The sequence below is a fragment of the Leucopleurus acutus genome (assembly GCF_964270905.1).
Source record: "Leucopleurus acutus genome assembly, chromosome: 14".
In the NCBI taxonomy this organism is placed as follows: Eukaryota; Metazoa; Chordata; class Mammalia; order Artiodactyla; family Delphinidae; genus Leucopleurus; species Leucopleurus acutus.
The window spans coordinates 12,612,840-12,684,928 of record NC_139156.1 but is presented as its reverse complement, the minus strand read 5'-3'; the positions used below and the strand labels follow the sequence as shown (position 1 = coordinate 12,684,928).

Sequence of the window (72,089 nt, the reverse complement as noted above, 5' to 3'; positions counted from 1 at the left end):
CACAGCCCCAGCCCTGGTAACACTTGATCTTTTTTACTGTCTCCAAAGTCTGGCCTTTTCCAGAAGGTCATAAGGTTGGAATTATATGGTGTATATACTCTTCTAGTCCAGATGGAGTTGCATTTAGAACACTAAAGGCAGCCGGGAGGAATAACAGACATCTGACAGGGGCAGCGTGAAGCCATGTTTCTCTGCTGTAGAGGAACAGTGTTGGTCGTGAGGTGGTGTTAGTAGCAACAATAAAGTCATAATAATAATAATGGTGGCTGCCATTTACCATCCAGTATGTTGTTTAATTCTCATAACAGCCCTGACGAAGTAGATATTATTACCCTCACTTACAAAGAACACAGGAAAGTTGCCCGAGGTCACACAACTTGTGAGCAAGAGAGCCAGTCTTGGAACCTAGTTATTTGCATATTTGACTCTCCCAGGCCCTACACCCATTCTCATCTCCTTATCTTGGGTGTGTATGGAAGTGAGAAAACTAACTTTATATGTGCGGCTTTAAGTGTTTGAGCCCCAGTCCATGGAATCAGCCCATCTTCTTTCCCTGAATCCCTTCCCAGACAGGTCCCCTGAGCTAGACAGTGAACCCACTGGAATTTATAAAGAAGACCCTATGTGAATAGTGCATGGCAGGCTACCAGTAACTCTGCTAATCCTGACTTTACACCCTTTTGCTGGGTACCACCTCATCCTCTTGTAAAAGTCACAAATGTATCTCTAAAACTTGAAGGCACGTGGGTTTCTGAACAAAGACTCATACTGTCTCCTTTCAGGTACTTTTCATTTTTGTGTTCCAGAAATTGTTCCTTACATAAACAGGAGGTATTTCCCTGTCTCTGCTCAGACACTGTGAGTAATATGCTTTCAGCTGTCTGCAAAGCTGATCAGAGCCAGAACTCCATTTCACCACCTCTAACAACCATTCTTTTCCGGTAGAGAAACTTGCCATAGGACAAGCTCTAGCTTGAGGTAGGTCATAGCAGAGCACTGAGAGGATTATTCAAACTGGATCAATGTAAAAATGTCTGACCTTAAGCTTTACAACGTTCAGAGATTATTGTTATGTCTCCAGTTATTTTTGGCATCGGGAAACATGAGGTCAAGTGACGAAATATTTGGGGGAAGAGGTTTCAGTCAACGGTCACTATTTTTAACATCCCACCCAAGAGTGATCTAACCTTTGCAAAAACCTTTACCTCAAATGCATTTTTATTGTTAGGTCACACTGATAATTCTCTGTTGCATTACTCTTCCTGTTTAAAAAAATAAATTAAAACAATCTAAGAAGGGAGATAATGTTTAATGGAAAAGGGCAGCGATGAGCTAATGGTTGCCTAGCAACTACTAGACATTGTTTTGCTGCTTCACTCTAGAGAAGCCAAAATAGCGGCTATAATCCTTCTCTAGCCCCCTGGACAGTGTAGGTATGAGTGACAGTTCCCTCTGGGCCCAAATCATTTTCTTCTTTGTCTTGGGCAGCAGATCATTCTTTTTTTTAGCTTCCAAAAGGAGAAAACTCGTTGTCTAATTCTTGAGTACGCTAAAGCCTATACTTTCATCTTTGCAGAAAATCTATGCCTGAACTTCTCAGGTTCTTCCTCTGGGCAGTTTTACTTAAGTATTTTCATCCATTCCCCATTTCTCCCTTTGAGTTTCCCTGTCAATCAATTACCAACCCTGGTGAAGTATTTTTTGAGGTCAAACAAGGCACTTGACATGATTTAGTTTTAGAAAGTCTTCTCCTGTCCAGTCCTCCTTTCTGCTTCCAGGAGGGTGCTGACTGCCCAGTTTTCTAGGGCCCAGAGAAGGCTGGTAAATCTCTGACCATTGGGTATTCTCACAACTAGAGAATGGAGGGAGAGCAGAAACATAGTTATAGAAAGTATGTTAAGACTTTTCAGGATGATAAGCATGATCAGTAAGACTGAATGAACCTATTTTTACAATAACATTTCCCTGAGCTTATTCAGAAACCACAAATCTATTTTAAGGAACCCAAAATATCTGAAGTGCTTTAAGGTTTGCTCTTCTAAAACACAAGTAATTGGAAGTAGGTCTTATGTGGCCTTGACTAAAGAGGTGAAATAGCCGCTGTGTTATAGGTTGTCCATACTAGCTTGCTGATTTGGGACAGATAGAGGGGACGGGATTTCTTGGCCTTCTTATCTTAGTGGGCTGGGTACTCTAGAACAGGAGTTTTAAGTAGGGTCCTCTAGATAGGAAGTGTTTAGGAGATCCAAGAACCACTGGAATCATATCAGAATACAGTGTATATGTTCACATGTGTCTTTTCAGAGAGAGGGTCTGTCTGTGGCCTCCAGAAGTTTAAAAGCCAGTGGCAGAGAGGAAGCTGAGGACCTTTGTCAAGAATCTTTTGGTTTCAGAAAAATATACTGAGGACATTTTAAAGCACAAATGTCTCCAAAGGAAGGGAAAATAAGTATTAATTAGCAGGTACTTCAGTTCATTCAGTCAGTCAAAATTTTTTATTGAACACCTACTATGTGCTAGTCATTGTGAAAAGTCCTAGGGATGCAGCCATGAAAAAGGAATGGTCCATTAAACCATGCTGTTGCAGCCAAGGGGACTGAATAACATTGGTTGGATATATATTATGTGCTGGAGTTTTATGTACAGTAATAAAATCTTTACAAACAACCATATAAACTTCAAATTATTATCATATTATATATGAACTCAAATTATATATGAACTGAGAGCTTTCTGACTAAAGTCAGTCCTTTATCCACCCCACCTACAGGAGCTTAATTTGGAGAATTTTTTGGGCAGAATCCAAGAATACACTGAGTTGGGGTTTGGGTAGTTGAAAAGCAGCTTCTGCCTGGAAAACGGTACGGTATTGGGTCTGACTTCCCTAAAGATCCAGGGAGAGGATAGAAAATGCTCTGACCATATTTTACACGCAAAATTAATACAGTAATATGAGCCAATGGTAACTGAGTGCTTACTGAATGCCAGGTCTCGGGTTAAACTTTCTACGTGCATTATCTTAATGTCCACAACAAGTTCACAAGGTAAGCATCATTACTAATGCCACCTGACAAATAAGATATTGAGGCTTAGAGAGTTCCCATAGAGAGTGAGAGTCCAGAGCCTAGACTCAAACCCATTTTACTGTCTTTCTTGTCATCTTTATACAGATATTTAACCTCTTTGGGTCATTAGGAAGCTCTTTGAAGGCTGGAGTCACCAGTTATATTTTTGTTTCTTCCAGAAATTTGGCACATGTGGGGAGTAATAACAGTAATACTAACACACACCCAAACATTCATGCAAGTATCATCAAGAACTATGAAGGGGCTGAGATTTCGCCCTACTTAAAGTCAGCAAGTCAGCCTGCCACTGTTTCATGGATGCTGGTAGAGGATACTAGACTCCTGGATCAGAGACAAAGGACAATTTATTACTCACAAGCAGTAGCCATTGTCTGAGCACTTTTTGCACTGATTCCAATAGTGCGATACTAAGAGGGCCAGATGACACCTGCTCCAGATCTTTATAATGGGAACAGGCATGGCTGCCTTAGCTCCAAAGGAAGACGTTCTTTATCATACTGGACAGTAAGCATGGCCACTCTTTGATCCAGAGGGAGACACTATCTCAATCTTCCAAGGCTGTTTATACACAAACATCCTTGCAAAGATAGCCTGCAACAAAAGGGTAGCTCCACCTTGCTTGCAAGATGTGGGTAATGCAAGAAACCCCAGAGAACTGTCTCCCCATGAGGTTATTACTTGCTATGTATCCGGATCTGAGCACTTTCATATTCGTCAATTCCTTTCATCCTCACAGGTCTGTCACATAGGTACTATTAGTAGCTCCATTGTCCAGTAGGAGAACCAAGATACAGAGAGGTTGAGTGACCTGCTTGAAGGTGACACAGTTCATAGTGGTAGTGCTGGCATTTGAATCTGGGCTGCTCCAGAGTCCAGGGTGTAACTGCTTCACCGTTTTAACGTTTGCTGGTATCAGCAACACCTGCTCTGGACACTGTCTTTTTCTCCATAGCTTCTCACCACACGAGAGCACAGTGGTTCTCAAACTGAGTGTACGTGAGAGTCACCTGCAGGGTTTGTTATACCAATTTCTGATTCGGGTCTGGCCTGGAACTTGAAAGCATGCATTTCTCCATCTCCCAGGTGCTGCTGGTCCAGGATCTCACCTTGGGAACCACTGTGATGTTGTCTAGTGTGTTTATGATCTGTCTTTCCCACTAAAATATGGGCTCCATGAAGCTCAGGATTTCTCTGCTTTGCTCACTGCCGTATCCTCAGTGCTTACAATTGTACCTGGAGCATAACAAGCCCTCAACACATATTTATTGAAAGACTCAGGAAAGCAAATGCAGGGAAGTCCATTTCTTCCGGATTCTGTCATTTGACCGTAACTGTGGAAAACACTCTACTGCCATCCAGGAGCAGTCAGTGTTTCCCACCACGAGACTCGAGGGAAAGGAGCCAGGACAGGACCTGAAGCGGGCGGCATGCTCCTGATGCAGCGAGGCCATTAACAGGCTTTTGACCTCGAGAATTGTTGGAGCCACTTCTAGTAATATGTGAATTTCATAAAAATGTCTTCCAAGCTGCAGAGAAACATCTGAGAACTTTAATTAAGCCTTCCGCCATGGGGAATGAAACTTTTATGCACACAGACTTTAGATTTTCTCCTTTTCTTTTCTTTTTGAGTACTGCTGGTAAGGAAGCGAGTCCCAAGTGAGGATTCCAATTGAGTTCTTTGACACGGAACTTTTCTTTTTCTGTTCCTTTTTTTTTGTTAATGAATATGGTTTATGAGTAGAGCCAGGCTTTTGGGGAATATGAGCATTTATATTAATGGAATTAGACTCGGTAATTTTTTTTTTTTTTTTTTTTGCGGTATGCGGGCCTCTCACTGTTGTGGCCTCTCCTGTTGCGGAGCTGCTCTCCTGCTGCTCCGCGGCACGTGGGATCTTCCCAGACGGGGGCACGAACCCGTGTCCCCCGCATTGGCAGGCGGACTCTCAACCACTGCGCCACCAGGGAAGCCCAGACTCAGTATTTATACTGAGGTATCCCTCCCTCCCTATGGTTTATGATAAGACGTGCAAGTTTCACTGGCTTGTTTTTGTCTTTCCCATCCCAGCTTACCTGTGTAGAAAGGAGGTGCTACTCCAAGACGACAATCCTTCAGAATTAATGTGCATTAATCACAGAGGAGCTTATTAAAATGCAGAATCCCAGGCCCCACCCCCAGAGAGGGACCCTGGAGTTCACATTTTTAACAAGTGATTCTTCTCCTTGCTGGTAGTGCATAGATCACACTTTAAGAATCACTGGGGCTTCCCTGGTGGCGCAGTGGTTGAGAGTCCGCCTGCCGATGCAGGGGACGCGGGTTCGTGCCCCAGTCCGGGAAGATCCCACATGCCGCGGAGCAGCTGGGCCCGTGAGCCATGGCCGCTGGGCCTGCGCATCCGGAGCCTGTGCTCCGCAACAGGAGAGGCCACAGCAGTGAGAGGCCCACGTAGCACAAAAAAAAAAGAAGAATCACTGGAAGAGGGATAAAGAGCAAAGGCCTGGCCTAAGCCCTAATCCCAGCTCTTGTATGCTAGAGAGAGGCACAGACTTAGAGTTCTCTCTTAGCCTCCCGGCATCTCAGTTTCCTCATCTATAAAAAAGTATAATATGTATTGACTTCCTTAGAGGGATGCTCCCAAGAGTATGGAACGTGCAATGAAAACATTTTAGCTTTTCAACCGGCAAGACTTTTATATGATGTATGTAGAATTAAGGTGTTTCTTTGAGGCAGGAGCATATACAATACTGATTCTCAGCATGTTTAAAAGTTTTTTTCAGTAGAACAATACCATAGTTCCAAGGCTTATATTCTCAATGAGTCATGAATATTTAATACGGACATCAAGACAAGACTTCAAATGGTTCAACTGGAAGGACCAGGTATGTATATATTCACCCATCCACCCATCCATCCATCCACCATCTTTCCATTCACATAAAATGTTGGCCTGTAATCCTGCGCCAGTCTAGCTGCATTAGAATCACTGGAGACCTTGAAAATCAAACAAAACAGTTCCAAACCACATGCTCAGAGATCCAGTAGGTCTGGGTTGAACTCAGAAATCTATATAATATAAGCGTTCAGAGAATGTGATTTCCACACCCTGGGGGGAGATACCAAGGAAAACTTGAGAGAATGAGGATATAAGATGAGCCTCAAATAAAGGATGGATTTGGCTAGACAGGGGGAGGGGAGGGGCTCAGCACAAACACAGAGGGGGAAAGCACAGAGGCTCTTCCCAGACAGGGTTCCCGGAAGCAAAAGCAGTGTTAGATAGTCTAAAATGTTACCATTCTAGATGTTGTACAGTTAGGTTTGTGTTTCCCAGAGCATTAAATACACGGATTCATTCACGTGGACTGTTAATAAGTGGTAGGTGGAAAAGAAGAAAGATCACATTGTTAAACAAATCTGAGAAGCTTGTGATGAACAGCAGCGGGAGGTTACTGACTTCTCAGAGGCCCTGATGTGCTGATGATGTGCACCGTCAAGGTCACAGTGGTGCTAACATGCAGTGTTTCCCAAATGTATTTAACCACAGAAACCTGTTCTTAATGGGCCAAGATTCCACGGAACTTACTATGGGAGCTCCTCCTCTCTATATCTATATGTATCAATATATGTACATACATTTATCTATATATTGGTATTTAAGCACATCTTTTTTTTTTTTGCGGTACGCGGGCCTCTCACTGTTGTGTCCTCTCCCGCTGCGGAGCACAGGCTCTGGACGCACAGGCTCGGCGGCCGTGGCTCACGGGCCCAGCCGCTCTGCGGCATGTGGGATCTTCCCGGACTGGGGCACGAACCCGTGTCCCCTGCATCGGCAGGCGGACTCTCAACCACTGCGCCACCAGGGAAGCCCTAAGCACATATCTTATAGTAGTAGATGGTTTCAATTTCTACCGTGTACTCACGGTTGCAGGCGCTCACGAGTTTTTTAAATCTTTAAGCAGCTCAGTTTTCATACTCTCTCAGGGAGGGTTATTAAGGGGTTTCACTTATTATTGGAATCAATAATCACAACACCTATGTTTTTAAATCCAGCAGGCTTCTACCCAGCACTATCAGGCATCTCTATTTCTCATGTAATCAAGACACCAGGCAAGGTGGGGATTACTTAAACCCTTCTGACCTCAAGTTTACCACCCCACACTGTTTGTCCAAATAATGTCCCCCGGATAGAGCTGGGCCCAACTGCCATGATGACGACTGTCTGTCCTGTCCCGCACACGCATCCACACTCCCCGCATCTCCCTTTACTGGGTGGGCCTATCCATCCTCCAGCTGCTGCTTCAGCTGCTCCCAGTGCCCGGCTGTCCCTCTTTGAGAGAACTGCCCTCCACTGAGGGAGGCCGCTTTGCCCAGGGAAGTGACGCCCCAGGGAAGGCCCACAGCCATTGGCCGACTGGGATAAGGGCAGGAGAGGCTGTCTCCTTTGCCATAAGGGGCCAAGGCTTAACCAGCTCTTTCCCTTCCTCATTGGGTTCACTCTCTCCCTTACAGGTTTTTCCAGACATGCACACCTTTATACATCACTTTCAGAAGACATCTGAGACGTTGCTTCTCAGAAACCTGAGCTGAGGTGCCAATCATTGTGATCCAGACTTAAATCTCTGATTTGGTCAAGATGACCAGGGCCTTCTGAAGCCGCTGTCATCTTACTCGACGGCTCAGCAGTGTTTGTTGCTGTTGACACTCCACCTTTCAAATAAGCCTCTTTCCTGTCTTCTGCAACAACCTTCTCTTCTGACCTTCCGGAAGGAAGTTCCACATGAAACTTGCCACAGTGAGTCTAAGTATCACCAGCATTGCTAAAAATGACCTATTACTAAATGTCTGATTTCACACGACAAAATACGACTAAATTACTAAATACGACCTACATTTCCTGCTCTCTGCTACCTGCCTCACTCATCCCACATCACCGTCCATAGGCACCCAACCCTCCCGCACCCCTGTGCAAAGAGTCAGCAAGTCTCGTCAAGTCTCCCCGTGAACACGCCCGACATTCATGCTCTCCCCTCAATTCCCACAGCCTTGGTTTAGGTTCTCATCAGTTCTTCCCTGGGCTATTGAAATACCCTAACTGACCTATCTTCAGGTTTGCCTCCCAACCCATTTCTCATCATGCAAACATGCATTTCTTGCTTGCTTAATATGAGTTGATGTGTCCTCATTCCCTAGAGACACAAGTCCAAACTCCCCCACGCGTCTCGCTGTCTGTGTGCAGGGGGGGCTCCAGCCACCCTCTCCAGCACCATGGTTCTCCGGCTCGGCCTCCAAACTCCCACGCTACCCCACTGCTAAACTCCTCGCTGCGCCTCCAACGTGCCATGCTGCTCCTCCTGCCTGGGATGATCTTGCTTCAACTGGTCTCCTGTATGAAGTCCCAGTTTTACCCTTTTCGACCTAAACTAAGCATCGCCTCTGCCGTGACCTCGACTGACTTTCCACGGGTGGCAACTACATTCTCATTTGAGTCTCGTTGAAATGTGATTCCACTTCAGCACTTACCATACATTGTGGGAGATGCTCGGGACCTCTACCATGCGCATTACCTGGCAATCTGAGCAGCTATTTTGATCAGCTCTGTGAACACATCCAAGTAAAATGCTTACATCAAACCACAAATAGCAGTTTGTGGTATTCAACATCATGCCTCAGTAACACCTGGCTACTACAAGTCAAGGTCACATGCAGTGGTCACACGTGGCAGACACTGCTAGCTCTTTACTAAATGTATTTCCTCCCCTTCCTGGGAAACAGTCTACATTTCCCAGCCTCCCTCGCAGTTAGGTGAAGTAATGAGGTTCTAGCTGGTACAAAGTGAGCACAAGTAATGTATTCCCCTTCCAGGCCAGGCCCATCACCTCCCCTGAGTGCTATTCTATGGTTACTTCCCCTCCAGTTGACTGGGATGGTGACCCCCCCCCAGGGTTGCTAGGAAGAGAAAGTCAGAGAGCTGCTGTCAGCCTGGATCTCTGAGTGAGTGCATGGAGCAGAGCCCCCCGGTGACAGGAACATCCTCCTTTGTCCCATGAGCAGGAAATAAAGTGCTATTGTGTTTGAGTCATTGTAGTTTGGGGACATATTTCTTGTAGTAGTTAACATTTCCCTAACATGGGCAGGCACTGTGACACAGCCATTGTAGTATAAAGGACGTGTTGGTACAGCCTAAGAAAAACTTTAAGCTTAAAATTAGGGAGTATTGTGCAAAACAGTTGCATTCACCCCCTAGTCTCACCCCATCGGTGACCCTCACCTCTGCATGAATCTAAGAAATAAGGTGAAAGTCAGGGTGTCAATCCCACTCACTGTGAGGCGAGTGCTAAGCTAGTGAGTGACCGTAAGCAGCTGCTCAGCGAGACTTCACACCCTGGAGAGAACGTATACCCACAGAACTAAAAATTTTACGTCTAAGTTATTTAATTTATTACATGTAGATTATTCCTTTGTGTTAACAGCCTACCTAAAAATCAAGTTGTCCAAAACACGCTTTATATATGTTTCCCAATCACACTGTGCTTATTCATTTTTGCATCAGCACGAGTTAGTGTCTAACATTCAGTGAATGTCTCTCAGATATCAAGTAGGGAGGAATTCAAAGAAACGCAAGGCTTCATTGTTTCACTACTCCTTGTGACATTCATAATTACTTCTAGTATCACTCACAAATGAAAACACTTTTTATTCTGGGCAGTCATAATTAGATACTATCCATCAAAAAATAAAACGTTTATAGCTGAGGCATATGCAGCCTGAAGATGAAGTGATATATTAACTTCTTGATCAAATGTCAGAACTTACAGATGAATATGAAACAGACATCAATAATTACAGCTTGTACCGCAGATGTTGGTTTCTAAACCTTTCAGTTCAATGAACAAGTAATAACTGGACAGACACACCTTTCAGATATTAGAAGTGGGAAAAGATTACCTCATTCCATACCCGTCACATAGCTGGCCCCCTGCAGCAATTCAGCAAGAGGCAGCCCATGAGCCCTGGAGGAGATGTGGGCTGGGCCTTCTAGAATGACACCGGTAAGGACACAGGAGGAACCCCAGGCAGGAGCACACAGAAGCCAAGGCTTCCCTTGGACACTACCCTCCGTTCCCATCTCAGTCCCTTTTATTCTGTGTTTCCTTAAGAAACCTGGTCTGGATATAAAAGGCATGTACCAAAATTCAATTTTTTTCTAAATTTCCTCCTACTTGGAAAATTCTTATGTTTTACTTGAATCTACAAAGGGAGTTACTAATATTAATAAAAAGATGATTATCCCTCAGCTAATTCTTGATTTTACAAGCATATCTAAAAACCCAGCGTATCACATGGCACTTAATAGATAGTCCCACCAAAGGCCTGTAGTTGTGTTCCAGGGATCATGGTCACAAGAGCTAGCGTGGCACCACTGCCATATCTGAAGAAATTTTAGCAAAATGAACACATATCTCCAGAATACTCACAGGAGAGTAGGAGGAGATGCTGTCGAAGAAACTGCACACTTCATTTTAACACGAGAGCACAACAGTTTGACTCCTTCCTAAGTTTCTTCATGGCATCTAGATCTTTTACATGCTGCCATGTTCTCGACTGGAGCTGAGAATCCCTTTCCCAGTATGTCTTCGTGCTGATTACAGCTACAACACTGAATGTGTGTGCGCGCGTGTGTCGTGTGTCTTTTAAGGTGAGTAAAGTGGAGGGAGGATAAGATAATAAAAACTAAAGAATGCAGCTCTACTCATTTTAACAAAATCTACAGAGCACCCCAACCTCAAAAATGGAAAAATGGATCTCATTGTCTCAGTATGCTACTAAGGTCAAGAATAAATAAATTGATAAAAGAATCTTTTGATAGTTCATTGAAATTTACTCCATATAGATTCTACTTTCTAGCAGAAAGTCTCTCACTAATTTAAATCTGAAAACCTAGAAAGATGCTCTGATTATTTCATAATAAAAATTAATTCCTTGGAATGCACGCCCTGGGTTTATAACGACTTAGACTTTTCAAAGCATTTTCAGATCCATTACCATGTTAGAAAGCACTGATACCACAAACACCAATCTACATTTGGTCTTGGAAAAAGATTTTCGTGTACATATTTTGTCCAAATATTACTATTTGTTTCATGAAAGTCAAGGCTAAGACTTTACTAGAGTGTAAATTTTAAGCCAATGAATAAACAGTTGGCTTCAAAAAACATTAAACTGACATGCAAAGCATTTGTTGCTCTGCCAGATTCTAAAAATAAAAGCAGCTTCTGCCAACGTGGAAGAACTTGAGTATTTTGGTTGGTTCTGAATTTGACTACCGGGTTTCACTAAGTTCATTTTCCAAAATGGGGCCTGACGTTAATGTTATACTCTTGTTTCCTCACACATTACCTCTTAAAACAAACTACTCACAATTGGCATCTTATTTAAATATTAACCTCATATATTTTTTATAGTTTAGCAGGACATACCTTTCTAAAAATGTGATATCTTTACCTGACAAATGAAAATCTGAACATTTGAAAATCAACCTTCATATTTAAAAAATTAAGTTCAAACTTGTCTTACGAAGAATAAGCTAAGTTATTAGAATATTTAGATAACATTTTAGACAACAGGTATCAGGGAAATCAGTAGATTTTAAAGGTGCGGTTTTAAGCTGTTAGTCAAGTTCAGGTAACATTTTATTCCTGTCCTTGGCCTGCTCCTCCCTCAGCTGTCTCTCTAAAAAACAATAAGCACGTTTAAAATATGGAGTTTTGAGATTTATGATCAGTTGCAAAAACCTGCTTAACTACTGATTTGCAGTTTTGGCCAAGGTTTTTAAATCTGTCATCAGAACTAATTACAGCAAACCTGAGATTATATATTCAAACTCTTCTTTTGGTGAAAGAATAGAATGTTCTGCTGAAAATCAGAAACACCCTGAGGGCTCCCAAAGAAGAATGCACTATCAATTTTAATTCTCAGAACCAGTGCTGCAAAGCTCAAAATTACTGTTCTTTAGTAAGGTGTTTTAGCCTGAAGTACTCAAACAGTAAACTGTAGTTACATTAATGCCATTACCCATGGCCTGAAACATATTAATCTCAGTTAACAATACCTGACATTTACATTACTAATCTAATTCAGTCATTCTGGTGGTAGTAAATGTACATGTTAAAGCTTTGGGAACTGAAGTTATTACTGATCCAAAAAGAATCTTTATTTCACTGTGACCAGACGGAAAGGACAAATGACTACACTTTGGGGGCAACCTGGGTTTTCTAAGAATAATGTCCCCATTTTAATGCTTTAATGAGTAAAATGTCTAATTCAAATTAAAACATATTAAAAGTAAAGTGTTCCCAAATGACATGCCAGCAGGGTTAACCCAAGAAAACCAGTCCCTTCCTCTCCCTCAAACCCTCTTCCCATCCCACCCCCTCCTCGGCTGCGCTGTTTTAGAGCCTTTCAAAACCCAGGCCCCGAAGAGTGGGGCCTTAGGCGTCATGGCTCCTCTTATCAAATGAATCCCCTGCTACCTGATTCCACCATAATGCCATCTACTCAGGGAAAAAGCTCCCATCCACGTGGGACCTCTGAGTGCGGGAAGTGGGCAACCTCTGGCCCCGGAGCAGGTGGAAGAAGAAGGGTCAGGGGAACTCTGGGTTCAGGGGCTCCCAAATCAGACCCTAAGGGAGGCCACTCCGGCAAGGCCTCAGCACAAGCAGAGTGGGGATGTGCCTGCAGGGGTCACTCACTGCTCTAAGGAAGTGGATCCAGGGGGAAAGGGGGGCAGAGACTGCAGGGAGATGCCTGTGCTGGGGCCCTATGCATGAGAATACTCATACTACCTGCCTGCTCAAAGCAAACATTTTTCATGTTTCAGACAAAACCACTGGATTGTGTAGCGGGTATTTCCCCCATGAAGGATTTTTTCAGAGGAAAATTTCCTATACTCTAAGTCTGTATTCACCTATAAGGAGTTTGAAATAAGATGCTGTAGCTAAGCAGGGTATGATCCACATATCCACAGAACCCAACAGGGAATATTAAATCATAAAATGGTAGATTTTCCAATATTTAGTCTATCTCTCATTATGAATTCGATAAGAGGGCACACAATCTCTTAAAATCTTGCTTGCTCTATTATACTGGCTTTTGTCACCTAAGTGGAAGCAAGATACTATTTTTGTTCTCGTAAATAGCAATTAGTTGCTCACTTATTCCAGAACACACACAAAAAAAATATGCCACCCCAAATAAGTAAAATTTGATTACTGTTTGTAAGTAAATAAAATAATATGCCACCACAAATAAGTAAAATTTGATTACTGTTTGCCGATGCAGGGGACGCAGGTTCGTGCCCCGGTCCGGGAAGATCCCACATGCCACAGAGCGGCTGGGCGCGTGAGCCATGGCCGCTGAGCCTGCGCGTCCGGAGCCTGCGCTCCGCAACGGGAGAGGCCACAGCACTGAGAGGCCCGCGTACCACAAAGAAAAATAAAATAAAATAAAACAAAAATAACAAAATACTACTACTACTAATATCATCATGACTCATTTTCTATGTTCCTGAATTTATATTATCAACCTAGAGAAAGTTTGTGTCGGACAGCAGACACCTCTGATGAAGGCTGAAGAAGGGAAGAGATCTGATGAAAGCCACAATAAGCAGTCCTTCACCTCCACTGGGCACCAAGAGGAGGTGCCAAAATACCTAGGCCTACCCCCAACTCACAACATCCAGCTGTGGTCTTGTCCATCAGCTTGTGACAATTTCTCAAAGCCCCTTCTAGTTCAGACTACGAAACACACTTTCAGTGAAAACCACTTCCCAGGGCACCAATCCCCGTTATCCTCATTCATTCACTCAGTCTCTCCAGGAGTGATGGGGAAGAGGAGAAAAAATAATCAAACCATGTTTGTTCTTAGAAGGTTCAGAGTTACACTGTCTTGAGTTATAACTGTCTAATACTATTATACCAATTTCTCTTCTAAGAACTATCTCATAATTTAAAGAACGACATGGCTGAGAGAGAGATTTAGGAAGACACTTCCAGGCAGGGAACTTGAATTTAAATCATCCTCTAAATACTACATTCTGTCCTTTTTAAAAACTGTGATATTTAATCTGAAGGTACACAAAAATTAATCAACTGCTTTTATTATGTGACTGTGAAATATCAACTCTACTGTCTCCAATAAAGAACCAATAATTACTTTTATAACATTAAGATAAAGTCATTTGTGAAGACAGTATCTTTCTTGCACTTATGACTAATCCATTATAAACAAATGCCAATCTTAAAAACACAGCTCCAGAATAAGTGCAGTTACACTGAGTACAGATAAGAAAGTACAAGGAGCTCATTGGCTATGCTACACCAAGTGGATGAAAAGTAAAATTGATTTTATACTGGAGGTCTATATAAATAAATAAATAAAATCCTATCTTTTTTTTTCCTGTATGTATGCTTAGATTTCTTGTACAAACAACAGAATGCTCCATTTCATTCACTTCAGCAGGATGAACTCTTTAGAAAAAGACTCAAAAAAGATTTGATAATCAACTTCCAAATTTTATGCTTATTTTTTTCTATTTCCATCAATTTTCCAACATAGTTAACATGAACAGGAAAATCTTTCCAGTAAATTAAGCAACTGAAGACTCAAGTGAAGTCTCAAAGGTCTTGAAGACTCTGGCAGGTCACATATATCCCATGTTGCTTTTGGTTTCCCACCTCTTCTTTGCTTCAAACCTAAAATGAAGAATATGAAAATCCCAATTTATTTCTAAATACTTTCCTGAACTAACATGTTTACTAAGCGCCAAAGTAAAATAAACTTTAAAAGTTTTCACATACTCCATCAATTACAAAATAAACATCGAACAGGAGGAAGAAATGCCTCCATATTTATAATCTGATAAACATTCAGCAAAGATACAAAGAATAAAATGAATAACAATTACACACAAACTGGATTCACCAAATATATCACAGGATTTCTGTAATTCCTATGAATTTAGTAGAATTACTAATTTAAAAAATCTTGAACTCACCCCCAGGCAAGTTTCTTCTTTTTTCGAGCAACCTGTGAATTTTCAGCATCCTTTTTGGCTTTTACAAAGTTGTGGCAGGCAATCGCTTTGGCAATTTTTACACCAAGCTAAGAATTACACAGGAGGAAAAGTGAAAATAAATATTCTAGCTGATACAAGAATTACAGTGATACAAATACTCGAGAATTTGTGGGTATGAAACCCATGTCGGCGTTGCTTTAGACATGCTAAGAATAGAAATTCTTATGCTCGGCCCCCAAAACCACCGAATTACAACAAATACAAAGATGTAGCTAGCCCCTATTCTCCTAACCTCCCAACTGTACCAGCCTCCCAGTCTCCCAGATGGAACTCCTTCCCATACTAAGGCCCGTCGAGGGTCCACGAGGGCTGTGGATGAAGATCTTGAAGCGCTTTCAGCATTTCAGTAGGCCAGACAGGAATTTACCCCGATAAGGCTGCACAGGCTGACAGAGACATCCAGTTTCTTTGCTCCGGGCTAGAATTACAGAAACTCAGTATGGGTGTACCCGTTATCTCACGCTGATCAGAAGCTCAGATTGGCAGTCATAGATGTGATTAATAAAACACAGGAAAGCTAATTACTACTTCATAAACACAGTTTGTGTGATGGGCAATCGCTTGTCACTCACTGATAGAAAAAGGAATACAAGGGGTGCCAAGAGGCAAAGAGGCGGGGCACCAGGACCACAGTACCGAAGTGTTCCCTCTGCCAGTCGCCCGTGCGTGCATGCTCCCCCCTTACACCCATCTGCCCCAGTGCTAGAAGGTTGAAGCAGAACAAAGCCTCCTCTCACCCCACCCCCGGAAGACTTCTCTAACTCAACCCAACAGAGTCTTCATTTCTTTATTTCTCTAGCCCTTCAGCTTCTGTGCCATAACCTATGGTACAGCTCTCTGGCCACAGAGCTGTTCCTCGGTGAGCGTCTCCAGGACAGGCATGGTAATCCCCTAGTTTTGGTGGGCTCTGATTTTAAAAATGCCCACCTATATGGATGGCTCAAAAGTATCTGTTAAGAACCCAGGTTAAACAACAAAGGCTAAAAATCTCTTCCTGGTATTTCTTTCCTTTTCTCTCTCTGTACACAGCCTACTGCATTTCAGTAGCCAGCAGACTTGTGGACAAGAGGCAAGGACCCAGAAGCTATTCTCAAGTCAAAGTATTACAGCCCAAGGTTTAGGGACCTGCTGGCCAACAGTGAGGCACGGCAGGCAGTCAGGGGCTCGTGTGTAAGGAGAGAAGCCGACTTAGGAAAGTGAGGTTTGACATGCCCGACACTCCTTTCAGCTCATCTTGGAGAACCGTTTCCTTTAGAATGAAACAAACGAGCAGTCATCAAGCACTGACCGGGGTTTATAAATGAGAACAAAAACAGATCTGATTTTTCAGTCTAGGGAAGAATACACATAAAGAAGGTAAGTAAATGGAAGCAATATGACAATCAAGCCGGCGTGCTGAGGTAGTCGACACCAAAAGGAAAGCCACTGAAGGAAGGAGGGTCGATTGTGGCTGTGAGCCCACCTGGGAAAGCAGACCAACTCGGAGCCTTCCTGACACTCAAGCCAACACTAGCAGCAGCATCTTTTTTCACAAGGACGACATTCATTCAACCAATATCACGAGGGCACAAATGCATTATTTTGCCAGGCACTGTTGCAGGCGCTGCAGATACAGCTGTTAAAAAGAGGGCTTCGGGGGCAGGCGGGGTGGGGGTGGGCAGCTGGGGAGAAGGGGTTGCCAGTTACATCTGACTGCTTCAATCCCGGACCTGTTCTTTTGGCTCTCTTTTCATTTCCAGTTCTTTATTACAGATAAATTCATATAAGTCAACTATAAAAAAGGTTAAGAATCAAAGGGCTGTAGCATCATCGTCTAAGGAGAAAACGAAGCTCTGGAAGAATGCTCTGGAATCATTTATCACGAAGATGGATTTCCTATCAACTGAAACACCATTCACTTGTCATAAATGTAAAAACATCAAGTTACGCCTGTCTGGTTAGGCTAGTCAAAACTGCAGTAACAAACAAACCCCCAAATCTCAGTGGCTGAACTTTTATTTCGTGTTTCACTTAATGTCAGCTGTGACTGGCAGGTCTCTCCATCTTGTGGTGCCGACATCTCAGCACGTGGCTTTCAAGGTGCTGTGGCAGAGGAGGAGATGGCCAGAGGGTCTCACACTGGCTCTTTAATGCTTTAGTCCAGAAGCGCACACAGCGTTTCTGCTCAAAGCCGTCTGGTCAGAACTACTCACAATTCCACCTGGCTGTGAGGCGGCTGGCCACAGGGGTGCTGGGGGACATCAGGGGAACACTAAATGCACCTAATGAACTGTCTACTGTCATAACATGCAGCTTGCCGCCTAGGTTTAAGAGGTACACTGGGTCTCTCCACATTCGTGTAGGATATTTAGTCTCCTCTCTGTCCCCCACCTCCAAAAGATAAAACACAGAACTCAGTATTTGCCTATCTAATTATATTCCTATGTTTTAGACAGCATATGCAAATTTGAAATATGATATAGTTTTGCCAGGATCACCCCCTAACTAAAGTTCCACTCAGCTAGTTTATCTTATATTTAAATTGAGCCTATACTTTTGAGCATGAAACAAAAATGACCTGAACTGTATTTGCCATGTACCATTAACCCCGTGACAAAATTATTTCCTAAAACTGTTGTGTAAATTAAGATGCAGCTTACAGTTTTAGCTTATTGAAATTTCCCAGTATGGATTTTCTGGTTTGGGGATAGACAAACCAAAGAGCATCTCAGTGTGTCTGGACATTGACCGTGGTCATGTGATTTAAATGGGGCCTCTTCAACATGGTCATATACTCTTACAATGTAAAAGATTTTAGTTTTCTAGCAACACGAAGGACAAACCCAGCACAATCAGCATCACAGTGAAGACTGAGAGCACATATGCCACAGAAGACATAGCACAAACTTGTTAAAAAGAATTCATTACAATGTAAGAAACATGTATTTACATGAGAGGGCTCCATCGCTTTGTAGACTAATTAAATATAGTAAATGATTAGGTACGTAGGCCATACGTTCTAGCAGACCTGTTTGTAGGAAAGGTATATTTTCTAACTGTATTTTGCCTGGGGTTAGGTTCAATGAAATGTTCTTTAACTGATGAACATTAAACAAGCCTGGTCTATGCATTTTACAGAAAGAATCTTTTAGCTTGTAATGATGATGAAAAGTCTTATCAATGTTGTGTCCTTCCCATGCTTAAAATGAATGTTTCACTTATTCCTGTGGAGAAAGTAAAAAGAATGGAAATATTTGGAAATATGGAAGGATCATGAGATCTTCTATAGAAGACACAGTTGAGAAGAAACATGTTTTCTCAGGCAAGATGACCAGCCCAAGTTCCAGAAGATAAAAGAATACCGTGCTATGTTTCCGTATTACAAACAAACAATATAGGCCCACAAGAATCCCCCTTCTGCTTCTCTAAAAAGAAAAATGCATCTTCGTGCCCAATGTAAACATCACAAAAGCTTGGTCAATGGTTTTTATATTAAAAAACTGTTTCAGGTCATCAGATAACTATAGCAACACAATGTGGGAAGAAATTTTTTTAACCAAACAAAAATATATACAGAATTTCTTGCATGTGTAGCCAAGTATCAGCATTTTCCATATAGAACATCCAATATTTTGCTGCATTTTAATTAAGGTGTCTAAACATTATCACAAAGAACTGCAAATTGGTCAGAGCAAACGGTAAGGAAAATTAAGCTCTAAAGGCTTTTTATCACCATATTTCAGGAACCAAGGGTGTAAAATGTTCTAATTTGGGATATATTAAAAGCCATAAAAGGTCTTTCAAAAAGATTAATGGTACTTTGCTTGGATTTAAGATAAGGGCTTTAGCTGGTTGGAAAAGCAGGGCCCTGGCTGGACCCTTGAGGCATTCATCTTTACAGCCACTTGGAAGATTTGTAAAAGCGTCTGCATAACCTCAAGCAAATGCACCCGGTGACATTTTTTTAATTCCTTTCAATTTTACAGGTTTAGCATGCGTAAATCATATTGGGTTGTAAAATAGATATAATGGCACATCTTGTAACACAGTAGAGATTTTTAAAAGACAAACTCGCAAAATAAAGTTCATTTTTCTCACTAAACCTTGCCCTACTGAAGTTTGCCGGTAATCATTTGAAGCATCTGATTCAAACAGCTTAATCTAGCATCACTGTAAACTTCTTATCCATTTCATAAAATACTTTACTCATCTTTGAATTACTAGCTTGTAACAGATTTATGAAGTTTTCCTCCCTTCTGAACACTTTCAAGGCACTTATTTAAAAATACCAATTATCATACTTTAACTTTTGATGGAGTAATAGGTCTCTATGAAAAAATATTTATGCCATTCTCTTTTGTTCTTTAAGTAAATGAAAACAGATGTTTTCTGAAGTAAAGCGGAACCATTACTGGAGCACTTAAAGTGTTAAGGTCTTTAATTTCTATATCAGTTTGGTCGACAATTCATGATTGTCTTTACTCGAGCTCAACATTAATGTCAAGCAAGTTACCTAGGAGACGAAAGAGATCAAAGAGACAAAAACCCCTCCAATGTCTGATTAATCAAGCCTGCAAACAGCTTATTTCTTTTCGCCTGCATGCAAGTATGAAAATGAGATTCTGGGAGCCGAACATTGTGCAGATTTGTTCATTCTTATCAGAACAAAGCCAGCGGCAGCTTATTTCATGGATCATTGGCACTGTCATCAGTGCTACACAGAACGGGTGACAGCTCCTCATTTTGAGGCTTGAACAAAATTAGCAAAAAGTCGGCACAAATTAGCCTCTCATCTTTTTGGTAATATGACATTATTCATTTACTTTTTATCCAATTTTTAATTTTTTCCTTGTCAGCTATCCCTTTCTAGTGTCTCCTGCATGGCATCACAAAATGCCTTCTTAGAAACAAGCAGAGAAATAGCCAAAGTTGGAATAACATGCAAAGTTCAAAAAGCAAAGAAGAAAAAGCACTTCCAAGGACTGATGATGCTTTATTTTTTTTTTTTAGTTAACTTTCAAAACTTTGCAAAAATATTAACAGCTCAGAACACCATGCAGTTAAGGTGTTTTATGAAATCGCTAGTATATTTCAATAAAGAAGATGATGTGGCTAATGTATTTCACTCAAACCACAATTTAACATGGCAGGTGCTATAGTAAATTCAGGATGTCTCCACTCGGATTGGTACCTTTCTCTCCACGGTCATACCTGAGATGCCAAAGCTCTGAGGACAGCAAATAAGCTCTGCCATATCCAGTCATTTAAACACTGACTGTAAATCAAGTCTTTCTCTCTCTCTTTCTCTCTGTTAGAGGAAACAGCCCAATTTCACTGTCATCTTAAAATGTGCACACACAGGTTTGCATGTTTGTGTACTACTTACATCTATGTTGTGTGCACAACTGTACAAACACCTATTATTTATTTTTATACCTACAACTTCATTATCAGTTAAATCCAAATGGTTTTTATTTCAAAGCATAACCCAACAAACCCTGTTTTTAAAATACATTATAAGATATATTTGTATAGACATATTACATATATGTGTATGTGTGTGTGTGTGTGTGTGTGTGTGTGTGTGTATGATTCACCTTGCAATTTATAAAAAAATTTTGTATTTGGTCCATGAGGTATGAGAAGATAGACTTTGATTCATATCCTCAACTCTGATTTCATAGCGGAATAGTTTATATAACACCTGGTTTAATGATAACTGTTAAGGCTTCAAATTATATGTAGATTACAGTATTCCAAAGCGGGGAGAAAAGATGTTATACTGTTGAAATCACTCCTGGATAGAGACATTTATATTCAAGCAACTTATTCCATTCATAAGGGAAAAAAGCATTAAAAAATTAACCATAAGCTGTTAGATGCTTTACACAGTCCCCATCAGAAAGACAGTTTTTTTAAAGAACTGTAGTACTGTTTTCAGCAATTTCTTTATCTCTGTTCTTCTAAGTAAGAAAGCTTATTAACAAGCTTTGAACTTAAAATCACATTTACAATAATGTGCCATCAACAGTTTTATAAGCTAATTAGAAAAAGATTAATTAATGACTGGCTGCTAATAAAATGGCAATCATGAAGAAAGAAACCATGGGTGCTAAGCTTCAACTACCACCAATTAAGAGCTAATTACAAACAAATTATATATGTGTTTTGCTGTGGGCTTTAATTTACTAAAATGGTTTTAATTAAAAGAGAAAACATGCTGATTAACTGAACTGCAGAAAAAATCTACAGTATAAACTGTGCTTTGTCTGTCTCTTTAATTAGACTTGTAACGTCTGAATTTTTTTTTTAAGGTTTGTTAAAAGCACAGATAAACATAATTAAATGAGTATAAGGAACACCATTCTAGGTGATCACCCAATCATTCCCCAGAGGTTAAAAGAAAATGTCCTCAGTGCAATGAGATCTAAAAAGCACACCTAGAAGCCTGAGAGGAAAATCCATCCCTCGGTACCATTTTTATAATGCTCCAACTTCAAGGATGTACACCATTTTTTATAGGAAAGAACGTATCTTTAGGTTCCACATAAAGGAATTCAACTAGGCCTTCCCTCACCTGGATAGGCATAGCAGATTTTCCATACGATGTGCTAATTGTTCATCTATATGAAATAACTGAGTTACTTTTAAGAACTAAGGAGAACAAGCCTTCAAAGAATTAAAATCACCATTTAAAGGTCCCGCATACTATGCACAGACTACAAAATGACACACAGCGGAACATCTAAATTAAAAAACCACTGAGAAATGACCAAAGTTAATGAAAGTGAGTCAGTTCTAGATGATCCTAAATGGAAGCACACACCCCTCCCACCCCTCCCTCCGCGGCAGGCAGAGCGCAGCCGGCTTCCCCAGGTGGCTGATCACTGCCAACTAACAAGAGCCTGTTCAGTGAGGGCTTTCTCTCCCTCGTGTCCTAGATTCTCTCCCAATGCTAATCAGTGAAATATACCACAAAGAAACTGGTCCTACACTCTGCTAACTGGAAAGAGAAAAAGAAAGAAAGAAAGAAAAAGTAAGGGATGGAAGTCAGCGTAGGAAAATTTCAAATAGGGGCATAAAACAAATTTTGCCAGAGTTTGCAGGCATTAGATGACTTCGTATGAAATAATATATTCTTCATATACACCCCTGGTACTAGCAAAAAAGGAAATCTCCTTTCTGTAAAAATAAAATGTTGAAATGGAGATATTTAATTTTAAACTCTTAATATGTACAAATGAGTACTATTTAATGCATTTTTACTTTGTTTACCTTACCTTCAGTGGCTAGAAAACACAATAATTAAGAAAATAGAAAGCACCTGCCAGCCTTCATGGGTTCTAATGATAAATTCTTACAATAGCTAACTGGAATACACGTTCAGCTTCATACCTGAACAAATCGTTTTACCTTTGCAATCATGGCTGTTAAGATAGTTCTAAAACTAGTCACAAAAACAGGAAGAAAACAATTTTGCTCTCTGGAATACAGAATAAAGAGTTTAGAACCACAAGACTTGCTTCACTATAATGTCTTTCAATTTAGTCTTTTTCTTGTATGTGATGCAAACACCCTTCCTAAAATACCGAAGCTCTGAAAACAGCACTGATGAGAAGTAACTTCAAACTGATCAAGTTTGGCAGCATCTCTATCTCAAAAATGTAAACAGATGTTTCAATTCTGAACTCTAGATATGAGAATGCTCCAGGTACTTTTTGATGGATAAATCTGTCAAAATTGTACTATTTGGGGCAGGGTTGTTTTCTTTTTTGCACGCGGGGCGGTGCGGGCGGGCAGTGAATTCAAGCTCTTATTCCATCAGACAACATAGCATGTACATCGACATAAAATTAATAACCAAAATGAAAAGGGTGAATTGTAGCCAGAATCCTCCCAGGGAAGCTAAAGCCTAACAACGAACGGTACTGGAAAAGTTCTGAATGCTAGGGCCAAGTGCTGTAGCATCTGAAATATATCTGAGAAAGGACCACTTCTCACATGTTAACATAAAATACAGATGCTATCTCCTCAAATGTGTGTGTGTGTGTGTGTGTGTGTGTGTGTGTGTGTGTGTATCCCTCTCCAATGAGAGTGCCTTCAGATTTTCTAGGAAATGGCTCTAAAAATAGAACTTAGGCAAATTAATAATCTGCCCAAATTTAGAGAGTATTTAATGTACTGAGCTAGGAAAGAATACAACTCAATCAATTCAAACATTAGTTTCTAAAAAGGCCACTCCTACCTTTGTTATTTAAATATTAACAAACTATTACTATTTCAACATTATTAAGTTTACCTATGTTTAGAATCCAAAAATCTAGGTAGTCTATTTAATAAATAAAGTTAAAATTAAATTCTCAGTTTAATTCATACTGCCAATGTAATATTTATCTATGTCTATAAAAAGAATACTATCAAAGTGAGATACTTTTTAAAAATCATTTTATACTTGTGATACCTTGGTTAGGTTCTAAATAAATACTATACTTAACAGCACTAAAGGCTGAAGTCATTGCCTTAGGCCTCCATCCAGAAGTTGCAGCAAAAGAGCTTTAAAATGTGAAACATTTTATTCATTACTCCAAACTGAAAGGTTTTTGGCCTCAGCAAAGATGGTAGCAGATTATAACCAAAATATCTCAGATGGGAATATTAAAACCTTGCAAATTATTTTTTTAATGACTATTCTAAGTTATACGAAATGGTTATAACATTACAACATGAAGTCTGTACTGATGTTTTCAAGGAATTAAGTTTAGCTGGTGCTGCCGAAGGCCATCCTATTTGAGTCACTTACAGAAAAGGCAACCTTGAAGGGCATGAGGTATACAAAGCGCACACCAAATTCACAGGCCACCTCCCTTCCCCGTTCATTTCTGCCCTGACATTGTACAGCTATAACTGAAAGCAACGGACGTAGCTAACGTAGGTGTGACTCATTCGATGCGAGAAACTTGCTGTCTGCTGCCAAACCACGCTGGTTTTTATCTACAGCAGGCTACCACGAAGACGCCTAGAGAAAAATTCTCTTTCCAAAATGGGAGATTCAGCTGAAGTGCAGCTTACTTTATTAAATCTAGGCTTTAGCACTTAATTTTGAGATACTTGTTTCTCCTGGTTTCTACAAATTGGTATGATCTGGATTGTAACAAAGATGGTGTGCCAGAAAAGGCAAGTACCAAAGGATGGCATTTTCGAGGATCACTATCAATGAATGGAATGTCCTTCCAATTCAGGCCTGAGGTTAACAAGCTACAAATGTGCTCAAACACCTGTGTGCATGTGCGCGTGTGAATGTACACATATGACATATATATATAAATAGCATTGTTTAAAAAAAGAACTTTTGTTTTCAAATTAGAACAGTTCATCAGTATGACACAAACCCAGTGGACTTTTCCACTTTAGCTCTCCTCCAAGACTGTTAACAACAAAGAAGGATTTAATCAACAGGAGGGACAGTCCCAAAGCAACCACATTACTACACGGCAAAACCAAACTTGATAGCACAATCTAGCTTTCCAACGTGTGAACTTGAGCCATCCCCCAAACCAGATTAAATACATCTTTAACGTCATCATTAATTTAAGGGAATATGATTCTGGAAAAATATATGCTTGCTGTGTCATAATGCTAGTGCACTGACAGCTTTGTTCTGGCATGCCAGTTTGTTCTGTTTTGTTTTGCCCTGTTTTGAGGAACTGTTTTCAAGGCCCATTCTCAGACATGGCTCTTCTTTTGGCTTCATTTTTCTCAATACTGATGCCACCCTATTGGTTTCACAGGCTTATAAATGTTAAACATCGAAAATTAGTTTCACTTATTATGGTTGGAAAAGGCTTTAAGAACTCTGGGGTCTGTGCCTCTGAGCAAAGGCTTTATCAGCAAGTCCCAGTCACTGCTTCTTAAAAAAAAGAAAACGGTACTGATTAAAAACCCATTTACCTGATTTCCAAAAGGACACCTACCATGCACATATACATTTAATTCATAAAGGGTTTCTGCCCCAAACTCACAATTACTTACTTCGCAAAATCCCATCTTTCATATCCACAGTGATTCGCACCAAGGAGATAAACATGAGAAACTAAACCTCAAACTAAACTATTCATTCAAGAATTCCATCTTGATTACTTTAGTTATTCTTCACGGGTGTTTAATTAACGCGGCATCAGTATCTCTCCAATGTCTGAGTCTGACCAGCAGAAACTTTCCAGATGTTTTTCCACTTATACAAGTAAAAGAAAAGGGCCCAAATTATTGTTTTTCCTTTTAATCAGAATTCTTTAACCCCACACTACATAAATTTCTTTTACTAGAACAAAGCATTATACTTGTACGGAAGTAAAAAGAACACTTGGGGAAAATGTTTACTACCCTTACAAGTGCTAAAAATAGTATAAATTCCTAAAGCAATCTCATTCATATGTCATGAAGTGTGACAGGAAATAACAATTCTTAAAATGGAAAATACCTGGCCAGTATTATGCAATTCCCATTTCTAAAATAGCAGTCTGACAAAACAAAGCACAGAAACTTAATATTCTCAAAGGAAACACAGATTTCTGAGGCCTCGGAGGCACTACTTCTGTTCCCTCTGACAAGCAGCTTCCTGCGGCAGGGAAAGGAGAGCTCACGTGTGGCCACTGATGAGGCAGACAAGGAGGGAGTGAACATGCAACCCTGGTGGACACAAGGCCACTGCAACCCCAGCCCTCCCAGCGCATCACTTAGGGAAACTATATCCAATTCCCAATTGACCAGGTTACTGAGAGATTTAGTATAGATACATAAAAGATTCTAGAATCCGGTATCTCACTGAAGGCACATTTTAGATCTGATTTGCCAGGTAAAGATGATAAGTACAATCAAATAATGTTTTCAAGATCTTACTGTAATAATAATTGTCTTGAGCAGGAAAACAATCAGCAGTGAATACTGAAACTAGCAAGTAAAGAACAGTGAGGAAAAGCATATTTACAGTCTCAAATCATCTCCCATCTCTCCATACGATACTCATAATTATATAGAGAAGAACAGTAACGTTATAGAGGGGAAACCTGGAGACACCACCTTACCCAAATAATCAAAGGAACATAAGCAATAAATTGGACAAATAGATATCACATGCCTCCTGATATCTTGCACTGAGAAGGACACACTATCATGTCTGTGATCTTCCTGCCAAAAAATGCATAACCTGAATCTAATCATGAGGAAGCATCAGACAAACAAAAACTGAGGGGCATCCTACAACATAAGTGGCCTCTACTCTCCAAAAATACTAAGGTCCTGAGAAACAAAGACAGACTGAGGAAACATTCCAGATTAAAGAAGACTAAAAAGACATGACCAGAAAAAAGAAAATTTTCTTTTGCTATAAAGGAAATCAGTGACATATTTGGTAAATCTAAATAAGGTACATAAATTAGAAAGAATGGTAAAGCAAATGTTAACTGTTAACATTTTGCAAATTTTGCAACTTTCTGAAAGTTTGAAATTATTTCAAGATAAAAGATTTTTTTTAAAAAAAATCAAAGTGTTCAACTCTTAAAATTTTAGCATTACTAACTTTACCTAAAAGGAACACAGTGCTGCAGTAAAGTAAATGCTTCTCTCTGAATTCCCCTGGCCTCTGGTATGGGTGCTAAAAAACAGAAAAAAGACAAAAAGAAAAATAGCCAGCCATGGATGGATCACGGGCAGCCCACATTCTAACGTTATAGACCAGGGTTGGCATTACTCTTTCTTCCTTTAGCAAGGCAAAGATCTGAGGAAACTTAGTGACTGAAGAAGCCACTACAATTAACTAACAGCTAACACTGAAATCCTACTGAGTTTGTGGTACCATTCAACACACCATCAAATTCACTGCATTCAAATGTAATACCTGAATCTTTCTACTTGGAAAGAGAATAATAAAATGCTATTATACTCAATGAATGCTATAATCAATGAAATCAAAATATGGTTATTTTAAAGATGAAAAGAGCAATTTTCAAACTGAAAGCACAAGAATATCATAGGCTAGGAGGGATGAATGAATCTTACCAAAAAAAAAAAAAAAAACCTTTTTTAAAATCTCACATTTTTGAAAGGCCACATAACTGCCATTTATGCTGCTTCTTACCTAGGTCCCAAGCTCACAGCTTCCTAATTTTCTTTAGATTAGCCATTAATAAATGCACATACATATACATAAACATTATAAATGGAAGTATCAATATCTAATGTGACAACTGATTTTAAGGCCTAGGGGGATAAAAAAGGCAACCTGTGAATCCCTAAGCCTTGCTTCTGAACTGGTTTTCTCCCCTACATGAAAGTATAAATCCCACAAGATACTTGTGGCCAGCAACCAAAAACAGAAAACAAACAAGCCAACATACAGCCACCAATGGTAGATATTTTGACATCAGCGGATGTAAGAGTGGAATGGTGTTTCCATAGAAGAATTTACTGAAATAGTAATTTCACCACTAGTCTTAGTTTAGAAAAAATGTTCACAAAAATGTGAATAAAAAAGATCAGTGCACGTGCCAAGAGTTTACACAGGTGACCGATGATATTCTCTATGTAATTAAACACCATGGAGTAGTTATAGTTTAAGAATGAGGCAAAGAAGGTAGGGATATATTAAAAAAGAAAGCTTTGATAGAGCTTTCTTCCTAAAAACTAGGACAAAAAAGATTTACAGGGTTTCCCAGGTGGCGCAGTGGTTGAGAGTCCGCCTGCTGATGCAGGGGACGCGGGTTCGTGCCCCGGTCCGGGAAGATCCCACATGCCGCAGAGCGGCTGGGCCCGTGAGCCATGGCCGCTGGGCCTGCGTGTCCGGAGCCCGTGCTCTGCGACAGGGGAGGCCACAGCAGTGAGAGACCCGCGTACCGTAAAAAAAAAAAAAAAAAAAAAAAAAAAAAAAAAAGATTTACAAAACAACGACAAAAAAACATATGCCAATTATGAGCTCTTTATGTGTGACTTTACCTAGCGATACCTGGCAGTCATTCCTAATTGGAGGAATATTCCTCCCAGAGGGTGCAAGTGAGAACCTTCTGATGCCTTGGTACTTGGAAAAAGAATATTCAATATACCTATTAGTTTTATACTATAGACTATAGGTTTTAAAAAAAAGGCTGAAAATTCTTTAGGGTTGAGGCAACTAAGAAAGCATTCTGGGGAGCAAGGGTTAGGAACATGTTGAGAGGTGTGACATTAGAACACACGGCTGCCCTCAGGGAGAGTTAAACTGGGTTAAAGATGCAAATGGAAAAAGAAAGCTAGCCTTTTAATCATAACTGGCAAAAAGCTCTCTGAACTAGATGAAATCTAGGGGTTGAATATTAATCATGGATTATTTCCAGCACAAGATTTAGATCAGAATAATTTAATAACATTAAAGACAGAAATAAAACCCAGCATTTCGAAATAAAAGGTGGATTTAAGAGGGAAGAAAACAGAGAGAAAGGAAAATCTTAGGTCAAATATTTGAATACTGAACTTACTCATGATCACAGAAAGAACATACGCTCATTTTAGAAGATCTGGAAGCACAGAAGAGTGCCATCAGTTGGGCTGACTCACCTCTCGAGTAGCTAGCTGATTGCTGAGCTCCTCAGCCTTCTCAATGTTCCACTCTTCCACAGCCTGGTCTATGCTCTTTTCAAGGCCCGACTAGAAAGAAAAGAAACCTAAAAGTTAGAGGCAAGAAAGAAAGGCAAACATTTGCTAGTAAAGACTACGTCACAGGACCACACCAAACACATTACATATTTAGACTACTTAATTTTCACAATGATCGTATATGGTAGTTGGTACCACTCCCATTTACTGATGAGAAGGTGGTTCAGAGGTATTAAATAACTTAGCCAAGGTCAGGTCATTTCTTGAACTAAGAAAAAGGAGATGCAAATCCAAACTTCTGTGACCCTAAGGACTACGCTTTCCCTTAATAACAATATAATGCTAATGATAATAAGTTAGAAATTATGGCATGCTTATTATGTGGTACACCCTGTGCTTAATACTATAAGAAAGCTCATTTAATCCACATAACAACTCAATGAAATTATACCGTTATCCTGTTTTGAACATGAGGAAACAGAAGCTTAGACTCACTAATTTGGCCAAGGTCACAGCGTCTGTAAATGTTAAAGCCACCATCACATGAATCTAGGTTTGCCCAGAGCCTGTATTCTAAACCACCATTTTCCTCTGCCTCTTTTCACTATGGCCTATTCCTGTAACTTGAGACTTTCATTCAACAGCCCCTCCTAGTCTCTGACGATGGGATGGGTACTAAGTTGGATATTAAACATGGGAAGAAAGTTATATATAAGAATGATTGTACTTTCCTATGGAAATGTTATTTACCAGTTGAAGATACTTCAGGAAATCACAATGAAAATTTTCATGGGCTCACCAAACAGGCTGTGTAGGATACGTCATACTTTATGGAAAGATGCTTCTTAGAGTTAAGTAACTGAGTTTTAGCTTATGGAAATAGTTACTAAAGAAAATATAACTTTTTAAAAATAGTCTAATATATGCTTCTTGGAAGAAAATTTTATCCCAACGATGGCTTATCTAGTGTATCTTCCACATTTTCAGTTAATGGACTTCTCCCTCCTTGACCTAATAAAAGTCGTCCAGGGAATGTCTCTTCCAGCAGTATACTGCTTGATTATACCAGTCAACTAAGAGAAACTTTGCTCCCATGTAGCCTTTATTGAAACAAGATTTTAAAAATGCCCACACAAAACCTGCCTAAAACGATTTTTGGAAACAAAAACCAGCAAGGTTGTCACTGATGTCTGCGTTAAAGTGAAGACTGTTCCTTCTCACAATCCCTCACTCGACAACCCAAAGGCCTGGAGGATGATTAGGTTTCTTTTACTTGCTCCCGACTGGAGCCTGAGACTGGCATTCAATAGCCTCTCAGAGCCTCAGAGCCCAGGCCGTGCTGCTCTACTGTCCTTTTCCCATTCTGGTCCTGTGATCATCCACCAGTCTCCAGAAATTTCTCTGTTTTGTACTTCTGCAGAATTCTTCTCCTGATAGTCCAAACAACGTCCTGGACTCACTCTTCCAACATCCTTCATTTTCAGCGCCTGCTAAATAACACCCCACCCCAGAATCTATACTCAAGGCCAGGGATTCTCCAAGTGTGGTCTGTGTACCAGGTCAGGTCTGCGAGTGATGCCAGTCTAGGAACTGAGCTTGTGCCAGTGTGCAAATCAATTACATGACTACGCACAGGTTTGTCTAGCTGACTTTGTTTAGGGGAGGAAGGGTATGGGATGGGGACAACAAGACTTTCTCAAAGAAGGAAGTAGTACACTGAGTTACACTCAGGCACAAGTTCTTTATTTCCTGGAAGCCCAATACTTTGAATACGCTTGCTCTAGGCCATGTAAGACCTTTACAATCTAGGATTCTCTCTAAACACAAGATTCTGTCCTTCCACTTACCCCAAGTCCTCGGAGCCAGTGAACCGGCCTTGTCTTCATTTGGAACCCCATACTCTGTCACCATCGTATTTATTCTCACAGTCCTTCAGCCCCTTCCTGGAGTCTCCTATCCTGCCTCTCTGGCCTGCAACCCATGACTAACCTTTTCAAACTAGACTCTAGGCCAAAAGTTCTCAAAGTCTGAGTCTGGACCAGCAGCATTAGCACTACTTGAGAACTTGTTAAAAATGCAAATTTGAATCAGAAACTCTGGGGTTGGGGCCCAGAAATTCATTGATTCTAACCAGGCTAGAGTTTGAGAACCACTGACCTAAGCAATACCTTAGGCAACTAAGCAACTTTCTCCAACATCACATCTTGTTTTGGTTGTTCCCAACCACTTGTTTCCACTACTTTAACATCTAGGTGTCCCAGCAAAGTCAGAGAAAATCAAATGACTCAATTCACTGGCTTTACTAAATGCTCCTTTTCAAACTCAGCTGGGTAGGCTCTCAGTTCTGCCCTTGAAAGTTCCCACACTCCTATAAGAAATTGTTGCATGTCTTTTTCATTTTTTCAAATACCCTCAACCCTACCTCCTTCCTTTTCAGCAGATTATAACTCTACCCCTACTTCATGAGAGGCTGAGGTGGTGGGAGAGAGGGAAGAGGATAACCAAGGGTACGTATGTACTTTCTATAATCTTCCTCTCACCCGCTTCTCACTTACTCTGTTCTTCCATCCTTATTGCCTCCAAGAAAGAATCATCTCTCTTCCCAAGACTTATCCCACCTCCTGTGCTCATCATAATTCCACCTGCTTACATGTTATCCAGAACCCTTCTCTATAAATTTTCTCCTCTCTCTCTCTTTTCTCCATCTTTCTCTCATCCTATAAATAAGCTTGTCCTCCCCAATCTGGACCAGGGGCTGGATGAGATGACACAGCTCACCTCCCTCAAACTGATTTCTTCTTATGTCGGTACTTCATCTCTCTCGAAAGCAGTATATCAGTTGTCCCGTGTCATCTCCCATTCTTCTTTATTCCTTCTGTCCTCATCATTCCTCTGAAACTGCTCCCTCTACAGTCATAAATGATACCATTTGTCCTTCCATCATCTCTTATGTCAACTACATCCTCATTCTTAAAACTATCTCCCCAAATGTCTATCTTAACTCTCCTCTGATGCCCCTTATCTCCTCCTGTTGTCCCCTAATTATAGCAATCCTCAAGGTTCTGTGATTGGCCCCCTTTTCTTCTTACTCTTCCCTCTCCTCAGTATTATACTCGATCCTAGGCCTTCAATTATTTCTTATAAGCTGCTTTGCATCTCTAAATAATTCAAAACACCTGACCTCTCCCCTGTACTAAGACCCGTGTCTCCAGCTGCTTGCTAGTCATCTTCATGTTGAAGGCCTTGCAGAGGCAGGGTCTTCCATGTTTATCATGTGGAAAAGCAAGCTCATCAATTCCTGCCCCGACTCTCCTTCAGGGGTGACCCCTAGTCACCCCGGAGAGAATCCTCCGTTATGTTCAACGCCTCCGATCCCTGGCTCTTATTTTCACTCTGCTTTTGTAGTGTTTCTCATGTCTCCCTTCTGTGCTTCCTCAGGGCCTCATCACCTCTTGTTTGTAAGGTTTCAACCCTCGTCAAACTAGTCTTGTGTTTTCCTAAAGCAGATCCCATGTCATTACCCAGCTCCAACCACTATCACTTCTTTCCTCGTTTTGAATAGCACCCAAATCCCTTCACAACAGGGTCCCCAAATGCTTTCTCAGCCCCATCTTGGGCAAGGCTGTACTTCCTATGCTCTGGCCACATTTATCAGTCTCTTCATACTCCCTGTGCCTCTGGATGTGTTTCTCTTTGAAAAATCTTAACCACCCTTGTAAGTCTCATGTCGAATGTTACCTTCTCTCTCTGCAGGTTCCCTCATGCCTATACACCCGCTGACCCCACAGCACCCTCCCCGATGCCCAGTACCTAACTGCTCCCTGCTTGCTGCCGTGCCTGCACACCACGTCTCTCTCCAGCACTTTCAACTCAGCAGCCTGACAGCATCCATTCTCCAGCCTGTCCTGCTTATTCCACATAATAGGTCTGCTTGTTTCCCTCTAATTATTTAGGCTTCCTGAGATTATTTAGGACCTGGGTGCTGTACACCTTTACTCCAGGCCCTAGGATAATGCAGATCTCTTTTTACCACCAATGCCCAGGAACTAAACCAGCAGTCTGCTTATTTAGCGAGGCATTTCGCTGCAGCAACTGGCTAACTTAACTCCCTTTGGTTGCCACAGAGTCACAGCTTACGGTTAATGTCACAAAGTGGAAAACAAGAACATTCCCCTTTTCTGGAAACTTATATGAACTGCTGGGCCGAAAGGTATACTTTTCACTTAAAAATAAATTAGCTAAAATTACAAATCTCTCTCTCCACCATCAACTAACTCCCATTCCCCCAGCCATTCCAAGCAGCATCTAATATAGTGGAAAGAGTGCTGGACCAGGAGTCAGAGGACACAGTCACAGCGCCCGGTAAAGGAGGTACTTAACTCATAAGGCTCTGTTTCTTTAAAGAAAATGAGAGAATCAGCTTGGATGACCAAAATTCTCTCCTAGAAATAAAATCCGAGAATTCCACTTACATGGTCAACTTTGATTTTAGCTCTTTTAAAAGTTTTTTTTTTTTATTTCAACAAAGTTTCGCTACACATGACTGTTTCTTTTTTTCCTCCCGTTTCTTTTTTCTTTCTTTCTTTTTTTTTTTAGCAATTTATTTAAGTAAAATATAATTGTTCTTTTTGGCTCTGAAAAATTTCTGGTTCCATAGGCACACCCAAACTCTCTGCTTCTATAAGAAGATACTAACATTCCAAATATTTTCAAAATGCTCATGTTAAAACAAACAAAAAAAAAAACCCTGAGGTAAAACATTTCCATCACCTTAAGACTAAAAGTTAGTAACAGTTTACAAAGAACATGGTTGCTGAGGTCAGACCTGGGTTCAAATTATAGCTCCTCTACTTACTGGCCAAGAAACCCTGGGTTTTGTCCCTAAACCTCTATAAGGTTGCAGTTATCTCACCTGTAAAATGAGAATAATGCCACATTCTTTGCAAAGTTATGGTAAAGGTTAAAAAAAAAAAAAGTAAAATACCTAGCAAAGTTTTTAGATCATAGAAGTCATTCAATAAATAAGCTATTTATATTATATCTATCAGGATACCATTAAAACAAAAAGAAGGTTCAGCTCTGTATTACTACAGACCTCATTATAGTTTGTCAAGGGCTCAGACCCAAGTATAAGACCCAAGATTTCAACTTTGAGTCAGTAAGTAGTCTCATGAAATAAGATTTGAGTATTAAAGCTTTCTAAAAGTCTTAAGTTGGACCCCAGAGTAACCTTTATTGGAATTATCTAGGGCATCTTTCATACCACAGGAGTGGCAGGGGGCACAGAAGCACTGCTGATACTCTGCAGGTCCTCAGCATGCTCCTAAGAGGCCTTCTGGCAGGAATCGAAATTTAGCTTCAGATATACCTCAGTACAGACAAACTTAGGGATGGCAACTTGGTCCCAGGTGGAAAATCATCTAAGCCCAGTATCTGACAGGTTCCCATGAGGCAATAAGTAATCTCTTATTAACAGTTTTGTTGCAGACGTCAAGGCAGTACTATAAATATCTAAGAAATTTATGGGTATTAGGTTTAACATCAAGGAGTAACCATCCACATGTGTGTAGCAAAATCTCTTTTAACATACCGATTAAAGCTCTTTAAGTCAAACTGTAACAATATATTTCTAGAGAAATTTTGCTATTAAATATTTATTCAGATAACATATTCCATTTTCAAACCTTAATACAAATGAAGTGTCCACTCAAGTTTGTTGTTCTATGATTAGACCTAAATACCTAGGGGAAAAAATTAGGTAATCTCTCCATAAAGGAGGAAGAAAAAAAAGAACTAAGAATTAAGTGCTACTACTTTTACATAAAAATCACGCCTCCCTAAATTATTTGAATCAGGTAAGTAAAAAACTAAGTTGGACTGTTACTTCAGAAAAATCTAGATTTGGGACTATTTTACTTTTCAACCTGCTCTGTTTTCTTAGACAAATCATGCTAGGCTTCAGTTTCTTCATCTGTATTGTGAGAATAATACTGGCCATACCACCCACCCAACGGGGATCACATAAGGATGACGAGAGAACGGTTTGTACCTGATCCCAGGGGAACAACATGGTACCTCTACACCCCACCATCCACCCTACCCACCCAACACCCACCTACTCAAGGCAACCAGCCTGTGATCTTTGTATTGGCGCTCCGTGTAAGATTCTAGTAAAAAAGAGTATTCTGCTAAAAAAATAAGTTTGAAAAAAGCCGTACTATACAATAGCAGCTTCCTCTCATAAACAACTAAAAATTATCAAAGACATTGTGCAGTTACTCTCAAAATTTTTAAAAGTACCTCTGGTTTTTCTTGCCAAAAAGTATCCATTAAGTATACATAAAACTACTTTCAAAAATGACTGCTGCCTAATCAAACTGATTCAACTAAAGAATACTTGAGACATTTATAATGAAATTAATGAGTAAAATTTATTCTAAAGAAATTCCCACATAGACACAAAAGAATTGTTATGATTACAGAATTATTGATAAGTGCCAGAACTGCTGCCATTAACACAATTATAGCTGTATTTAATACAAAGAACACTTTAAAACAGCTTTGGATATTAGGAAGATTACATTTTAAAAATATAAGTCTCTCTGCACTGTCAGGGAAGCAGGTGACAGCAGTGTTGCCAATACACATCCTTGGCTGAGCAACAGTTTTGGCTTGGCAGTGGAGAAAGAAAGAAAGAGACAGAGAGACAGAGGAGAGAGAGACAGAGGAGAGAGAGAGAGAGGAGAGAGAGAGAGAGAAGGAAGGAAAGGAGGGAGGGAGGGAGGAAGGAAGGAGAGAGAGAGAAGGAAGGAAGGAAAGGAGGGAGGGAGGGAGGAAGGAAGGAAGGAGAGAGAGAAGGAAGGAAGGAAAGGAGGGAGGGAGGGAGGAAGGAAGGAAGGAGAGAGAGAGAGAAGGAAGGAAGGAAAGGAGGGAGGGAGGGAGGAAGGAAGGAGAGAGAGAGAGAAGGAAGGAAGGAAAGGAGGGAGGGAGGAAGGAAGGAAGGAGAGAGAGAAGGAAGGAAGGAAAGGAGGGAGGGAGGGAGGAAGGAAGGAGAGAGAGAAGGAAGGAAGGAAAGGAGGGAGGGAGGGAGAGAGGAAGGAAGGAGAGAGAGAGAGAAGGAAGGAAGGAAGGAAGAAAAAGAGAAAGAAAGAGAAGAAGAAAAGGAAAAGAATAAAAAAGAAAAAGGACTACACGATAGATGTAAGAAGTTTGTTTTGTTTTACCATTCTTGAGAGTTGAGTGACTGAGCGAAGAGAGACTAAAAAGGCTCTCTGAGATACGGTAACAGATCAGCCTCTGCTCCAGAGAAGTAAAATAATGGACTATAAATCCATGCTAGTTTTGTCCATACTGCATCACGGATTTTCATGATCCTCTCTAGATTTCTCGGGCAGTGCTATTATCTGCTGAACTTACATTTATTCTTAGCATTTATCTTGGTGCCCCCCGTGTGGACATTCTTTAATGTCTATTTACTCTGTTGGATTCACAGTAGAGACTTTAGCATGACAGCAAAAGGGGCGCATGTGAAACAGTGATCCCAAACCAAAGAATGAGTGTGAACCTGCTGGCATGCAGTTAAGCTGAACTACCAAGAGGATATGAGATAATCTGGCTTCACCAAATCCTTCCTTTCCTCTTATGCTTGCACTTATTTATAGAATATTAAGTGCTGGCAACATCCTGGGCAGATACAAGCCTGGCCAGCATCAGTTTCCTTGTTTAGGTGATGTCATGACTTTCTTGGGCAGATGCCATTCATACAGAGGAATGCCTACCATTAGGAAAAGCCAAACTTATAAAACAGATCAACAGGTGATTATAAAAGGGTTTAGAGCGGTCTTCCCTTAAACAGAAATTCCTTTTTAAAATGGTGTTTGACTTATAATTCCTTCTAGAATTCGTCTAATGTACAATGCGAAACAGAACACTAGTTCCTAAAACTGAGTTGTTTAAAAGATTTTGCACATGAAATCCTAGTATCCTTGATTAAAGCTACTCTTCACAAATTCCAAATTTTAGACAAAGAATAAGTTGGCCTTATCTTCCGAGTATCAAGAAGGTACAATTTCATATATGTAGGGAAATAAAAATATTCTAATACAGATAGATTGTCAAAAAATGCCTTCAAAATTTCTACTTTTTAGAAAGGCTAAAATCTGAATTTCATAGCTTTAACTTCACTAAGAAACAATTCAGACATTCTAAAGTCAATACAGTTATGAGAAAACACAACAAATACTGTAAACAGCTGAAGATCAAAGACCACCTAAGTCACAAATAAAACTTTAAAAAATATTTCCTATGAGAACCAACATTTAACCATTTCTTCCTTCAAAAGAACAATCCAGTCAGAGGTTGGGACTCTAAAGCAGGCGGGCCAGAAATGGCCCGTGGACCGCTGCCATCAGCATAAGCCTCCTCCCTCAGGCTTTGGAACAGGTTTGGTAGTCAAGAGCATCCTCCTCGTAAGATCCCTCCTCCCGGCCCACCAGAATCACAGGAGTCAAGAGCACAGCAATCACACTTTAAAATTCTCACCAGCCCCTTGGGCAGTGAAGCTGGAGAACTGAGAATGGCGCAATAAAGCCTGGGTTTCAGTTTCACCTCTACCAGTGCTCTTTCTTTGTAAGAAATTTAGCATTTCCGCACCTGCTTGAACATTTGGAAAAAGGAGATTGCTCAACAGCTCTAATTATTTGCAGCAGCAGGTGATCCTGGTTCCAATTCCGCAGTGTTCTAGGGATTAGGTGACAGGAATTCTTGGCAAACTTGGAATCAAAAGGTTCGCATGTAAAACTCTGTTGTGTCAGTTTCTTAATGCATGTGCCCTCAGGAGGCAATTCCACCCAATGACGGGTTTAAAAATCAGAGGTTTTTCATAAGAAATACTGATTAACCAGAAAATGGTAATCACCTCTATACACAGTAGTATACAGCAATGATCCTGTCTATACATGCAGGATACAATATCCTTGGGCTTCAACCAGCAGGCCTCTGTGCCTCTGTCCCTATGGCCCAGAGCTCAATTTTCATGCTCCTGGAGTCTGTCAACATTCCCCTAAGTGAATGTATAAGTTATTCATTCATTCAAGCCTCTACTAAATATTAACGCCATCTCTAGACTGACAACTCCCAAGCACGCACCTCAAGCTCACTCTCCTGAAGTTCCCGCCTTGTTTTACCAATAGTCTACTCTATCCCTGCTTGCTATTACCCATGCCCCAGAATTAACTCTGGATTAGGCCCCACTCTAAACCTCCCCTCCAAAGCTTTCCCATTTTTGTAATTCACATGACTATTCACACCACTGCTTAAGTAAAACCCTGAATGGTTCTCTCCCTGCCCTCATAATCCTAAATCTCCCCACCACCTCGTAAGCAATCAGGAGGCAAATACTGTTGATCCTACTTCTACAGTGTACCTCAACTCTACCCACTTTTCTATCTTCAGCAGCACCATTCTTGTTCAAGCCGCCATCATCTCATGCCTGGAAGAGTCTCTTAACTGTCCTCTTCTCATCTGCTTTTGTTGCCCCAAGGTCCATCTTCCACGTAAGATGCAATCTTTTCAAACGTAACTTAGATCACATCACTCCCTTAACTTAAAACCCTTGAATGTCTCTCAATTGCACTGTGACTAAAACCCAATTCCTTACCTTGTCCTCTAAGGTCCTACAGAGTTTGGTCCCTGCCTGCCTGCCTCTCCAATCTTACCTTGGGCCACCCACCCTCCTCCTCACTGACCCCGTCCAGTCAGGCTGACCTTCTTACATCTACTCAAATGTTCTATGATGACTCTTCCACCCCTAGGATCTTTACCCAGGTTATCACCTCTACACTAGCATTCCTTATACAGATGGTTCCTTCCCATCCTACGGTCTTAGTGAGACGGCACCCTCTAAGAAAGGACTTCCCTGACCACTCAGCTAAAGTGGGGTTTCCATTTTAATTTCTTCACTGTACCCTGTTCATTTCTTTCTTAACAGCTTTTTTAACGATTTGTAACTATATATTTACTTGTTTATCTAGCATCTTGCACACATTAATTTCTTCACTGAACGAATTAATGAGGAGAAACACCTTAGGCAAGGTTAATTACAAACATTTCCCACTGGCTAATGTAAGATGCAATAAAAAAGATCTTACCTTTTCAATTTTTTTCCTTTTAACAGGGGGGTCAAATCTATCGTTGACTCCAAAATACTGAGTAAGCTCCTTCAACTGGGTTTCACTTGAGGACTGTTCACTGTAAGAAGAGAGACAATAACTCATGTTTTACAAAATGTACTCACTTTTACATTTACTGTTTTTAATTGGTTACTACAATTATATTACATCTACTAGTTCTTACGTTTCAGAGGTTAAGTAGTTCAACTATTTGTACAAGTTCTACAGTACTATCTAGGACAGACAGATATTTTAAATTCCACCTACCTTTGAGATTCTTCTTCATTCTTCAATTTACCTGAAAAAGAATTCACAGTGTCAATACCAAGTATTCGGTTATTTCAAAATTATGGTTATTAAAAATTGTTGAGGGTTTCCCTGGTGGCGCAGTGGTTGAGAGTCCGCCTGCCAATGCAGGGGACACGGGTTTGTGCCCCGGTCCGGGAGGATCCCACATGCCGCAGAGCGGCTGCGCCCGTGAGCCATGGCCGCTAAGGCTGCGCGTCCGGAGCCTGTTGCTCCGCGACGGGAGAGGCCACAGCAGTGAGAGGCCCGTGTACCACAAAAACAAAAAACAAAAAACAAAAAAAAAATTGTTGAGCTCAATTGGTCACAATTTAATATTAGCACTATTGACAATTAACCTAAATTAAAACACCTTTTCTGGAGCGTTTTCTTTTTTTCTTTCTGGATCTTGAAGTTGAGATTTTCTGTTCAGAATGTTTTGTATGCAGTTCTTGAAATTTCTACATAAAAGTAAAAAAAAAAGAAAGAGAAGCAAATATGCTTTGAAGCAAAGCATACATCTGAAAAATAACATGTTAAGTAATAAAAAACTATAACATTTATAAAAATACAAATTTAATGAAACTAGTTCAGTTCTTCTTGAGATACTCTATTGTCTGAGACTTTCACAACCTGAGTTTTTATCTTCATTTATTTCCAAATAAGTCAATCTGATAATCTGAGGGTAAAAGTCAATGGCTCATAGAAAACAAAGAGATTAAGACTGTATTATGTTAGGCCAAGTAGCTAATCCTACTAACTGTTTTTTTTCTTCCTCTTTTTATGAAAAACAAAACAAAAATGAACATAAGTGTCTGAGTGGCCAGTGAATTGCCCACAGACCCACAGAGTAATAAAATTATTGAGTCAATCTTCCATACCTATTTACCTCCCAAGAACATATACATTCTGACCACAGCAGAGACACACACAGGAACATGCACACACACACAGGTACAGGCTTTAATAAGAACACGTCAGAGAAAACCTACATTCCACATATTTAAGGGAATTCCAGAGGGACACTCTTCATATGCATTTACATTTGCCTCTGCTTCAGTTTTTGGTCCATCTGTAGGGATATCTGAGACCTCTGTGTTTGTAATGGTCCCATCTTCTTTACCTTCTTCTAAGTTAAGTTCAGAGCCCTCTACTGTGGCTTCATCATCAGAATTCAACTCAACATCACTTTCATTTAGGCCAGGAGGTAGCAGCCCACTCCACATCTTTTCTGCTAAGGGAAAAAAATGAATTAAGACGTATAAAGTAGACATGGAAAGAATTTTAAAACCATTAAAAGATACCCCAGCAACCTAATAATTATACCAATGGTTTGGGAACAGTCTATCTAAACTTTTTCTTTTAATTGGTATAAAGTGGGATGTATCCTCCATATTAAGATAATTTAAATATTTTGCTTGTATAAATTTTTTGTTTTTTTGGCGGTATGCGGGCCTCTCACTGTTGTAGCCTCTCCCGTTGCGGAGCACAGGCTCCAGACGCGCAGGCTCAGCGGCCATGGCTCACGGGCCCAGCCACTCCGCGGCATGTGGGATCTTCCCGGACCGGGGCACGAACCCGTGTCCCCTGCATCGGCAGGCGGACTCTCAACCACTGCGCCACCAGGGAAGCCCTGTGTGTCTAAATTTTTAAAAAGTGTATTTTCAGCAAATTTGTTACAAGACACACCTACAGATGAATGACTTAATGACAATAGAACCTCGATTCTCTAATATATGGATAATCTTGTCCAAAGAAAAGAGGAAATTCAGTAAAAGCATTCACTGCTCAAGAATGTTAAGAGCCTAACAATATACACTGCAGGCAACTTAAGAATTATAATACTATATTTCAAGCTGTAACAGTTACAGAAGAAAATAAAATTGGATGTTTCGCCTGTATTTGAACGCACGAAACTTCAAGGGACTACAGAGTAGGAAAAGTATTACTCAAAGGAAAAATTTTAAGCTACGCAGGTAGTTTGAGAAAAGTATGGTGGTAAAAAGGATGTCCTAGTTTTACATTTTATACTGCTTGCTAAAGTAATACTAAATGGAGTACAATCCTAACAATTTAACAAAAACATACAGCTTTTTAAAATAATACTGTATTTGGGAAACAAGTTAAAGTTCAGGGTAATTCTTATCATTAGTTATACAGCCCATTGGTAGAGAGAACCATTAACTACTGTTAAGTCTAACAAAAATGATTTTTAAAAACTGAGGTTGTAATCATTTGCTAAAATTATAATTGAGTACATTTTCACTATTAATCTCCACGACACAGTCTATTTTAGCATACGTAAGGAGCCAAAACCAGTTCATTCAAAAGAGGCCTAGAATACAGAAGTTGGCTGTACTGCTCAAGATTTACGATCAACTTAAAGGAATAAAATAGATGGAAATCTTTTTTGCTAACCTTTCTGCCCCCTATTGCGTTAACCTAGTAAGAAAACCACCAGCATTGTCTCTGAGACAAAGTATCACGGGATTTTGCATTACTCTGAATAATGGTTGCCTGATAACTTTTAAGGACCTCCTCCTAAGTCCAAAGAATCAGTTCTCACTTTTCAGTCTGGGTCCAGCCTCATAGTTGCTGGCTCTCTGAAACATCCTCACCAAAACATTCTCTTGGCTTTTTAAGAGGAAGGGTTCTAACATCTAATTACTCCAACTGTAATCCTGACTCCACCAAATATTAGTGGTATGAGGAAATCATTTTTAACACCTCTGACCCTCAGTTTTTTCATCTGTTTTACAGGAATAACTATATTGCACACAGGGTTATTCTGAGGATGAAACAAGATAAGCTATTGAAACACTCAACACAGTGTTTAGGAGGTTCTGGGGACTTGATCAATGCTAAGTTCTTTTTGCCATCATTATTATTACTTCTGTGGCCAGGTACTGCATTTTTATCATTTCTATCATGGGTGGCAGCATCCATAAGGTAGCTTTGAAGTTTCTAATGTTTAAGGTGCATTCACTTAGCAATTGATGCAAGTCAGTTACTTCCTTGATTTCCACAGTCTGACTGAAGTTTCAATTAAAAATGTTGATGTCTTTTTCTGAATGGAGCAATAAAACCAGAAGCAAATTACCAGGAAGATAAATGGAACCTAAGCTTCAAGGCTCTTCTTTTTCACAGGTCCTTCCAAAGTACTATACCTGATTTTCTATATTTTAAATCTGTATTCCTTTTTTTAAAGAGGAGACCTCAAATTACATAAGCTCCAAGCCCTATAAAACCTGGATCCATCCCTAAATCTGGCCTGAGGATTTTAAAAGTTGGAATGGAGGTTATGTTGAGATATTCTGTTAGCACAAAGGACATAGTGTAAAACATGCCAGTATTGAAGAACAGGTGGTGTGCTATTAATAAAAATATTTCTACTGTTTTGAGAAGCAGGGGGAGGGGAGTGATAATAAGCTCCATCATGACTTCGCCACTGACATAATACACCTTCAGGCTCACTATCCCGTTTCAGGACTCAAGGACAGTAACAAGTTTCAGAGTTAGCTTTCTTAGCACCAACTGGGGTTCTACGTTCGAAGCCACTGTTTCTCCTCCCTGTCCATAGCATCTTTTACATGCCCACTGTGTGCCAGGCACTCTTCAAGACATAGGAACAGCAGTATACAAAACAGGCAAAAATGCCTAACTTCATGGAACCAACATTCTATACAAATGGCAAGCTTCTGTCCATCAGCCAAGTACCACTCAGCCCAGACTTCAGCTGTGACCGCTCAGATGGGCACAGTTCCTCCACTGGGCCACTGCTTCAGTATCTCCACAGGGTGACTCTGTGCTCTGGGCACCCAAATGGGTTTCACCTTGGGAAGCAGTGCCAGTTGCCGTGGACAGCGCATGCCTTTCCTCATCAGCCCTCAATCATTTTTGATCACTTTTGGACTTTCTCAAAATCATCTATTTTTAGTAAGTTCTTGCTGATGTGGCATTAAGAACTGTCCTCAGGACGCCACTGACTGGTATGATAGTTTCTTGTGTGTGCCCACAGGGGAAAAAAATTAAAATAACTTTTAAAAAGTGGACTCTATGTCCAAATCCATAAAACAAGGCAAAGTTCAAATAAGGTGTGTTTCTGAACTTAATTCCTAAATATCTGTAAAGTGATGTGCCCTTCTCTGACCATAAAACACATACACACACACAAATACCAGGGCAACTTGGTGGCCACGGACAAACACAGATTATTCACTGAGGAGCGTGCAAAATGCCCCCCTGAACAGCAGCTTGGCTGCAAGTCAGCCAATATGGAGTGGCTGCTTCGTGACTTGTTTTAGGCTTACGTTCCAAAACACTGTCTTTCTACTCAAAGCACATACATGTTATTCATACATTTGTATTGTACTATGGTACCAACTGGTCCTATCAGGCCCCCTGTTACTTCTGTTGTGTTCGTCTGGATTGTGATTCTCCAGTTCTCTGAAGTGCTGCTCACCTCATACCTTCCAGAGTGCATTCCTTCATTTTAAAGCAGATCACTCCAAATTACCCTTCACATGTGAAAATTACTCAGCCATTCTCAAGAGACGTGGCATACCAGAGAACAAGAAACAAGTTTTTTAGTGTAGATGATCGCCAGGTCTATAGAACACTCCGTGTATCAATACATAAATTTTCACGTTTTTAGCCTGCACGTCAAATATTTTAGTTTTATCACTTAGCCCCAAAGAAGATGTAAATCATTCAGAATCCCTTTTTTCTCTATGGTTTTGAGTATCAGCCTCTCCATTTCATATTGGAGAGATTTTTTCCAATTCCACAATTATTCTACAAAAAAAATTGTGTGTATGCTATGCAGAACACATCTTTAGTCCAGGGCTGACATGATTTATGATGAACAAAAAATATTTATGTATCATCCTCGTCTCAATGGCTGGGCTTTCTTTTGCCCGTGGAAACCAAACACAGTCACTACACTTAGCACACCTGGGCAGACGGCAATGCACCTAGAAGAACACGACACAGCTCAGCAGTTCCTCAGCTTAGGTTTTCCCAAAGTTTTATGAAGACAGTAATGGAGGTCTCTAAGCTAATTTCAATATTCAAAAAGCCCAATATATTTTATTATCTCTCAAACAATATCATCCACCTTTAGGTCAGGAGACTTAAATTCAATGAAACATTATTCTTCACCACACATTCATTCAGCAGAGACTCTGATTGGTAGCTACAGACCTGATTTTTATTAAAAAAAAAAAAAACAAGAACAAAAATTAATGAATATAGTTTAGTGGACACAATCTTTCAAAATATAGCATCCATGGAGATATCAAATTATAATAAAAGGGGTTCTAGGTTGTGAAAGGATTGAGAACCAGTGGTAGAGCAGCAGAAAAAATACTGTTTTGAAAGTCAGAAGATGGGTTCCTGGTCCTGAACAACAAAATTGTGGGGAAGACACTGCATCTGTCTGGGTCTTTATTCTTAAGCTATAACATGAAGAGTGTGATCAGATCTCTGGGATGTCCTGCTGCTCTAAAATGTTTCTTTATGGATCTCAGTATTATACGTGCCCAAATGCCCAGAATCACCTCATTCTTTGCTGTAACATTCCATCCTCTCGCAGTCAGAACAATACTAATTAAACCTCAACACCCCAGAAGATAAGGGTTCTCTCCTAACCCAGCCACCACAGGCAAGCTTGCTAGTTTTCAGTAAGACTCTGCACTTCAGAGAGAACACCTAAAAGATGCTCTGCAGAAAGGGAAAGAAACCCCAATTGTGACAGAAGAAACAGAAACAAAACGAAAAACAAAGCAGGTCACCGCTATACATGGCATACAAACAATGTGACAGGCACCGTTTTACCCTTAATCCCCACCAATGACCCTTCCACTAGGAATTATTATCTAAACCCCTTTTACAGATGAGGTAACGGACTCACCTAATGCACTGTAATCCACTTATCTTAGAAAAATAGAACTCTATAGCTTGAAAACTCTATAGAGAACAGACTTTAAATAGTAATATATTCTTGGTGACACAGATTAGAGAATGGGTCTGAAGAATGTCTCCAGCCTGTAATTCTGTTAACATTGGTTAACAGTGAGAATTTTCTTCTCACTTTCTAAGGGCAGAAAGCTATGTAAAATGCTAGGCTAAATCGCCTGAAGTCACATTCAGAGATCTGGGTAATAATGTCACATTTTCTGGAAGTCCAGGCAACTGTGTATAACCAAAACTCAATCTGAGCAGTTTACTGGGTAAATGTCTCCTGCCCGTAATACTCCAGAATTTCAATTCCATTTTTACCAAATGAAGCTGTCTTATTTCCCAGATTTTATATTCAATTAGAAATAAAGAAATCTGAATCTTGTCTGATCTGAATTTAATCTTACTTGTATGACAGTCACAAGCCACCACCCACCAATCTCGATTGTGTTAAATAATTTACACAATAATCAGTTTCTGTGACTGGGAATTAGTTACTTAACTGAAATACTTTTAAGCATGCTGTCATCAACATTAATGTAAATGTCCTGTTCATGTTTATGAAATAAATACGCTCCCTTTTCTCAAAAAGGTAGAGAAAGTACAACTGAATCACAGGCCTGACTTCGGATTTAAGTTACCAATCTGATTACCCTGATAAACTATTTAGCAGGATTTTGCATGTATGCATATGTTTTCATCAAAGTGAGTGTTTTGTTTAGCCAACACTTCCCCAGACTCAAAACCCTACACGGAAGGATTTACAAGTAACCAATAACACTTGGAGGCTCATTTCAAATTGGATGCAGCTGTGAGAATACTTACAGGGTGCAAGACAGCAATAGGGTGGCTCTAGAAAGGTACATCTTTTCCTGTTTGGCTGCACAACCCGTAACTCTGCAGGCTCTCCGGCAGCAGGGTCACACTCCGATCCCCGAGTGGGAAGAATCCCCGCCCAGCACAGAACTAAGCGTTGCAGATTCTGATGTAGGACGTCTAGCTTGCTGACACTCCCATTGACTGCAGCTGTCTTCCGGGTACAGCAATTGTAAACCAGAGACTGTTTTCCCGGACCGAAAGTCTGTCTCCTCGTCCCCTCTCACTCTGGCTGAGGTGGGACGAAGAACCCCTCTCCCACCAACAGGACGGGGAAGGCGCTGCGACGCCGGGTCCAAGCAAAGCAAAGGCCAGCTCCGCCGACTCTCCCGCGGGCCCGGCCAAAGGGTTTGAAGGCTCCGCGGAGAGGCTGTGAGGCCACCCACGCTGGCTCCCTCGCTCCCCGCACCCGGCCTTCCCAGGTCCGTCACACCGGAGTCCGGGCCGCCCAGGAGCCAGCCCAACCACCAGCTCTACTCACCGGTCCGTAGCCGGCCGTCCAGCAGCCATCTTATGACCCGTCAACATCGCGCCTTCTCATTGGCTCCAGAATCTCAGCCAATAGGCTAAGGCCTTTCTGGCCTGGGGTCGCCATGGAAACCGGCCGCGCTCAGCTATGCTTTTAAATAGGCAGGAAGGGATTGATTCCTTTCTTTCTACTTATTTTCTCCCAGCTTTTCTCTCGTCGTTTTCTTCTTTCTTCTGGACGTTTTTAAAGACTGTTCTTTCTCCATTCCTTCCCGTACTCCGTGGTGAGGAAAGTGCTGGCTTAGACCTTGAACTGAGTTCATTCCCCAAGGACGGAAAGTCACTGCAGAAGCTCTCTAGACCCTTCTGGGAACGTTTCCATTCATACATCCTTTTCCCCTCGCTCCCTTCCTTACTTTTTTTTCTTTCTGTACATATTTATTGAGCAGGCACCCTGCCAGCCTATGTTTAGAGCAAAATGATCCCTACTTCTGCTCTAGTGGCGCTTACCGTTTGGTGATCGTGGCAGCTGCTTCACTGACCAGCTATGTGGCCTTGGCCAAAAGCTCATTGAGCTCCTTTTCCGTGGCAGCCACTGTCTTAGGCTCTGAGAAGGGGCTTAGGGAAGCATAGAAAATAAGCAAGGGAAACAAGGGGACAAAAAAAGCTCTATGAGGAAAATAAAACAGCATAATATGACCGTGATGGGAGCGGGGCTATTTTAGAAATGCTTCCATTTTCTGAAATAACGTTCTGTAATAATAATAAGAATACATTCCTATTTTCTAGTGTTGTAACGATTATGTAACGAAATACACATAAACCCCTTAAGGCATTACCTTGCCAACAGTAATTTTCAGTTGGTCTTGGCATTAGCCTTATCAGTAATGCCTTTCTTTGAAGCATTCTAAAAATGTGAAAGAATTTTGTATTGCACTCAATAACATATCACAATTTAGTATAAACCGATGTTTAAGTGTAATACTTAACTATCAACTACCTCACCCCCATTGTTTTCCAGAACATGTGCCAGGTGTATGGAGTAGTTTTCTATGACCCCAAAATCACAGCAAAACCTGAAATGACAAGTTTGGGTTACTAAAGTCCTTTCTCACACTCACATTCTCTGATGCTCGATTAGAAGCTGGGCTGAGTGGTGTGAGGATCTGTATGAAACTCTCCTGGCCAAATGTGTCCAGCCCCTCAATAGCGTTTTTCCCTGAATCCAATCCATAAAAAGTAGTTAAAGAGAGGATGTGTAGGAAAATGCTGTTGTGACTGCTACATTGTTGCCTCTTAATTGCTATCTTAGTCTGCTGGGGCTGCCATAACAAAATGCCACAGACTAAGTAGCTTACGCAACAAAAATTTATTTCTCACAGTTCTGGAGGTTGGGATGCCTAAGATCCAGGTGTCAGCAAAGTAGATTTCGTTCTGAGGCCTCTTCTCTTGGTTCGTAGGCAGCGTCCATCTTGCTGTGCACTCATAAAATCTTTTTTGTGCAGTTGTGTAAGGAGAGGGAGAAGGAGAGAGAGAGAAGGGGGTGGGTGGGGGCAGGAAGGGCTCTCTGGTGTTTGTTTCTTCTTAAGAGGACACTAATCCTATTGGATCAGGGCCCTACCCTTATGGCCTCTTTTAACCTTAATTCCTTAAAGGCCCCATTTCCAAATACAGCCACCCTGGGGTTAGGATTTCAACGTATGAATTTTAGGGGTACACGAACATTCAGTCCATAACAAATGTTGATGGTGGAGGTGTAACCAAAATGGGGAAAGAGAGCACAGAAGGGGAAGAACTGAGACATGAGGTAGGAAGGAAATATTGTTGGTCTGTTTCAGAACTATCTTGATTGTTTCTACATATGTTCCATCAAAGAATACTCATTGTTTAGTGCATATAAATGTGCAAGGGATAGAGGGGGAATATCATTATAAGTACTCCAAAGACTTACAGCCACCAGATTACACATCAAAGGTTTCTGGAAAGTCCTACTCCAAAAATATGTAGTTTAAAATGTTCTCAATGTTAACTTGAGAATTCTCAAATATCTGATTGTTTACTCTTATGACATTATTGGATTCCTATAATAAACGTAAATAGCTCAGACCTTTTTTCCGGTTTCGCTTGTAAGACTTTCAGTCTCTGAATATTATTATTTTGCCAGTTTTCTGGAGGAAATGTCAGTCATTTGATTTATTTTAATCAATAAATTTACCTTCCCTCCAGCAAATTCCTGTCCTGGAACCCTGCCAAACCATGCATTTTGTGAATGAAATACTTGTATTTGTGAGATTTCTATGAAACATAGAATTATTGAATATCTTTTACTAAATCATAGTGAATGTGATGCAGCTAGTGAATTGTGCTTGAATTGTGTTGCATCTGGCACTAATTTCAAACATGTAAGTTTCATTTAAATTTTCAAACATCTTAAAAAGCATAAAGCAGTTTTTCTTTGCCAAGAAATATTATAGTTTATGAATCATTTTTCCTTATATTTAGTAATTTTTATCCTTAGTGTAGAGATTACAAGTCACACTCATATTATAAAAGATTAATTGTGGAGGTCTTTTTTGACAGCTGCTAAATTTCTGATTGTTGAAATTTTCCCCAAATATAATGAAATCCCTTAAATATTTCTCAGTTGTAAAAAGTGAATATGACTTTGTTGAACAAATGATAAATGTGCTTCTTGCTGAAACTGAGAAAGAGAATAGTTATTTCCATCTGTACAAAATGCCTCATTGAAGAAAAAGTAGTCTAGTGACTTACGTGAAAGAATAGAAACAAGAGAGTTCTGAACTTTAGGAATTGTGTAACAATTTCTCTATCTGAATTTTGTTTTTAATTTGCAAATTGAAGCATCGATAACAATGTTAATCTTCCAAGAATATGTGGAACAACTAACACTATGGCATCAGCAACTGTTGATATTGGAGGAAACAAAATTTCTGTAATATAGGATGTTGCCAAAGAAAAGTACTTTTTCTTTATTCATCATGTCTGGTACTTTCAAATTCTTCAGGTCCAATAGGTTGTACATAGGAAGATAGGAGAGGAAGCATTTCTGGGTGCTAGGTATTTTGCAACTAATGTCATATAAACCTATGGTGTACTTATTATTGTTTCCTTTTGACAGACAAGGAAATTAAGGCTTCAAGAGTTTTAAGAAACTTGCCTAATGTCACACAGCTAGTAACATGCAAAACTAAGGTGGGGATGTTGCACTGCACTCTGAGGCTCCTGCTCTTTCTGCTGTCACACGCTACCCCTTTTACAGTGAAGTTCCTGATAAATCCCAGCATAGTGCAGTCAATAAAGTGTAGACATCATTAATACCCAGTGGGATGTGTACCGGGTGGGAGCTCGTGAAAAGAGAGGCTTCGGGAGCAAAATGTGTCTTCTCTCTCCATCTCTCTTAGTACCTAGTGAGTGATCAAATCCCATCAGAGGCAGCCTCTTCAATCATTGCTGGATTGCTGCATTGAAATCTATGTTACTTTCCCTTTTCCTAACACCTTCATCCTCCGAAACAGCCCATTGCCTGATTAATCTCTCTAAATGAAGGAACACGTGTAAAGCTTTTGACACTCATCCTAGCATGTAGTCAATAGTCAATAAACATTAGTTCCCTTCCCTTACACATAAAAACTCTGCGTGTGTGTGTGTGTGTGTGTGTGTGTGTGTGTGTGTCTGTGTGTGTGTTTGTGTGTGTTGGGGCAAGGGGAATTGAACAGGCAGAACACAGAGGATTTTTAGGGCAGTGAAAATACTCTGTCTGATACCATGATGATAGATACATCTGTCCAAACTCATAGAGTGTACAACACCAAGAGCAAACTGTAATGCAGACTGTGGGTGATTTACGATGTGTCAGTATAGGTTCATCATTTGTAACAAATGTACCGTTCTGGTGGGGGATATCAGTCGTGGGGGAGGGGCAATTCATATAGGAAAGAATCTCTATACCTTGCCTTCAGTTTTGCTGTGAACTTAAAACTGCTCTAAAGATAATGTTTTAAAAAATCATAAGATGAATAACACTTCATTACTTGTGAAAATTACATGAAATCCAAATTTTAATGTCCATAAAGTTCTATGGGAACACATACACACAAAAAACCTGAGTACATAAATGTTGACAGATTATCAGATTACTCTGTCAACGTCTTCGTGGTCTTTACTATGTGCCCAATGCTTAGCACTTTGCTAAGGTTTGAGGAGAATACAAATGAAGTATATGAACTGACGTGTCAAGAAGTTTGTAGTCCAAGACATATAATGAGGTTATAAATGATATGTTTTACACTATAAGTACCAAAACTATGAGGTCCATGATGTAAGTAGAAACTACAGAAGTCCCAGAATGGAATTCAGAATGTGCTATTTCCTTTGCCTGGAATACCTTTCTCTTTTCTAGCTGTTGAACTTCTTTTCATTCTTCAAAACCTAGATCAAATATTACCTTCTAAGTTAAACCTTTCCTGACTCATACTGTTCATGCCTTTCTTCTCTGTGTGTTCATAACAGTTGATACACAGCAGAACTAGGGCTTCAGCACACTGAAATACAATTATTTGTCATAGGTGAGTCTTCCCTGATGGATTGTGAACTCCTTTGAAGGCACAGTACTTGTCCTGCAGTAGGTGCTCAGTAAATGTTTGTGGAGAGAATGGATGGATAATGGAAGTGGAGATGTCAAGGCATGAGATGAAGAGAAGTGGGGACGGAAGAAGAACTACAATCCTGCAGCCTTTGGAACAAAAACCACATTCACAGAAAGATAGACAAAATGAAAAGGCAGAGGGCTATGTACCAGATGAAGGAACAAGATAAAACCCCAGAAAAACAACTAAATGAAGTACAGACAGGCAACCTTCCAGAAAAAGAATTCAGAATAATTATAGTGAAGATGATCCAGGACCTCAGAAAAGAATGGAGGCAAAGATCGAGAAGATGCAAGAAATGTTTAACAAAGACCTAGAATAATTAAAAAACAAACAAACAGAGATGAACAATACAATAACTGAAATGAAAACTACACTAGAAGGAATCAATAGCAGAATAACAGAGGCAGAAAAATGGATAAGTGACCTGGAAGACAGAATGGTGGAATTCACTGCTGTGGAACAGAATAAACAAAAAAGAATGAAAAGAAATGAAGACAGCCTAAGAGACCTCTGGGACAACATTAAATCCACAAACATTCGCATTATAGAGGTCCCAGAAGGAGAAGAGAGAGAGAAAGGACCCAAGAAAATATTTGAATAGATTATAGTTGAAAACTTCCCTAACATGGGACAGGAAATAGCCACCCAACTCCAGGAAGCACAGAGTGTCCCATACAGGATAAACCCAAGGAGAACCACACCCAGACACAGAGTAATCAAACTGGCAAAAATTAAAGACAAAGAAACATGTTGAAAGCAGCAAGGGAAAAATGACAAATAACATAGAAGGGAACTCCCATAAGGTTAACAGCTGATTTCTCAGCAGAAACTCTACAAACCAGAAAGGAGTGGCATGATATACTTAAAGTAATGAAAGGGAAGAACCTACAACCAAGATTATTCTACCCAGCAGGGATCTCATTCAGATTCGATGGAGAAATCAAAACCTTTACAGACAAGCAAAAGCTAAGAGAATTCAGCACCACCAAACCAGCTCTACAACAAATGCTAAAGGAATTTCTCTAAGTAGGAAACACAAGGAAAGAAGAGGACCTACAAAAACAAACCCAGGGAACTGGAGCAGCTGAAACAGAGTTACAGCATCTGAACCTCGTTTGCCATATGGATGAAAGGCTCTTGGTGCTGCAGCCAGGAGTCAGTGCTATGCCTCTGACATGGGAGAGCCAACTTCAGGACACTGGTCCACAAGGGACCTCCCAGCTCCATGTAATATCAAACGACGAAAATCTCCCAGAGATCTCCATCTCAACACCAACACCCAGCTTCACTCAATGACAAGCAAGCTACAGTGCTGGACACCCTATGCCAAACAACTAGCAGGACAGGAACACAACCCTACCCATTAGCAGAGAGGCTGCCTAAAATCATAATAAGGCCACAGACACCCCAAAACACACCACCAGACCTGGACCTGCCCACAAGAAAGACAAGATCCAGCCTCATCCACCAGAACACAGGCACTAGTCTCCTCCACCAGGAAGCCTACACAACCCACTGAAACAACTTTAGCCACTGGGGACAGATACCAAAAACAATGGGAACTACGAACCTGCAGCCTGCAAAAAGGAGACCCCAAACACAGTAAGATAAGCAAAATGAGAAGACATAAAAACACAAAGCAGATGAAGGAGCAACATAAAGACCCACCAGACCTAATAAATGAAGAGGAAATAGGCAGTCTACCTGAAAAAGAATTCAGAATAATGATAGTAAAGATGATCCAAAATCTTGGAAATAGAATAGAGAAAATGCAAGAAACATTTAACAAGGACCTAGAAGAACTAAAGATGAAACAAGCAATGATGAACAACACAACAAATTAAATTAAAAATACTCTAGAAGGGATCAATAGCAGAAAAACTGAGGCAGAAGAATGGATAAGTGACCTGGAAGGTAAAGTAGTGGAAATAACTATTGCAGAGCAGAATAAAGAAAAAAGAATGAAAAGAACTGAGGACAGCCTCAGAGACCTCTGGGACAACATTAAATGCACCAACATTCGAATTATAGGGGTTCCAGAAGAAGAAGAGAAAAAGAAAGGGACTGAGAAAATATTTGAAGAGATTATAGTTGAAAACTTCCCTAATATGGGAAAGGAAATAGTTAATCAAGTCCAGGAAGCACAGAGTGTCTCATACAGGATAAATCCAAGGAGAAACATGCCAAGACACATATAAATCAAACTGTCAAAAATTAAATACAGGGCTTCCCTGGTGGTGCAGTGGTTGAGAATCTGCCTGCTAGTGCAGGGGACACGGGTTCGAGCCCTGGTCTGGGAAGATCCCACATGCCGTGGAGCAGCTGGGCCCGTGCGCCACAACTACTGAGCCTGCGTGTCTGGAGCCTGTGCTCCGCAACAAGAGAGGCCGCGATAATGAGAGGCCCACGCACCGTGATGAAGAGTGGGCCCTGCTCCCCGCAACTAGAGAAAGCCCTTGCACAGAAACGAAGACCCAGCACAGCCAAAAATAAATAAATTAATTAATTTTTAAAAATTAAATACAAAGAAAACATATTAAAAGCAGCAAGGGAAAAACAACAAATAACACACAAGGGAATCTCCATAAGGTTAACAGCTGATCTTTCAGCATAAACTCTGCAAGCCAGAAGGGACTGAGAGGACATATTTAAAGTGATGAAGGAGAAAAACCTACAACCAAGATTACTCTACCCAGCAAGGATCTCATTCAGATTTGATGGAGAAATAAAAACCTTTACAGAAAAGCAAAAGCTGAGAGAGTTCAGCACCACCAAACCAGCTTTACAACAAATGCTAAAGGATCTTCTCTAGGCAAGCAACACAAGAGAAGGAAAAGACCTATAACAACAAACCCAAAACAATTAAGAAAATGGTCATAGGAACATACATATCGATAATTACCTTAAACGTGAATGGATTAAATGCTCCCACCAAAAGACACAGACTGGCTGAATGGATACAAAAACAAGACCCATATATCTGCTGTCTACAAGAGACCCACTTCAGACCTAGGGACACATACAGACTGAAAGTGAGGGGATGGAAAAAGATATTCCATGCAAATGGAAATCAAAAGAAAGCTGGAGTAGCAATTCTCATATCAGAAAAAATGGACTTTAAAATAAAGAATGTTACAAGAGACAAGGAAGGACACTACATAATGATCAAGGGATCAATCCAAGAAGAAGATATAACAATTATAAATATATATGCACCCAACATAGGAGCACCTCGATACACAAGGCAACTGCTAACAGCTATAAAAGAAGAAATTGACAGTAACACAATAATAGTACGGGACTTTAACACCTCACTGACACCAATGGACAGGTCATCCAAAATAAAAATAAATAAGGAAACAGAAGCTTTAAATGACACAATAGACCAGATAGATTTAACTGATATTTATAGGACATTCCATCCAAAAACAGCAGATTACACTTTCTTCTCAAGTGCGCACGGGACATTCTCCAGGATAGATCACGTCTTGGGTCACAAATCAAGCCTCAGTAAATTTAAGAAAATTGAAATCATATCAAGCATCTTTTCTGACCACAACACTATGAGACTAGAAATGAATTACAGGGAAAAAAAACATAAAAAACACAAACACATGGAGGTTAAACAATACGTTGCTAAATAACCAAGAGATCACTGAAGAAATCAAAAAGGAAATCAAAAAATACCTTGAGACAAATGACAATGAAAACACGATGATCCAAAACCTATGGGATGCAGCAAAAGCAGTTCTGAGAGGGAAGTTTATAGCTATACAAGCCTACCTCAAGAAACAAGAAAAATCTCAAATAAACAATCTAACCTTACACATAAAGGAACTAAAGAAAGAAGAAAAAACAAAACCCAAAGTCAGAAGAAGGAAAGAAATCATAAAGATCAGAGCAGAAATAAATGAAATAGAAACAAAGAAAACAATAGCAAAGATCAATAAAACTAAAAGCTGGTTCTTTGAGAAGATAAACAAAATTGATAAACCATTAGCCAGACTCATCAAGAAAAAGAGGGAGAGGACTCAAATCAATAAAATTAGAAATGAAAAAGGAGAAGTTACAACAGACACCGCAGAAATACAAAGCATCCTAAGAGACTACTACAAGCAACTCTATGCCAATAAAATGGACAACCTGGAAGAAATGGACAAATTCTGAGAAAAGTGTAACCTTCCAAGACTGAACCAGGAAGAAATAGAAAATATGAACAGACCAATCACAAGTCATGAAATTGAAACTGCGATTAAAAAATCTTCCAACAGGACTTCCCTGGTGGCGCAGTGGTTGAGAGTCCGCCTGCCAATGCAGGGGACACGGGTTCGTGCCCCAGTCCAGGAGGATCCCACATGCCACGGAGCAGCTGGGCCCGTGAGCCATGGCCGCTGAGCCTGCGCGTCCGGAGCCTGTGCTCTGCAACGGGAGAGGCCCCAACAGTGAGAGGCCCGCGTACCACAAAAAAAAAAAAAAAAAAAAAATCTTCCAACAAACAAAAGTCCAGGACCAGATGGCTTCACAGGTGATTTCTATCAAACATTTAGTGGAGAGCTAACACCTATCCTTCTCAAACTCTTCCAAAAAAATTGCGGAGAAAGGAACACTTCCAAACTCATTCTATGAGGCACCATCACCCTGATACCAAAACCAGACAAAGATACTACAAAAAAAGGAAATTACAGACCAATATCACTGATTAATATAGATGCAAAAATCCTCAACAAAATACTAGCAAACAGAATCCAGCAACACATTAAAAAGATCATACACCATGATCAAGTGGGATTTATCCCAGGGATGCAAGGATTCTTCAATATACGCAAATCAATCAATGTGATACGCCATATTAACAAATTGAAGAATAAAAACCATATGATCATCTCAATAGAGGCAGAAAAAGCTTTTGACAAAATTCAACACCCATTTATGATAAAATACTCTCCAGAAAGTGGGTATAGAGGGAACCTACCTCAACATAATAAAGGCCATATATGACAAAACCACAGCAAACGTCATTCTCAATGGTGAAACACTGAAAGCATTTCTTCTAAGTTCAGGAACAAGACAAGGATGTCCACTCTCGCCACTATTATTCAACATAGTTTTGGAAGTCCTAGCCACGGCAATCAGAGAAGAAAAAGAAATAAAAGGAATACAAATTGGTAAAGAAGAAGTAAAACTGTCACTCTGCAGATGACATGATACTATACATAGAGAATCCTAAAGATGCCACCAGAAAACTCCTACAGCTAATCAGTGAATTTGGTAAAGTTGCAGGATACAAAATTAATGCACAGAAATCTCTTGCATTCCTATACACTAATGATGAAAAAGCTGAAAGAGAAATTAAGGAAACACTTCCATTTACCACTGCAACCAAAAGAATAAAATACCTAGGAATAAACCTACCTAGGGAGAAAAAAGACCTGTATGCAGAAAACTATAAGACACTGATGAAAGAAATTAAAGATGATACCAACAGATGGAGAGATATTCAATGTTCTTGGATTGGAAGAATCAATATTGTGAAAATGACTATACTACCCAAAGCAATCTACAGATTCAATGCAATCCCTATCAAATTACCAATGACATTTTTTACAGAGCTAGAACAAAAAATCTTAAAATTTGTATGGAGACACAAAAGACCCAAACAGCCAAAGCAGTCTTGAGGGAAAAAAAATGGAGCTGGAGGAATCAGACTCCCTGATTTCAGACTATACTACAAAACTACAGCAATCAAGACAGTATGGTACTGGCACAGAAACAGAAACATAGATCAATGGAACAAGATAGAAAGCCCAGAGATAAACCCACACACCTATGGTCAACTAATCTATGACAAAGGAGGCAAGGATATACAATGGAGAAAAGACAGCCTCTTCAATAAGTGGTGCTGGGAAAACTGGACAGCTACATGTTAAAGAATGAAATTAGAACACTCTGTAACACCATAAACAAAAATAAACTCAAAATGGATTAGAGACCTAAATGTAAGACTGGACACTATAAAACTCTTAGAGGAAAACATAGGAAGAACACTCTTTGACATAAATCACAGCAAGATCTTTTTTGATCCACCTCCTAGAATAATGGAGATAAAAACAAAAATAAACAAATGGGACCCAATGAAACGTCAAAGCTTTTGCACAGCAAAGGAAACCATAAACAAGATGAAAAGACAACCCTCAGAATTGGAGAAAATATTTGCAAACGAATCAATGGACAAAGGATTAATCTCCAAAATATATAAACAGCTCATTCAAGAGGGAAGAGATATGGGAATATATGTATATTTATAACTGATTCACTTTGTTATAAAGCAGAAACTAACACACCATTTGTAAGGCAATTATACTCCAATAAAGATGTTTATATATATATATATATATATATATATATAAACAGCTCATGCAGCTCAATATTAAAAAAAATGAACAACCTAATCCAAAAATGGGCAGAAGACCATAGACATTTCTCCAAAGAAGACATACAGATGGCCAAGAGGCACATGAAAAGCTCCTCAACATCACTAATTATTAGAGAAATGCAAATCAAAACTATAATGAGGTATCACCTCACAACAGTTAGAATGGGCATCATCAGAAAATCTACAAACAACAAATGCTGGAGAGGGTGTGGAGAAAAGGCAACCTTCTTGCACTGTTGGTGGGAATGTTAATTGATACAGCCACTATGGAGAACAGTATGGAGGTTCCTTAAAAAACTAAAAATAGAATTACCATATGATCCAGCAATCCCACTACTGGGCATGTACCCAGAGAAAACCATAATTCAAAAAGACACATTCACTCCAATGTTCAATGCAGCACAATTTACAATAGCCAGGTCACGGAAGCAATCTAAATGCCCATCAACAGACGAATGGATGAAGAAGATGTGGTACATATATACAATGGAATATTACTCAGCCATAAAAAGGAATGAAATTGGGTCATTTGTTGAGACGTGGATGGAGCTAGAGACTGTCATACAGAGTGAAGTAAGTCAGAAAGAGAAAAACAAATATCGTATATTAACGCATATATGTGGAACCTAGAAAAATGATACAGATGAACCGGTTTGCAGGCCAGAAATTGGGACACAGATGTAGAGAACAAACGTATGGACACCAGGGGGGAAAGCCGCAGGGGGTGGGGCTGGTGGTGTGATGAATTGGGTGATTGGGATTGACATGTATACACTGATGTGTATAAACTTGATGACTAATAAGAACCTGCTGTATAAAAAAATAAATAAAATAAAATTTAAAAATTAAAAAAGAAAGTATTTACAAAATGCCAAGATTGTCTTGGTACTATAAGTAAATTCAGTATATAACACTATTGTTACATATGAGAAATTAGATATAAAACATTGTATAATGTGGCAATCATAATTAATATCAATTTTATTAAGAACATAGAAAATATTAAAAACATGCCCATAACTGTCTATTATCTATGTCAAGAAGTCCAAGCTGGACAAATTCTGTTTGCTTGGAATTGATGTTTTGTAATGATTTTATGGCCCTGGCAACCGTGGTTATTCATCCATTCAATAAAAAGTTGTTGAAAACCTACTGCCAAATGCAGATCTGAATGCCACCCTCATGGTATGAGAAAACACATAGTTGGGCAACTTCAGTCCAGTGTGATGAGGACTGTTTTAGAGGTAAGCAGGAGTGCTGTGTGAGTGTGAGGAAGGAGGACCTCATGTGTGGAGAAGACAAGGCTTTGCTGAAGAGAGAGTGCCATCTCCAGTCTTGACATTTGTGTCCATGTGCTTTTGTGAATTCAGGTGGTCATTATGACTGGATTCCTTCTCTGTAATGCAGGCATAGTTTCTTTATGTGGTAGATTTGTGGAACTACAAGTTATTTGCAATTATGTTTTATTAGGAGATAATTATCTGTAGAAAACATTTAAAATATGATTAAAACATTTTTTTAAAGAAAGAGATAAATGGGGACGGTGGTTTAGGAGTATCACGTCAACAAATGCAGAATGGCAGGAATGCTGGGCTTTAGGTAAGACATAAGAAACCAGCTTGGGTCAGGCTCTTCGGGACTTCCCTAAGCCAAACACACAATTTCCGCCTTGATACTGTGGAGGGAATGAGAGGATTCTAATCAAGGGAGTAATTTGAAAAAGCAGGTGCTCCAGGGAGAGTAATGTTATAGTCTTGTGAATATGAAAGATGTATTTGGAAGCAGTTGAGCCAACATGAAAGACACCTAGTTAGAAGGCCATTATGGAATAAATGATTAGCATCTGGATAAAAGCAGTGGTAATGGAGGATAAGAGACAAATCTGATCGTCAAGTCTAATATTTTCTCCGCGCTTTCATTCATCCCCTTTCATTCTTGCTCTCATGCCTTTGCTCTTTTATTTCTCCCTGCTTTCTCCCCATTCACGTTCTGCATTCAGTTGTATGAATTCAACCCAGCCTTTGAGGATACCCTTCACTAGGAACTGCCCCCCACAAACCACCTGTTGTATGCCACCTCTCACCTCCCTTCTACCTTCAGCACAACATCCTCAATTTATTCTAAACAATAGCAATGCAGTTCCAGATGAGCAGTGGTCATGTAGGCGGCCTCCTGGTGGTCTGCTTGGAGGCTGACTTGACACATTTTCCTCTGGTGCAGAGAACAGAAAAAGTGTGCTCTGCCTCCCCTTTGTTTCTTGCAGTTCACAGGATAGAAATTCCACATCAGCTAATCTCTTCCTCGTAGATACAGGTACCCCATTTGGAAACCTCTTTTCCAGTTTTAGCTCAATAACTTTGATGTCTTATTCTTCACCGTCTTTGTGTGTGTGTGTGTGACACATAAAACACCGCTACCCACCACGCTCATCCTGATTGCCAAGCACAAGGTGATGATGTGCTGGCGAAGAAAAAGAAAGCTGGAAGTTTAAAGTGAAGTAACTAATTAAAGAACTAGCATCTCACCTTGAATGTGTCCAGAAGAGCCCTTCAGAATGTTTTCCAAAGTTTCCACCATTCAAAGTAAGGGAGAATCATTTCTTATTCAGTATTATTATTATTTTGTTTGATTTTTTTATTACCATGTGACATTATCTTCTATGACCTGGGAATCTAATTGGCATTTAGGATATTGTCTGTCTCTAATGAAATGACTATTCTGAATTTCCTGTAACTATTTGGAAATAAACACTTGAAACCATGTACTTGCTAAATTGAGGTTATCCTGAATGATCTGCCTCATACCATCATACCCTTGCTAGGTTCTGTCTTGGGATTTTTTTCGAATTGCTTTCTATATAAACTTTGGGTAAATTTACTTATTTAATTCCAGTTATGAAAAGCACATTTTCAACAAGGACCTACTATACAGCACAGGGAACTTACTCAATATTTTGCCATAACCTATAAGGGAAAATAATCTGAGAAAGAATATACGTATATGTGTGTGTGTGTATATATATAAATGTACAACTGAGTCACTGTGCTGCACACCTGAAGCTAACACGACATTATAAATCAACTATACTTCAATAAAAAAAAAGAAAGAAAAGTACATTTTACTCTGTGGTTATGTTCTCAGTCCAGCCAAACAAATCAGAAACTCAGCCACACAGACGCTGCCATCTCGCCCTCCCAGCTCCGAGCCTTGCCCATCCCTAGAGCAACGTCTTCCCTCTCCCCAAGCACACTTCCTAGGTCCTTTCTGGGATTTCATTTTAATTTATATACTGGCTTTTTCTTTTTACCTCTTTGTCTTATATTTTAGTGGTCACTCTAGGGATTACAATGTTCATCCTTAATTTTTCACAGACGACTTAAAGTTAGTATTTTAACAGTTCATGAAAAATGTAGAAACCTTGCAACTATACAGGTCCATTTACTGTTCTGGACACACCCTTGATATTGTCACATACACTACAGCCACATACATTGTGAATCCCACAATCCAGTATTTGTTTGCTTTAAACCATATATGTATATTAAAGGAATAAAGAGGTGGAATTAGTTTTTGACATCTACTTACCTATGCAGTATTTCCGATGCTCTTCATTCCATCCTGTGGATCTGAGTTTATATCTGCTTTCATTTACCTGCGTTCTAAAGAATTTCCTTTAGCATGTCTTGTTAGAGAAGTTTTGCTGGCAATGGATTTTCTTAGTTTTCTTTTATCTGAAAACATCTTTATTTCACCTTCATTCTTTTTTTTTCAGTCAAGTTTATTGACGTAGAATTTAAGTACAATAAAATTTACCCTTATAGTGTAAGTTCTATGAGATTTGACAAATGAATGTAGTCATGTAACCACTACCACAATCAGTACACTGAATTTTGCCATCAGCTCAAGTTCCCTCATGCCTCTTTGAAGTAAACCACTTCTCACCCTCAGCTCCTGGGAACTACCGAGGTGTTTTCTGTCCTCATGGTTTTGCCTTGTCCAGAATGAAGTCATATAAGTGAAATCCAGTTGTGTGTAGTCTTTTGAGTCTGGCCTATTTCACGTAACGTAATGCATTTGAGGATCATTCATGTTGAGTGTACCAGCAGTTTCTTCCTTTTTATTGTTGGGTAGTATTTAATTATGTAGCTATAACAGTTTGTTTATCCATTCACCAGTTGAAGGATATTTGAAATGTTTTTTATCTTTACCAATTATGAATTATGAAAAAAGCATGCTAAAAACACTCTTATGTAGGTTTTTACGTGAATAAAATTTTCATTTCTCTTGAGTCAATACCTAGGAGTAGGATTGCTGGGTTGTATGGTAAGTCTGTGTTTAACTGTATAAGTAACTACCAGTTGTTTTCCAAAGTGGCTGTACCACTTTCCTATCAGCCATGTGCGAAAGTTCCAGTTGCTCCAAACTCTTGGCAAAGACGTTAAAAAGAAATTTACCCACTCAAATAAGTGCTTAGTGGTATCTCATTGTGGTATTAATTTTAATTTCCCTAATGACTAATGAGGTCTGTGACTTGTCTTTTGATTTGCTTAAGTGTCTTTCAAAGCACAGAAATTTTCCGTTTTAATAAAGTTCAATTTATTGACATTTTCTTTTATGGTTTGTGCTTTTTGTGTTATGTCTAAGAACTCTTTGTCTCGCCCAAGGTCGCAAAGATAGTTTTCCTCTGATTTATTGTAGACATTTTCACAGTTTTAGATTTTAGAGCTATGATCCACTTTGAGTTAATTTTGTATATGGTACAAAGTGTAAGTCAAGGTTTATTTTTTGGCAATTTATTGAAATGCCATCATCCATTGAATTGCCTTTTCACCTTTGTTTAAAATCAAATTGACCATATGTATGTAGATCTATGTTGTGGACCCTCAACTCTGTTCCACTGGTCTATGTGTATATGTATATATCCTTTCTTAACTACAGTGGTTGTTTTTGTTTGTTTGTTTGTTTTTGTTTTTGTTTTGTGGTACACGGGCCTCTCACTGTTGTGGCCTCTCCCGTTGCGGAGCACAGGCTCCGGACGCGCAGGTCATGGCTCACGGGCCCAGCCACTCCGCGGCACGTGGGATCTTCCCAGACCGGGGCATGAACCTGTGTCCCCTGCATCAGCAGGCGGACTCTCAACCACTGCGCCACCAGGGAAGCCCACTACAGTGGTTTTATAGTGCGTTTTGAAATCAGATAGTTTGAGTCGTCCAAGACACATTCCTTTTTTTCTCCAAAATGTTTTGACTATTATTATAAATTGTATTGCCTGCTTTTATACAAATTTTAGAATTCGTTTGTCAATTTCTACCAAAAAACACAATATTTTGATGTGCATTGAATCTATAGATCAATTTGGAGAGAACTGACATCTTAACATTATTGAGCCTTCTAATTAATGAACAGTTTATCTCCTGATTTATCTGGGTTTTCTTTAATTTCCCTCAGGGATATTTTGTGGGTTTAAACATATAGGTCATGCACATATTACAGATTTTTGCCTAAGTATTTCATGGTTTTGTGATATATTGTACATAGTACTGTTTTTAATTTCAATTTCCAACAGTTCATTGTTATTAAATAGAAATACGATTTTAAAATTTTGATCGTGCACCTGAAAAGAATGTGGATTTTCCTGTTGTTAGGATTGTTCCGTGAACATCAATTAGATCAAACTGTCGGATAGTGTTATTCAGGTTTTCTATTTCCTTACTGATATTCTATTTGTTCAATCCTTCTTGTGGGTATGTCTATTTCTCCTTTTATTTGTAGCAATTTGTTTCTGGTATTTGAAACTAGTTTTAGGTGCATGTATATTTGAACTTCTATGATCTCTTTGTGAATTGACTTCTTTGTCATTACATAATAGCTGTCTTTATCCTTGGTAATATTCTTTGCTATGAAGTCTACTTAGTTTGGTATGAATATAGCCACCTAGGTTTGGGATTTTTTTTCATATTTGCATGGCATCTTTTTTCATTATTTTATTCTTAAAATATTGAGCCCTTACACTTAAAATGTGTTTCTTATAGACAATACATTCTTGGGTCTTGCATTTTTATCTTGCCAACTTCTGTCTCTTAATTGTTGTACCTGGAATATTTATGTTTAATGTAATTATTCATATGGGTAGATTTAAATCTACTATCTTTCTAGTTATTTTCAATTTGTTCAGTCTCTTCTTTGTTCCTTCTTTCGGTGCTTATCTCAGGTAAGCAAATGCTCCCATCTCACCTCTCCCTTTTGGCCGTCTGTCGTTCCTTGGATTTCTAGCTACTTGTTTGCCCTATAAACTTAGTGTTCTGATGGGCTCGAGGAAGGTTATAATTTTGTCATTTATACAGCACTTTCTTAATTTTAGAGTATGAATGATGCTCTTTCCAGCTTTCACATTCTAGGTGGAAATGAAACTCATTTTTATTTTTTTAAGGATATCTTTGCTGGATATAGAATTCTAGGTTGATGTGGGTTTTTTCTTTTATTATTTTAAAGCTGTTGTTTCACTGTTTTTAGTCTCTGTTGTTTCTGATGAGATGTTAGAAATCCATCAAACTATCGTTCTCCAGTATTAAATGTGCCATTTTTCTCACATGCTTTTAAGATTGTCTCTTTACCTTTGGTTTTCAGCAGTTGGACTATAACGTTTCTAGATGCACAGTTTAGATTTTATATGTTTTGCTTGGAGCTCACTGAACTTGTGAACTAGAAAATTTGTGTCTTCAAACAAATTTGGATAATTTTCAGCCATTATTTCTTCAAATACTTTTTCTATTCGATTCTGTCATTCCATTTCTCAAATATTTACCATTTTGATATTGGTCTACAAGACCCTGAGGCTCTGATCATTTATTACAAATTTTTTGTCTGTTCTTTAGATTATATGATTTATAATAATGTATCTTCAAGTTCTCAGAATCTCTTTTTTTGTCATATCCATGCTGCTGTTAAGCCTTGAAGTAAATTTTTCACTTTATGTATTTTATTTTTCAGTTCTATAATTTCTATTTAGTTCTTTTTTATAGTTTATATCTCTTGACTGAGATTTCCTATGCTCTCATTCATTATAGTATAGTATTCTCCTTTCAGTCCTCAGCATAACTATTTTTAAAATTCTTATTTTTTGATTCCAACATTGGGGTCATCTCAGAGTTAGTCTCCATTGACTTTCTTTTCTCTTGAAAATGTTTCATATTTTCCTGTTTCTTTATATAATGAAAAATTCGGATTTCATCTTGGAAATTGTGAATGACATGTTGTAAAACTCTAGATTCTGTTATGTTCCTCCAAAGAACATTTTTTTGTTTGTTTGTTTGTTTGTTTGTTTTTTAAAGCAGGCAGTTAATTGGCTAAGCCCAAGGTACAAGCTCTGTCTCCCTGTTATAGGTGGCAGTTCAAATCTAAGTTCGGTTATTTTAGTGTTAGCTGTGCTGCTGGGAGTCTGTCCTTCACTTGCATAGTTCAAGGGTCATCCAAAGATTAGGGCATAGTTTATAAGTAGAATTTAGGCTCACGCTCTCTACCTCTCTTCTTTTCAAGATGCCTCTTCACTTTTTAGCAGTTGTGATTGACCCAAACTCTTTCCCCAGTTAGACTGTATTTCCATTCAATTTCTAGCCTTCCTACATAATGCTACTTGTGAATTTCCCTGAGGCTAAGAGCTGAAAAGCAATGATAAAGTCATCCCTTGCAGTTTGCTTCTTCGAAGTATCTGAACCCTCCAGTATCTGACTGCTTTTGTTCACTCTCCAGTGCCTTCAAGAAGTTATTTTGCTTCTTCCAGAGTCTATAGACTTGTCATCAGTAGAAAGGTTGGTCAGACAGGAGATTACTTGGCCATGACTGGAAATGCAAGCATTTCTAATTCAGATAGGTGCGCATCTTCTTAAACATCCTTGTGTTTTTCATGGAATCTTATTGTTGTTTATTGTTGTTGAGTTTATTCATATTTAGGTTATAGTTTTTAAGATCAAGACTGATCACTTTTATATTCGGCACCACCCAACATCTGCATACTCTATTGTCCTATATGTTAGGCACTCAGTCAATTATTACATGATGAACAATGAGTTAATGTAGCATAAACTTTTCCTTACCTATACAGAATACATTCTTGTTGAAAAAAATTATTCTATACAAGAACACTTAGTTAATGACAGCTATTTTTCATAAAAATTGCTATTAGAACAAAATAAAGCCCTTAAATTTATTTCAGAAACACAGGAACCTACTTTCTTACATTTTAAAATGAAGCTTTTATGCAATTTATTCAATATTGATTTGATATCTACTAGATACAGGCACCGTGGGAAACACTGACTATTTTAGAATGAAAGGGAAGGATGAGACAGATAAGACAAGGTCCCTGCCACCCAAGAATCCAAAATCTTGTTGGGGAGACAGACAGACATAAATAATCCTAATATAAAGCAGACAATGCTAAATGCTATTTCAAGAAGAGAACAAAGTGTTATGATTGCAGTAAGTAGGAAGCAATGAAATCAGGTTGGAATTCCAGGAGAGTTTCTTGGTAAAGGTAGCCTATATACTGGCATTGGGAGGATGCGAAGAACTTAATAGGTGTATCTGACAGGGAAATTCATTTTAGGAAAATTTGACACATTATAGGTCATGTTTAGGGAAGAGTAGCATGGCTTAGTGATAAGACCTTGAACTTTGAAGTCACAGGATACGTATGACTTTGTTCAACTCCTTAAACTTCCCTGAACCTGTTTCATCATCAGAAAAAAAAAAAAAGGGAAAATAAAGTGGAAATCAAATTGTGGAGAGGCTAAAGGACAGGTTGATAGAGGCGTGTAGACCGTAGTTGGGGAAGCCTGTTAGGAAGCTATAGCAATAATGTAGGTGAAAAGTACTTGCAAGTAGATTGCACCTGAAAACAAAAGGCTGTGTTTTCTGTTTCAACCATAGACTTTGGAAGAAGTCTGTGGTTGAAACAGAAAATGAAAATGAGGGTACAAATGTAAACAATCTGGCAACAGATTCTATGGAGGAAAAAAAGAAGTGAAAACTCAGGGAATTTAATAGAAACTGGTAGAACCAGATTGTAGATTACAGTTAGTATGGTATATACCTAGGGTTCCTTTTTGCTGCTATAAAGGCAATTATCTGATGCATATATTAATATAATCATAAACTACCTTTAAATGGTAATGGAACTTTAAAGATATTGCGAGAAAGAATAATTTTCAGTTTTCTAATTTTTTAATTAAAAAGAAACTCAAGGAACTTTCTCCACAGTTTTGCTTAATAATAGAATTTCTATATTTTCTTTTCTCTACTTTTTTGTTCATTGAAGTCTTATTAACATAACTACTTAACATAATTAACATTCATACTTTCACAGATACAATTTTTTTCTTTCTAGTAACAACCCGCTTGCTAGCACCTCCTTAGCACTTCATTAGAATGTTCTCCAAATAATACTATTGTGGTTTTTTTGTTATTGTTTATTTGTTTTGAATCGTGGAAAAATATTTACATAAAGGAAATCATATTTATGATTCATAAACCTGGAAACTCCCACTGTTTAAATGAAAACAAGCTAACATTCATATTTAGTTAAGTGACTATGAGGCAATTTAATATTTAGAAAACTGTGCTGTTGACCTCAGATACATGTATGTCTTTTGCCTTTATTAGCATCAGAAATAATTCCTTAATGTGCACCTGCCAGGTGCAAAACACCTTGCTAAGCATAGCATATGCATTATCTCACTTAATTTTCATGACAACAAGATAAAGTACTTTTATTATGCTTATTTTATAGCAAAGGAAATTACAGCTTAGAAAGGCTATGTACCCACAGTCACATAGCTAGCAAGTGGCAGAATCTAGATCTGAGCCCAGGATCATCTGCTTCCCAGTCCCATGCGCTTTCTTGCCTACAAGAAGAGAAGGAGGAAGGGGAAGAGGAAGAATATCTACAAAATGCACTGAGTACTTTCTAAGTGCCAGCACAATTCCAATTGCTTTTACACATATTAACTAATTAAATCATTACAGCAATCATATGAGAGAGATTTCTTTTTTATCCTCATTTTGTATATGAGTAAACCGTTCCAAAAAAGAGAGAATAAGTTGTCACAGACCAGGAAAGGAACCCGGATCTTCCACATGGATTCAACAACTCTACACCTAAAATATCCCCAAGAACCTGGTTCGAAGTCACATCATTTGATGGTCACTGGGAACATTTACCTGGTGCCTAAATATTTTTTCTCCAGGGTTCGTCCCAATCAAAATGAAGATGATCCTTGGGAGTGAAAACATAGCCAACTGCACAGCATTGTGACTAAATGACCAGCTGATTTCAGGACAGGAGGATTTAACAAGAGGAAAGAGGACTGGGGACCACAGGGCACACAGGGAGAAGGGCGCGGCCAGGCTAGACAGAGGAAGGCAGGAGACACTTCTGGGGATGGCTGAGGCATGGAATCCCATCCTTGCACACTTCACACTTTTCTGGGCTTGGTCACCGTAGAGCCAAACCCACATTTGAGGTTCATAAATGGAGACGAGACAATGAGGTGAATGTATTGTGTTCCAGAGAAGATGCTGAACTAAAGTACACTTGGTTTTTATTAAGTAAAGAACACTTTCTGTGAGATTAGATGTTAAGAGCTGTACATCCGGCTCTGCCAAGTATTAACTCAGGTTAATTGCAGGCTGCCCAATCTATCATCCACATGACAGTCTCAAACTTTAAAATGATTAAATTGTTCCTCCAGGTTGACGTTCCTCCCATCGTGTATGTCATGTGTGACATGCCATCCTAACGACTCGGGTGTTTACCACTGTGAGTGACCCTGTGGCTGAAAGAAAAGCACAGTGGGGAAGGGCTCAACTGAGTCTCAATCATACCACTTCCAGGCGTGATATTGAATTAAGTTAATCTCTGAGTATTTTCTTAACTGTGGACTGAAAAATCTCATTCCCAAGAAGTTGTTTTGACTTTCAAGCAGAGCATACTGTAAAAGATAGACGATTATAAACTTTGCTGAAGCAAAATATTGGCTTTACGTAAATAGCCTTCTTAAGGTAATAAATAATTAAGGAAATTCAAATTAAAATAATGTGAAGATCTGAATTTCTAACCAAAAAGGTTTCCAAAGATTTACCTTTGGAAATGATCTGTCCTTAAGGAGAAATACTGAAAACACACCGAATGCCCTGAGTTCCAAAGTCATACGAGACAATCAGGGACAGGAATTAAATGGAGAGCACTTGGTTCTAGACGCGTCACAAAGACCTGGGGACTAACTCTTTTCTCCCAGACAGGCGGCTTAAACTCCGGGACCTTAGATGTTTTCATCTGTGAAACAGGAACAATAGCACCTGCTTTGCATGTTTTCACGGTGGTTGTGAGGATCAAGGACAGAGGCAGCAATGAATATGAAGCAGTACCTAAACAAACAGGATACCACGTGTGTAAGGTCCGGTGAAGTCTAGTACAGGGACCCAGCCTTCAGACCGTGCCTGACACTCTTGTGCCTTGCTATGCTGTGTGTGAACGTTTATTTGGGAAGGTGGTAATTACTGATAGTATGTTAGAGCTGAAGCAGGATGAGAACTTGCTTCAATGTTCTGTTGAGGAAAGAGGGATGGAAGGAGTGAAGGGCTCATCCCTTGAAACTCTGGGACTCACTCAACTTTAGAGGAAGACAGCAAATATCTTAAAATGGGTTAAGTTGGAGACTTAGGGGCAAATGGAACAGGCACTGCTCTGTCCTAGAACATCTGGTCAGAATGGGTTGAAGAGGGACACGATAAGACTAGTGATTTTGCTGCCATCTTAAAAGTGTATGTAAGTAGAAAACTAGCCTGTAAAAAAAGATATCAGACACTAGCAGTGGCTATCACTGGATGATCGAACTCTTTGTGAGAATATGTGTGATTTTTATTCTTTTTGTTTATCTATATTTTCTAGTTCTTCCATAATGACAATGTGTTCTTTCTACAATAAAAAATGTTGTTTATATAAAAAGCAAATATACATTTGAATTTCATATTACACACAAAAACTGTAATTTTTTTTAGCAATTAGGCATATTACCTTATAGGTAACCTCTTTTAAAATGGAAAATGTGCGGCTTCCCTGGTGGCGCAGTGGTTGGGAGTCCGCCTGCCGATGCAGGCGACACGGGTTCGTGCCCCGGTCTGGGAAGATCCCACATGCCGCGGGGCGGCTGGGCTCGTGAGCCATGGCCACTGGGCCTGCGCGTCCGGAGCCTGTGCTCCGCAAAGGGAGAGGCCACGGCAGTGAGAGGCCTGCGTACCGCAAAAAAAAAAAAAAAAGGAAAATGTGCTTCCTGATCATCGGCTATTGTTTAGGGTAACCAGTCCTTCACTCCTCATCTAGGAGTTACACTGCCCTCCTACTGCACTTGGGACCCGTTTTCTGCCAAGAAGAGATCGGTGGCATGAAGGGGTGTGGCACAAATAACCCTTAGGAATACAGGCCACAGAGCTAATGAAGTGCTCCAAGGAAAGAAAGTCTTACCTATCAGCTATGAATTCTCTCCCCACCCACACCAGAGACCTGAGGGCACGTGACCTAGGAATGTGCATCCCAAGATAATACTACCTTCAGAGAACTCTACTTATAGGTAAGTAACTCTCCTTTATAGGAGGTATCTTTGTGTGGCAGACTGTTTATGGGAGCAATTTGACTTGAACTTTAAATGAAAAAGGCATATCTCTGTAAGTGGTAATAATTTTAGTCATCTCGCTGTGGCTAGGGGTTGTGGAATTCATTAGCACAGATTAACATATAAAGTGGGTTAGATATCTAATAGCAAACGGAGAGGTTTAGGGGCCTTAATTCATCACTGAATGAACAGCGTGTACAGTATTAGGGACTATGAAATTTTTAATTTACACAAAGTGTCCAAGAATATAGGGAATAAATTTAAACCCAAAACAGATAATGGAGCTATGCCCTGCCTGGCTGGCAAGTTGAATTGTTTTTACACTGAGTGAAGAAAGCTAATTATCCCAAGCACAAGAAGACTGCTAAAAATAATAAGATTATAAGGAATAATTTGCTGATATAATTACAACAAAATTGGGTACACACAATCGTCAGATACATGTATTGCTTGACCTGGGTGAGAAAGTGAAATAAATCCTTCCTCTATAGCCTTCGTAAATCTGTTTTTATCTTCTCCAAGTGGTGTTTGCACACGCAGCACAATTTGCATGTGTAATGTGGCTGTACAAATTGACAACAAGTAAATTATTCAAGGAAATAGGCTGGTCGCGGGTCTGAACTATCTCTCCAAGCCTATTCATTTTGAAGAATCACTGAGACGTGAAGCTCGTACATCAACCGTTTTCTGACAATCCTCAGACTTATTGTCTCCTAAAATGTCATTATGGCTATTATTTATGAAGCTAATTCATTTATTAATATATATTTAACTCTGACTTGTCATGCACCTTAGCAGACATTCTGTGCACTGCATATTTTTGAATAGATGAAAGACTTCTGCATGCTTTAATGATTACTGTAAGCTGCTATAGATTTATAGAATGCAGCCTTATTATCTACTTGCATTAATACCTCTTATAACTCTTTTTTTGCTTAAGGCCATCAAATATAAATGGCAAATGACATATTCAAAAGATTGTATGGAATAAGATTTTCCAAGAGTTTGTTGAATTTTAGAACAAAATGGGCTAGCTGTCAGTTAAGACCTAATTCACCTAAAAAGATGGGTCTATACCAATTATGTTGAATTTTCCTGCAAAATATAGGCTGCAATTTTTCAAGAAAAAGGAATAGACGCATGATTCATTGAGCTCTTTCCTTCTGAGAAGACAGCCCGACCTTCTATGTGCAGAGGATGGGTAACAGTTCCCAAGGGAGCTGGCTTGTAGGAGTTCATTATTACCTGGGGCCTCGCACTGTGCCCTTCACATTGTCTTTAGCCAAAAAATAGATGTTGCATGAGTGAGGGAAGAAATGAACGACCACCAGCTTTCCTGATAATGCCACGAGCAAAATCAGTAGAATTACACATCGACCTAGAATACTATTTTATACATTTCTGCTTTAGCATTTCTGACCCCTAGAGAATGTTCCATGACTCCCACTATGATTTAGAAATAAATCATATGTATATGCAATCACAATACACAACACATGTTATTTTTATGGGGTGCATAAGAATGTATCAATACTGAACATGTATTGCTACTTCTGGCTGTCACTGCGTAAAGTCTGCTCTCTAGCATCTTCCACAGTATGTGACCATGACTATTCTGGGCGTGTGTGTGTGTGTGTGTGTGTGAGAGAGAGAGAGTGTATGTGTGTATGTGTATATGCACATATGTGTATGTATGTGTTGGTAAGATAGAAGGAACTGGAGAATGAAATGGAGGAACAATGGAGT

The 72,089-nt window shown here is 39.6% G+C and overlaps 1 protein-coding gene across 2 annotated transcripts; it reads right to left on the bottom strand.

Moving 5' to 3' along the window:
• Positions 1 to 14,630: 14,630 nt before the first annotated feature.
• FAM204A (family with sequence similarity 204 member A) lies at positions 14,631 to 46,629 on the bottom strand. 2 transcript variants are annotated; one of them, XM_082853824.1, is made up of 8 exons: positions 46,586 to 46,629; positions 40,263 to 40,504; positions 39,644 to 39,731; positions 39,253 to 39,283; positions 38,965 to 39,064; positions 28,778 to 28,867; positions 15,134 to 15,240; positions 14,631 to 14,831 (listed from the first exon to the last, which is right to left on the bottom strand). In XM_082853824.1, exons 2-8 carry the CDS (start codon positions 40,494 to 40,496, stop codon positions 14,780 to 14,782), a joined length of 702 nt encoding a protein of 233 aa, XP_082709950.1. In that variant the 5' UTR covers positions 40,497 to 40,504; positions 46,586 to 46,629; the 3' UTR covers positions 14,631 to 14,779. The 2 variants fall into 2 exon arrangements, with proteins under 2 accessions (XP_082709950.1, XP_082709951.1); XM_082853825.1 differs by having other exon boundaries at positions 40,263 to 40,501; positions 46,586 to 46,601.
• Positions 46,630 to 72,089: the final 25,460 nt, after the last annotated feature.

Excerpts from the sequence above, each read along its gene's own strand:
- FAM204A (XM_082853824.1), bottom strand. The coding sequence starts at position 40,496 with ATGTGGAGTGGGCTGCTACCTCCTGGCCTAAATGAAAGTGATGTTGAG. Across the intron at positions 28,868-38,964 it reads AAAGGAAAAAAATTGAAAAG|TCGGGCCTTGAAAAGAGCAT; the intron begins GTAAGATCTTTT and ends TTTTCTTTCTAG. Across the intron at positions 15,241-28,777 it reads ATCAGCTAGCTACTCGAGAG|CTTGGTGTAAAAATTGCCAA; the intron begins GTGAGTCAGCCC and ends TGTAATTCTTAG.